At 43.1% G+C, this 72,089-nt stretch overlaps 1 protein-coding gene, 7 non-coding genes and 1 pseudogene across 11 annotated transcripts; 8 read left to right on the forward strand and 1 right to left on the reverse strand.

Moving 5' to 3' along the window:
* Positions 1-16,677: 16,677 nt before the first annotated feature.
* On the reverse strand, positions 16,678-21,204 carry LOC147967105 (cold-regulated 413 inner membrane protein 1, chloroplastic-like). Of its 4 annotated transcripts, none has more exons than XM_087529264.1 (6): positions 20,771-21,204; positions 20,554-20,682; positions 19,311-19,406; positions 19,107-19,171; positions 18,928-18,997; positions 16,678-18,133 (listed from the first exon to the last, which is right to left on the reverse strand). In XM_087529264.1, the coding sequence occupies exons 1-6, from the start codon at positions 20,953-20,955 to the stop codon at positions 18,067-18,069; spliced, it is 612 nt and encodes a 203-aa protein (XP_087385390.1). In that variant the 5' UTR covers positions 20,956-21,204; the 3' UTR covers positions 16,678-18,066. The 4 variants fall into 4 exon arrangements, with proteins under 4 accessions (XP_087385390.1, XP_087385389.1, XP_087385388.1 ...); XM_087529263.1 differs by having other exon boundaries at positions 19,107-19,201; XM_087529262.1 differs by having other exon boundaries at positions 16,678-18,997.
* Positions 21,205-21,699: 495 nt separating this feature from the next.
* Positions 21,700-21,830, forward strand: LOC147967106 (small nucleolar RNA snoR2/U65; annotated as a pseudogene).
* A 38-nt stretch (positions 21,831-21,868) lies between these two features.
* LOC147967107 (small nucleolar RNA SNORD14) lies at positions 21,869-21,989 on the forward strand. Its single transcript, XR_015609573.1, has one exon. It is a non-coding gene; the product is annotated as a small nucleolar RNA SNORD14 (small nucleolar RNA).
* Positions 21,990-22,131: 142 nt separating this feature from the next.
* Positions 22,132-22,252, forward strand: LOC147967108 (small nucleolar RNA SNORD14). Its single transcript, XR_015609572.1, has one exon. It is a non-coding gene; the product is annotated as a small nucleolar RNA SNORD14 (small nucleolar RNA).
* Positions 22,253-22,295: 43 nt separating this feature from the next.
* LOC147967109 (small nucleolar RNA SNORD14) lies at positions 22,296-22,415 on the forward strand. The gene has a single exon (XR_015609574.1). It is a non-coding gene; the product is annotated as a small nucleolar RNA SNORD14 (small nucleolar RNA).
* Positions 22,416-42,844: 20,429 nt separating this feature from the next.
* Positions 42,845-42,913, forward strand: LOC147967110 (small nucleolar RNA R66). Its single transcript, XR_015609566.1, has one exon. It is a non-coding gene; the product is annotated as a small nucleolar RNA R66 (small nucleolar RNA).
* Positions 42,914-43,026: 113 nt separating this feature from the next.
* Positions 43,027-43,114, forward strand: LOC147967111 (small nucleolar RNA snoR118). The gene has a single exon (XR_015609577.1). It is a non-coding gene; the product is annotated as a small nucleolar RNA snoR118 (small nucleolar RNA).
* A 14,578-nt stretch (positions 43,115-57,692) lies between these two features.
* Positions 57,693-57,761, forward strand: LOC147967112 (small nucleolar RNA R66). The gene has a single exon (XR_015609567.1). It is a non-coding gene; the product is annotated as a small nucleolar RNA R66 (small nucleolar RNA).
* A 113-nt stretch (positions 57,762-57,874) lies between these two features.
* LOC147967113 (small nucleolar RNA snoR118) lies at positions 57,875-57,962 on the forward strand. Its single transcript, XR_015609578.1, has one exon. It is a non-coding gene; the product is annotated as a small nucleolar RNA snoR118 (small nucleolar RNA).
* The last annotated feature ends 14,127 nt before the right edge of the window (positions 57,963-72,089 follow it).

Consider the following 72,089-nt stretch of genomic DNA (forward strand, 5'->3'; position numbering starts at 1 on the left):
GTTGCTGATATGGTGGATAATGATCGATTTAACTTACTTCTCGAGTATTTGAGTCATGTCTGCATAGTCCTTGGGATCTTTTCGTCTTGAGTCTAAGACGGTTACTAGTCCCTGCTCAAGCTTAATATGTAGGAGAATATAGTGGAAACTGCACACGCATGCATAACTCATCAATTACATTACTATAACCTTGACTAATATATAAGGGAAACCGAATACGCACAAGACAGTAACACTCACTTGAAGTTGTAAGGAAAGAGTATTATATCTTTGTTCTGATTTATTATCAACGATCGTAGCATGCTGGCCTCGGTATCTGCGGCATGAAATTTAACCTGAGTTGCATCTATGAGATATGTGTTAATGAACCCAATATCACCGACTTGTCTTTTCTTCAATTCGACGATCTTCAATCTGCATAATATAGTGAGGATGATTGTAAATACATGCAATGAAAGAGCTAAGCTATATAGAGAAACTTAATGACAGAAGTAGTACTACTTACAGACAGTAGCAGGCGACCGTTGTTTTATCGAGGGCCAATTTATTGAAAAACTGATAGAACTCCTCAAATGGAACAGGCAACAGATCAATTCCAACAAGGTCGTGCTCCTTTTTAACTTTCAAATACAAAGTACTCCTCCCCCCAGAGTCTCTGTAGATTTTCAAGTACCAATCATGCAATCTTCGCATCATCGTTGATAGAGATCTTTCATCTTTGACGAGAGGCTTCCCGTACTCGTATCTTTGTATCTGCATCTCCATGGGTTCATAATGTACTTCGTCGGGCAGGTAATCTGCAAGATTGCTATAACCGGGCACCATCCTCGGATCATTACCGACGTTATGGCTAGGCACCTTGAGCGGGGGGCACGATTGCTTCGCTTGTTCGCCGAGCTGGGCAATTTGTTTCCCAGCTCGTCATTCTTTCAGCCTTTGATCACTGACAGTACTTCCCGACCGCTCCGCTTCGGCAAATTCCTTTCCAATAATGCGGTCATAGTTTCCTTTCGGCGGATCAGACTTCGGTGGTTTTGTCAGGGCAGCCAGAGTGCGCTTCACTTTCACCCGATCTACCTTCTCCTCCGGAGGTGGATGTTTCTTTGCTTTCACCCCTTCAAAGAATTTCCTCACTTCTTCTCGCGCGATCTCGGCGTTCTCCTCCTGGGTCCTCTCGTATGGTAACTTCTCTAGAGTCTTCAGAGAAGGACCGAATCTGTATGTCCTACCGCCTCTGGTTGTACTGCTAGACGCCGACCGAGCAGACGGAGCGGTTGTCTTCTTTACTTGCTTAAGAGGCGGAGGAGAAGGACTACGACGCGCCGGAGCAGCTGGAGCGGTGGCAGGTCTCTTCCGCCCTTGCTGACGAGGCGGAGAAGGAGGAGGCTGGCTGCTCGGGCGCGTCGGCGCAGGCGGAGAAGGAGGCGGAGTGCCGCCACGCACCGGAGAAGGAGCCGGCCGAGTCCCTGATCGTCACTCGCCGGAGGAGGAGGCGGTGGAGGAGGCGAAGTGCCCTGACTCGCCGGAGGAGGAGGAGGAGGCGGAGGCGTCCAGTTCGGAAGGTTGATGAGCTCCTTCCGCCATAGGCATGGAGTCTTCAGAGCAGACCCCAGCCGAGTCTCCCCTTCACCGGTAGGGTGGTCAAGCTGGAGGTCCTCAAATCCCTCCGTTATCTCATCCACCATCACCCTAGCATATCCTTCTGGAATTGGCCGGTAGTGAAAAGTTGCGGCGGGTTTAGTAGGATAAAAAGAGCCAACAGCCGCCTTGACCTTGAAATTCATCCATTGCATCATAAGGTGGCAATTTTGAGACTCCGTGATAGCATCCACGGGATAGCTGGCAGGAGCCGTCAAGGCATGCTCCGGCTGAAGCAGCTCGGTGGAAGCCACGCTGCTTCTGCGCTGAGATGGCGGGGTAGCTTCGGTGGAGGCTTCGGCAGTTCGTTTGCTGCGATTTGCTTCTCGTTCCTCTATCGCGTCTACCCTTGCTTGCAGCGCCTGCATTTGGGTCTGCTGCACTTTTTTCCTCCTCTCATAGGATTTGTAACCGCCTGCGTCCGGAAACCCAACCTTCCATGGAATGGAGCCTGGCATGCCTCGTGTCCGTCCAGGGTGCTCAGGATTCCCGAGGGCCATTGTGAGCTCGTCGTTCTCTCTGTCTGGAAAGAACGTCCCTTCCTGCGCTGCTTCGATATACTGCTTAAGCTTACTGACTGGTATGTCCATTTGATCATTCGTCCAAATGCACTTCCCTGTTTCAGGGTCCAAGGTTCCGCCAGCCCCGAAGAACCAAGTCCGGCAACGGTCTGGCCAGTTATTTGTCTCTGGTTCGATCCCTTTATGAACCAGATCATTCTTAATCTTGGACCACTTAGGCCGGGCTACGAGGTAGCCACCTGACCCCGTGCGATGGTGAAGCTTCTTCTTCACAGCATTTTGCTTGTTTGTCGCCGACATCTTCTTACTCTTTTTCGATGTCTTGTGGGCCACAAATGCGGGCCAGTGATCTCTGATCTTCTCATATATGCCCTTGAATTCTGGTGTCTCATTATTTTCGACAAACTTATTCAGCTCTTTCTTCCACCTCCTGAATAGTTCTGCCATCCTCTTCAGAGCAAAAGACTTGATTAATTTCTCTTTAACTAGGTTCTCTGGATTATCCTCTGGCGGTAGGGTGAAATTTGACTTCAGCTCAGTCCAAAGATCATTTTTCTGCATATCATTGACATAAGACACCTCAGGGTCTTCTGTAGCCGGCTTAAACCATTGCTGGATGCTTATCGAGATCTTGTCCCTAACCAGAACCCCGCGCTGAGCAACAAATGCGCTCTTTGTCCGGAGGGGTTCAATAGGTTGGCCATCGGGCGCGATTGCTGTGATCTCAAGCTTTTCATCCGAGCTCAACTTTTTCTTCGGGCCTCGTCTCTTTACCGAAGTTGTGCTCGATCCAGAGGGCTAGAAAAAAGAACAAAGACTTAATTAATATGTGTACATACCAAAACAATGAATGCATCAATCAGCTAGTCAGCATAGGCTTAACTAATATATATACCTGGCCGGACTCGGTTCGGTCACCTTAGCCGTCATCACGGTCTCCTTCTTCCACCGGCATTGGGTCACCGGAGCCGTCCTCATGTTCTTCTTCTTGCACCGGCATTAGGTCACCGTAGCCAGCTTGTTCACCCTCTCCTTCCAGACCATCGGTGTTGTTGAGAAAGTACGAGACGGCATCACTTCCTTCTGCGATTATCTCCCTCAACAACGCTTCTTTTGCTTCGTCTCGGGCGGTGTCCATAGTTTCTACAAATATTTACAACATGGCAATTATTATTCAAACATGACAAATGGATATATTAGTGCCAAACGTACAACTAGCTACCTAATCATAGCAAGCTACCGGGAGGGGGTATATATCGACAACGACGACACTACATCTATGTCCCTCGATGACCCTCGTTCCCGATAAAAAAAAGAGGAAGAAGAAGAAAAAAAAGAGGAGAACAAAGAATAGAGGAGAAGAACTCCTCTATTCTTTCTTCTCCTCTTTTTTTTTCTTCCTCTACTTTTTTTATCATCTTCTTCCTCTCATGTTCGAGAGGATCGCCGAGGGGTCGGGAGGTTGCGTAGTGTCAAAGGATTCAACAAAACCATGTCTTCATCATTAGGCGAAAGTAACATGTGCATGATGGTACGAAGCTCTTCAAAGTTGTTCTGGAACGGAGTCCCAGATAGGATAATTCACTTTTTGGTACAAAGTTCAGCAAGAGCCTTCCGAATATCGCTATTTGGAAGGCCTTTGCTGAATTCGTACCAAAAGGCGGATTATTCTATCCGGGACTCCATTCCAGAACAACTTTGCAGAACTTCGTACCAACATGCCTTGGTTACTTCCGGCTAACGATGAAGGCATGGATTTCTTCAATACTTTGACACTAGGAAACCTCTCTCAACCCCTCGGCGATCCTCGACCCCTCGAACCCTCGACGACCCTGGAACCCTCGACCCCTAGACGACCCTGCTGGAACCCTCGACCCTATAGGACCCTCGAACCCTCGACCCTGAAACCCTCGACCCTTGACCCCTTAACGACCCTCGACCCTCTACCCTAGTTCCCGACCCTCGACCCCTCGGCGATCCTCGACACCCTCGTTCCCGATAAAAATTAAGAAGAAGAAGAAGAAGAAGAAGAAGAAGAAGAAGAAAGAAGAAAAAAAGAGGAGAAGAAGAAAGGAATAGTGGAGAAGAAGAGAAAAGATTTTCTCTTCTTCTCCACTATTCCTTTATTCTTCTCCTCTTCTTTTTCTTCTTTTTTCTTCTTCTTATTTATTTCTCCTCTTCTTTTCGGTAGAGGAAACCCTAAATAGCTAGCAAGTATCGTGGGTGTGAGATACATGTGGCCTTCGGTGTCGGACACTACATCCACGTCCCACAAGTGATGTGGGCGTCGAAGCCCGCGCCACTTGTGGGATGTGGATGTAGTGTCCGACACCGATGGTACATGTATCTCACACCGACGATACTTTCTATTTAGGGTTTCTCCTCTATGGCTCGGCGACCCTCTCGATGACCCTCGTTCCCGATAAAATAAAGAGGAAGAAGAAGAAGAAAAAAGAAGAGAAGAAAGAATAGAGGAGAAGACTTCCCCTTCTTCCTCTCCTCTTCTTCTCCCTCTTCTTCCCCTTCTTCCTCGCCTCTCTCATGAATGTCCGACGTTCTCGACCCCCCCCCCACGTGTCGAAGAAAAAAAAGAAGAAAAAAATAGGAGAAGAAGAAAGGAATAGAGGAGAAAAGAGAAAATAGAATATTCTCTTTTCTCCTCTATTCCTTTCTTCTTCTCCTCTTCTTTTTCTTCTTTTTTCTTCTTCTTATTTATTTCTCCTCGTCTTCCTCTCCCCTCTCGGCGACCCTAGACCCCCTCTCGACCCTTGACCCCTAGGCGAGCGTTGACCCCTCTCTTTTTTTCTTCCTCTTCTTTTTTATCCTCTTCTTCCTCCACCGCTCGGCGACCCTCAACGACCCTCGTTCCCGATAAAAAAAAGAGGAAGAAGAAAAAAAAAGAGGAGACCTCTATTCTTTCTTCTCCTCTTTTTTCTTTTCTTATTCCTCTTCTTTTTTTATCCTCTTCCTCCTCTCATGTTCGACGACCCTCGACCCCTCGGCGACCCTAGACCCCCTCTCGACCCCCTCTTCTTCTCCCTCTTCTTCCCCTTCTTCCCCGCCTCTCTCATGAATGTCCGACGTCCCCCCTCCCCCCTCATCATCATCTATCATCCCCCCTCTCATGTTCGAACTTTTCTGAACATATATAGCCACACATACACATAGCCACATACACATACATAGCCACACATACATATAGAACATTTCTGAACATATATATATATAGCCACATTCATATAGAACTTTTCTGAACATATATAGATGATTTTCTAAAAATGTAACTTTTGCATGTATGAACAGAGAGCAGCGGCGGCAATGGGTGGCATCGTCGGCGACGGGGATGGGAAAGGGGGGAGCTCACTGGGGGCGGGCGGCGACGGGGAGAGGAGGCCAATGACGGGAAGGAGAACGATGGGCTCGGGGACGGCGTGCGCGGGGCTCGGGGACGACGGGCTCGGGGGGGCACACGGCGACGGGGACGGCCGCGGGCTCGGGGCGGCACACGGCGACGGGGACGACGGGCTCGGGGTGGCACACGGCGACGGGGACGGCCGCGGGCTCGGGGCGGCACACGGCGACGGGGACGATCGAGGAGGCGGGGCTCGGGGCAGGGCGCGCGGACGGCAGCGAGCTCGGGGCAGGGCGGCCGGCGACGGGCAGGAGGGCGCGACGACGACGACAGCGACAGGGCGCGGCGACGGCGATGGGGCAGGGCGCAGCGACGGCGACGGGGCAGGGCGCGGCGACGGCGACGAGGAGGACGAGCAGCCTGGCGGCGTCGGCAATGGGGAATGGAGCAGTTGGCGAAAATTTCCAAAGTGTGGGCTTATATAGCAGAGTCTTTAGTCCCGGTTCGTGGCAGCAACCGGGACCAAAGGTGGGCATTAGTCCCGGTTGGTGCCACCAACCGAGACCAAAGGCCTCTTTTCGGCAGCTCAAAGGGCGGGAAGCGAAGGCCATTGGTCCCGGTTGGTGGCACCAACCGGGACTAAAGGGGGCATTGGTCACGGTTGGTGCCGGCATTGGTCACAGTTCGTGGCACCAACCGTGACCAATGCCCCCTTTAGTCCCGGTTGGTGCCACCAACCGGGACCAATGGCCTTGTGCTGCCCCGCGCCCAAAAGTTTAGTCCCACATCGCTAGCTGAAGGGCGCCGGCACTGGTTTATAAGCCCTGGTGTGCCTCCCCATTCGAGCTCCTCTCTAATGCAGGCTTTCGGGCCTAAACTTGCTACTGCCTGTGGGCCTATTGGGCCTTCTGCGGGCCTGAATCCTGGCCCTTGTAGGGTTTCTAGTCGTATTCAGGCCGTGGAGGCCCAGTAGGAGGCATTTTTTTGGTTTTTTCTTTTTTATTTCTACATTTTTTTGGTTTTTTATTTTTTTATTTCTACTTACAACTAAATACTTACAGTTTTTTTGTGATTTCTTTTTGCTTTTAGGTCACAAAAATTATAAACTTTCTGTTAGTGCCATTAGTTTTAAATTTTAAATAGTTTAAATTTGAATTTTTAAAAATTTGTGTGAATCACTAGTTTATGAATAACTTTACTATAAAAATAGAATTGTTTTTCTATTTATTTTTTATTTCTACTTACAACGAAATACTTACAGTTTTTTAGTGATTTATTTTTGCTTTTAGGTCACAAAAATTGTAAACTTTCTGTTAGTGCCATTAGTTTTAAATTTTGAATAGTTTAAATTTGAATTTTTAAAAATTTGTGTGAATCACTAGTTTATGAATAACTTTACTATAAAAATAGAATTTTTTTCTTCTTTGCTATTTATTTTTTATTTATACTTAGAATTAAATACTTATAGTTTGATTTTAGGTCACAAAAATTATATTCTTTTTGCTATTGAAGAATATTATAGTTGTATTTTAGTTGATCATAACATAATATTTTAATTGATTGTTTTTATTTTCATAAAAGTTTTGTAGTTTATTCTGTTTGCTATTAATTCATTCTTTGAGCTAAATGACTCTGAAATTGGAAAGCATTTCAAAATGAACTCTGAAAAGGTTGAAAGTTGGCATGGTATCATCATAATAGTTGCGGGAGAAAGTCTTCACTTTTTCCTCGCTTGTGTCATTTGCTTATTGCGCCGTAACCATGGATAATGTTCATTGTTTATCAGGATGCTTGGGTCAGCCTTGACATTGAAGGGAGGAATTTCATGAAACTTTTCATAATCTTCAGACATGTCTGTCTTGCCGTCCACTCCCAGGATGTCCCTTTTTCCTGAAAGAACTATGTGGCACTTTGGCTCATCGTATGATGTATTCACTTCCTTATCTTTTCTTTTTCTCGGTTTGGTAGACATGTCCTTCACATAGATAACCTGTGCCACATCATTGGCTAGGACGAACGGTTCGTCAGTGTACCCAAGATTTTTCAGATCCACTGTTGTCATTCCGTACTGTGGGTCTACCTGTACCCTGCCGCCTAACAGATTGACCCATTTGCACTTAAACAAAGGGACCTTAAAATCAGGTCCGTAGTCAAGTTCCCATATGTCCACTATGTAACCATAATATGTATCCTTTCCGCTCTCGGTTGCTGCATCAAAGCGGACACCGCTGTTTTGGTTTGTGCTCTTTTGATCTTGGGCGATCGTGTAAAATGTATTCCCATTTATCTCGTATCCTTTGTAAGTCAATACAGTCAAAGATGGTCCCCTGGAAAACAAGTACAACTCATCACAAACAGTGTTGTCACCTCTGAGACGTGTTTCCAACCAACTGCTGAAAGTCCTGATGTGTTCACATGTAATCCAATCGTCGCACTGCTCCGGGTGTTTGGAGCGCAGACTGTTCTTGTGTTCATCGACATACGGGGTCACCAAGGTAGAGTTCTGTAGAACTGTGTAGTGTGCTTGAGACCAAGAATATCCGTCCCTGCATATTATTGAGTCTCTTCCAAGAGTGCCTTTTCCAGTCAGTCTCCCCTCATACCGCGATTTAGGGAGACCTATCTTGTTAAGGCCAGGAATGAAGTCAACACAAAACCCGATAACATCCTCTGTTTGATGGCCCATGGAGATGCTTCCTTCTGGCCTAGCGCGGTTACGGACATATTTCTTTAGGACTCCCATGAACCTCTCAAAGGGGAACATATTGTGTAGAAATACGGGCCCCAGGATGACAATCTCGTCGACTAGATGAACTAGGACGTGCGTCATGATATTGAAGAAGGATGGTGGGAACACCAGCTCGAAACTGACAAGACATTACGCCACATCACTCCTTAGCCTTGGTACGATTTCTGGATCGATCACCTTCTGAGAGATTGCATTGAGGAATGCACATAGCTTCACAATGGCTAATCGGACGTTTTCCGGTAGAAGCCCCCTCAATGCAACCGGAAGCAGTTGCGTCATAATCACGTGGCAGTCATGAGACTTTAGGTTCTGAAACTTTTTCTCTGGCATATTTATTATTCCCTTTATGTTCGACGAGAAGCCAGTCGTGACCTTCATACTGAGCAGACATTCAAAGAAGATTTCTTTCTCTTCTTTCGTAAGAGCGTAGCTGGCAGGACCTTTATACTGCTTCGGAGGCATGCCGTCTTTTTCGTGCAAACGTTGCAGGTCCTCCCGTGCCTCAGGTGTATCTTTTGTCTTCCCATACACGCCCAAGAAGCCTAGCAGGTTCACGCAAAGGTTCTTCGTCACGTGCATCACGTCGATTAAGGAGCGGACCTCTAGGTCTTTCCAGTAGGGTAGGTCCCAAAATATAGATTTCTTCTTCCACATGGGTGCGTGTCCCTCAGCATCATTCGGAACAGCTAGTCCACCGGGACCCTTTCCAAAGATTACGTAGTGTAAATCATTGACCATAGCAAGCATGTGATCACCGGTGCGCATGGCGGGCTTCTTCCGGTGATCTGCCTTGCCTTTGAAATGCCTGCCTTTCTTTCGACATTGATGGTTGGTCGGAAGAAATCGACGATGGCCCAGGTACACATTCTTCCTGCATTTGTCCAGGTATATACTTTTAGTGTCATCTAAACAGTGCGTGCGTGCGTGGTATCCTTTGTTTGTCTGTCCTGAAAGGTTACTAAGAGCGGGCCAATCGTTGATGGTCACGAACAGCAACGCCTTAAGGTTAAATTCCTCCTGTCTGTGCTCATCCCACGTACGTACACCGTTTTCATTCCACAGCTGTAAAAGTTCTTCAACTAATGGCCTTAGGTACACATCAATTTCGTTGCCGGGTTGCTTAGGGCCTTGGATGAGAACTGGCATCATAATGAACTTCCGCTTCATGCACATCCAAGGAGGAAGGTTATACATACATAGAGTCACGGGCCAGGTGCTGTGATTGCTGCTCTACTCCCCGAAAGGATTAATGCCATCCGCGCTTAAAGCAAACCATACATTCCTTGGGTCCTTTGCAAACTCATCCCAGTACTTTCTCTCGATTTTTCTCCATTGCGACCCGTCAGCGGGTGCTCTCAACTTCCCATCTTTCTTTCGGTTCTCACTGTGCCATCACATCAACTTGGCATGCTCTTCGTTTCTGAACAGACGTTTCAACCGTGGTATTATAGGAGCATACCACATCACCTTCGCAGGAACCCTCTTCCTGAGGGGCTCGCCGTCAACATCACCAGGGTCATCTCGTCTGATCTTATACCGCAACGCACCGCATACCGGGCATGCGTTCAGATCCTTGTATGCACCGCGGTAGAGGATGCAGTCATTGGGGCATGCATGTATCTTCTCCACCTCCAATCCTAGAGGGCATACGACCTTCTTTGTTGCGCATGTACTATCGGGCAATTCGTTATCCTTTGGAAGCTTCTTCTTCAATATTTTCGGTAGCTTCTCAAATCCTTTGTCAGCCACAGCATTCTCTGCCTTCCACTGCAGCAATTCCAGTACGGTACCGAGCTTTGTGTTGCCATCTTCGCAATTGGGGTATAACCCTTTTTTGTGATCCTCTAACATGCGATCGAACTTCAGCTTCTCCTTTTGACTAATGCATTGCGTCCTTGCATCGACAATGACCCGGCGGAGATCATCATCATCGGGCACATCGTCTGGTTCCTCTTGATCTTCAGCAGCTTCACCCGTGGCAGCATCATTGGGCACATCGTCTGGTTCCTCTTGATCTTCACCAGCTCCCCCCGTTGCAGCATCACCGTATTCAGGGGGCACATAGTTGTCATCGTACTCTTCTTCTTCGCCATCTTCCATCATAACCCTTATTTCTCCGTGCCTCGTCCAAACATTATAGTGTGCCATGAAACCCTTGTAAAGCAGGTGGGAGTGAAGGATTTTCCGGTTAGAGTAAGACCTCGTATTCCCACATTCAGTGCATGGACAACACATAAAACCATTCTGCTTGTTTGCCTCAGCCGCATCGAGAAACTCATGCACGCCCTTAATGTACTCGCGGGTGTGTCTGTCACCGTACATCCATTGCCGGTTCATCTGCGTGGATTATATATTATTAAGTGTCCAAATTAATAGAAGTTCATCATCACATTAAAACCAAAGTGCATACATAGTTCTCATCTAATAACATATAGCTCTCCAGAGCATCTAATTAATTAAACCATACATTGAAACTATGTAAAACATTTCAATGCGAAAACAAATGCGATCATAATCGTAACCAAGGTAACAATTGATCCAACGGCATAATGATACCAAGCCTCGGTATGAATGGCATATTTTCTAATCTTTCTAATCTTCAAGCGCATTGCATCCATCTTGGTCTTGTGATCATCGACGACATCCGCAACATGCAACTCCAATATCATCTTCTCCTCCTCATTTTTTTTATTTTTTCCTTCAACAAATTGTTTTCTTCTTCAACTAAATTTAACCTCTCGACAATAGGGTTGGTTGGCATTTCCGATTTACATACATCCTAGATAAATAAAATCTATGTCACGTTGGTCGGCATAATTTTCATAAACAATAAATGAACCAATAGTTATAAAGATAATATACATACCAAATCCGAATCATAGACAGGACGAGGGCCGACGGGGGCGGATACCAAAACCATCGCACTATATAAGATGCAAAAGTAAATGTAAGAAAATGATACAAGTATCTATCTAAACATACAAGTAAGAATATTTTTTCTTTCAGAAAGAAGATAAGAACAAGAGGCTCACCACGTGGTGTTGGTGATGAGATCGGCGTGGGTGCTCGACAGCGGTGAAGACGGGGACGGGGCGTGACGGACCGCTAAATCTAGACAAATCTCGAGGAAAATGGAGCTTGGAGGTCGAGCTTTGAGAGGAGAAAGCTTAAGTAGTGTGGCTCGGGCATTCCATCAAACACCTCATGTGCATAGGAGGTAAACTAGAGCACCACAAAGCCCTCTCCCCCTCGGCCAGAAAAAACAGAGCACTGTGCTCTGCTCTTGCGTGAGGGGGTATATATAGGCACCTCATTGGTCCCGGTTGGTGACATGAGCCGGGACTAAAGGGGAGCCTTTGGTCCCGGTTCAAGCCACCAACCGGGACCAATGGTGGTGGGCCAGGAGCGAGGCCCATTGGTCCCGGTTCGTCCCCCCAACCGGGACCAAAAGGTCCAGACGAACCGGGACCAATGGCCCACGTGGCCCGGCCGGCCCCCTGGGCTCACGAACCGGGACCAATGCCCACATTGGTCCCGGTTCTAGACTGAACCGGGACTAATGGGCTGAGCCGGCCTGGACCATAGCCCTGTTTTCTACTAGTGCGTGATCAAAGGCATGTGTGGTCCTATGGGCGAGATACTAGAAGTTCGTATTAGACTCCCGGCTGGCTATGTTGGCAAGTTTGTCCGTGTGCATGCAAAGATTGCTGTGAACAAGAGGCTTACTAGGTTGTGTCAAATCACCAAGGAAGAAAAGAGGGTCTAGTATCAAGTGCAGCACGAGAAGCTTCCTACTTTTTTGTTGCCATTGTGGTCTCATCGGCCACTGGCATCGGGAATCACTACAAGAAATATGTCAACTTCTGATCTTCTGTCAGTGACCTTGAAAGAATTGATCATAAATCTACGACCATTTGAGACCAATTTGTCAAAAGCTGTTCGGGGGGCTCCAAACCCTAAACTATAACGACCATTTTGGTCAGAAAGGTCGTAATTTCCTTACACGAAATGGTCATGAAGCAGACAACACTGGTCCGCTGCCTTATTTCTAGCTGATCACGACCAATATAGATGGTCACAACCTTGTAAATTGTGGTGGATTGCTATGACTAGGCGCCACCTCATCAGTTTTGCCTAAGTGTCATATCCATGTGTTAATTTTTACCCTAGATTGTGAAGCAACCTATATTTATGTCATTCCCAAAATTCCAAAAAAATTGGGCATTCTTTACTATCCAAATCATTGCCTCATGACAATATTCAACTCCATTTGCCTGGTAAATCTTCCTCAGCAAATTTCCAGTGTTTTTTTCAACTCAAACTGTTGTGAAGGAAGTACTAGCTAGACATATCCTAATGAGCTGAATTTTTTCCACATCTTCTATATTCCCAAATCATAGCTCTCCACAAAATTGAGCTCCATCTAACAATACATGTGAGCGCAGCATCCAATCTTTGTTCCTGGTGATATTTTCAGTTTGAGAAGAAACTATATTTTATGTTAATTTATAATTACTGTAAATTTACCACGACGTGACCCTGCCCATAGGACCTCCCTCCCCCAATTTTTAGCTCATTTATTCTAGCCAATTTCCCTCAGCATTTTTCCCAATTTTCTGTTCAGTGGAGAGCACCGTGAAAGAAGTACCATTTTTATTTATCCAAATGGTATGAAAATTTTAAAGTGCCTTCATATGCCCAAATTATCCTCCTCCTCCAAATTTCAGATCAATCCATGCATTCATTTGAGTCTAGCTTCAACATTCATATTTCTGTCCAGTGTGGTATATTGCAAAGCAAGTGACACCTAGGCTCCTTCATTTGAGCTGCAAAATTTTCAAGATAGTGTCCTTAGTAGATGATCATCCTCGGCCAAAACTCAGGCCCATTGGCCATGTGCATTTTCCCCACGACTAACCAAACACTTGGGTGCTATTTCATGTTTGAGCTCAGTTCAGTCTCCTCGTGAGATTATTCTATTGCCTTCTTCTTCCTGACACCTATCGGGGGAGTGCCCAGCCCACTAGACATGCCTAGGCCGCCCGGAACGCGTGGCAACACCATGGTCATTGCGGCGGGCATGCGAGTTTACGCGCTATGGAGTTGCGGCCATCGGCCACCATCCAAACCTCAGTGTATCGCCACCAAACCATGTATTTCTGATTAAATAGATACTTATGTACCTAGAAATAATTTTTGGAAAAAATAAATAGCAAACTATGAGGCAGCTGCAGTTCAAATTTGACCTGCTTCCTACTGAATTGGCGGAAATTTGTCTTTTTCACCAGAGGTGTATAAATACTTTTGGCGACCAACCATTTTGTCAATTGTACATTAAATATGGCCTAATATATTATAAAAATGACCTGGTCCCATTTTGCAACAAATATATGGTAGGTCATGCACAAAAAAAACTCATTTTGGGCACTCGAAAAATAGAAAATGAATTTTTTGTCCAAAGAAAATGAAAATTTCCTTAGGCAACATTGTTTGCCATCCCAAGATGCACCCTTGTGCATAATATGAGATCATTTGTACAAAATATGCCATGAATGTGGCCATAAGATTGATCATTTGGCTTGAAAGCCATATATCTTCACACATGATAGCTCGTTTCCAAGAACACTTTTTTCAAAAAAATTACCATATTACACGTTTATTGTTTTTCCTGGTAACTTGGTCACATATAATGACACAATGTGAAGGTTTTCCATTTTTTTTAATTTTTTTACTTGTTTCAAAATGCAGTCAAAACGGCGAGAATGACCGTTCCTAACTAGTAGTTGAATCTTGAAATTTTTTTGGTGTTTCTCTGATTAAATAGATGCTTATGTACCTAGAAATGATTTTTGGAAAAAATAAATAGCAAACTATGAGGCAGGTGGAGTTCAAATTTGACCCGCTTCCTACTAAATTAGCGGAAATTTGTCTTTTTCACGAGAGGTGCATCAAATCTTTCGACACCCAACCCTTTGGTCAATTGTGCATTAAATATGGACAATTATTTTATAAAAATTATTTGGTCCAATATTGCAACAAATATATGGTAGGTCCTTATAAAAAAACTCATTTTGGGCACTCGAAAAATAGAAAATAAATTTTTCGTCCAAAGAAAATGAAAACTTCCTTAGGCAAAATTGTTTGCCATCCCAAGATGCACCCTTGTGCACAATATGAGATCATTTGAACAAACTATGCCATGAATGCGGCCATAAGATTGATCATTTGGCTTGAAAACCATACATCTCACACATGATAACTCATTTCTGAGAACATTTTTTAAACTAATTGAGGTATGACAAGATTATTATTTTTCCTGGGAACATGGTCACATATATTGACGCAATGCGAATGTTTTCTAATTTTTTGATTTCTTTTGAATTTTTCATGCCCATTTCAAAATGCGGTCAAAAAGGCGGGCATGACCGTTCCTAGCTAGTGGTTGAATCTTGGAAAAACTTTTGGTGGTTCTCTGATTAAATAGATACTTATATACCTAGAAATGATTTTTGGAAAAAAAATAAAGAGCAAACTATGGGGCAGCTGCAGTTCAAATTTTACCCGCTTTGTGCTGAATCGATGGAAATTTGTCTTTTTCACGAGAGGTGGATCAAAAATTTTGACACCCAACCATTTTGTCAATTGTGCATTATATATGGCCTAGTATTTTATAAAATTGATTTGGTACAATTTTGCAACAAATATATGGTAAGTCCTTCACAAAAAAACCCATTTTAGTCACTCGAAAAATGGAAAATAAAATTTCCGCTCAAACATAAGGTGATGTTGCACTAGTCGCCGTTGATGCAACATAGCATCGATGAGGACCACTGGTGCTGTGATCCAATATCTTCGGGACCGGCGGAGTTCAATGAAGCATTGTCGGGACGCCAGTGTTGTGATGTAATATCGTCGGGGGTCGCCGGAGTCGCAACGAAGCCTCCCCGAGTTAGTCAATATGGTATAATATTTTTGAGAAATGAAGTGGTGCCCTTTTGCAACAAAATATTGGATATGTTATTTACATTGGTGAGAAAATATATAAGAGAAACAAAGAAAAACAAACACAATTGCATAAGCTTAATTGTCATTTGGTGGAAACATGTGTGTCATGGATCGATGACATGCCACACATCCATCCATCCATCCCCCACCCCACCCACCCACCCACTGTGCCCCCCCCCCCCCCCCCCCCCCCGCGATGCGGAGAGAGAGAGCTCCTCCTCCCCATCCAGATCGCCAATGCCACCTCTCCCTCCCCACCAGCTCCACCGGCAAGCCCCTGTGCTGCCGACGCGCGCACAACCTCCGTCCCCTGCTGCTCTCCCTGCTGGCCCTCTTCCCTCGCCCCGGATCGCTGCTCCGCCTCGACCGGCCAGCGCGCCGCCATAACCGGCCAGCCCAAGCTCGCATCGCCCGCTCCGTCCGCGCCTGCGACAACCTCCTCGACGCCCTGCTCTTCTGCGGGCCGAGGTCCTTGCTGGCGGCCTCCGTCTCGTGCTCGAGCCGCCCTCCGCGCACCCCCTTCCCCTCGGCTAGATCCGACTGTCTGCCGTCTCTGACCTTGCGGCCTCTCGATGATCTGCTGCACGAACACGGTGACATGCTCTTCCAGGACGGTTCATCTTCATCTCTCTCTCTTCCCCTACTCTCTCTTTGTCGTGATTTATTTATCTAAATCTCTCTCTCTCTCTCTCTCTCTCTCTCTCTGCCTCTCTGCAGGCACCCATGAAGGCGAATATGGATCCTCACCGGAGATGAGGACTACTCGGGTGGTAGCGGTCAAGGCCAAGGCCAAGGAGTACAATGATTTCGCTGCCCATGCCGCCCAGCTCTTCCGCCCAAGGGATGTCCGCCACGCCGATCTAACCGCCCCGTCCCCTTCATCGCGGGCGCCTCCCATCTCGTGCCACCCCCGCCGCTCCTCCCCACCACACGCGTGGAGGGCGGCGCCGCTGCCCCTACCCCGTTGGTTGTACCCCCATCTTCTTTACGATGGACCGATCCAGCATTTAACCCTACTAGTTTAATGCCCATGCGTTGCCACGGAACAATAAATTTTCATGTCATTCATCATTATTGTTGGTGTTCCCATCTTGCCAGTTTTATCGCCGTCATCAGCAAACACAGTCAACTCATTGCTCTCCGTCAACGTTAGTTGAGGATAAGGTCCAGAACCGTCCTCTCATTGCCCTAACAAGCCCTCTGCTAAAAGCACTCGGCCATAAAATAGTCGACATACATACTTATCATCACGAGTAAGACAAAATGTATCTCCATGTTCTCAATCAAACCTCGTATAGCTTAAGGGATATTGGTCACAATGGCACCAAACAATAAATTTAGGCATAGAGATCAAGAGTTGTAGACATGGTTATAAAAATATCTTGTACTTCAAAAGGATGTGTTCGGCAAAATAGAAGAATTTGTGTCGTATGTGGCTTATTACCACACTGACAAATATTGAATCACCAAACAAGCGTACATAGTGAACCATCGAAAGCTTGACATATTAGCCCATAGAATTCACACCACATCCAAAAGTCAAACAAGGTCCACGAGAAACAAAAAATTATCAACAATCAAAGAGCATACAGCGTCTCTGACACATGTATGTCGATGCATTTGCTCAGTGGCTACAGAATAACACATGACTATAGAAACATTTGTCAAAGTGTGATTTACCGTTTCCCCTGCATAGTCATGTTTCTCTATGTCACATCTACTTCTCCACTCCGGCCTCCTTAAAAAATTGAATCCTTATAGAACCAAAATATATGAAACTCACAGTATATATCTTTCAACAAGCATCTGACTTATTTTTCACGGTTGTGCCATTCCTTCTCCATCTGATTTCTCAATTTTTTTCTATCTATGTAACAAAGCATCAATCATCATGAGAGAAATCAACACAGAACTGACCCACTATAAATTATCAACCAGGGGTTCCGAGCATTAAAGTGACAGTAATAGTTAGCATTTGATGAATTATAAGAGTAGAAGAGTATAATAAAAAAGTAAGAGAAGAAAACATACTATATTTAGATTCTTTCATGATGGTGAAATTTGAAGGGTTGATTGTCTATAATAATTTTCTACAATTAGGACCATCCAAAGGGTGTAGCTAACAAGTCAAAATTATCCCAGTTAGTAATGCAATGGATGTCTTTGCCTTGCTGCTTCTAGATAGTCTTATTCTAAGACAAGTTTGTCTCTAAAATCCACCAACATAGCTTGATTGACAAGCAAGCAGCAAGCAAGCCTGGTCAATCAAAATCATACAAAAGCTTGGTAATTCAAAATTTGACCCTACCCACAACAAAGAAAATAAATAATTCATCGTCTCTTGTTATGATCTAATTTTCCTAGAAAATGATGTTGTAATAGGTAGTTCCTCAAATATTCTCATTGCTAAAAGCACAAAGATACTACTTCTTACTTGGGAAACATAACTTCAAATCTGAAAGTGCTACGACAACAGAGCAAAATCCGAGGAATGTGCTTCACCTTCAAATCAATACAACACAAAAGAACTCCTCAAGATCCTGCGAAGTATTAACTGAGGCATATAACTGAAATAACTTGAGCAGAAAAACCCACATGAAGTTAGTGCTAAGCCATACATTCAACCTTTGTGTTTGACACAGAAAAAACTCAAAATAAATAGGTACCTTAACAAACCAACAACACCAAATTAGAGAGAGAGAGAGAGGGGGGGGGGGGATAGCAGAACATACCTAAAATTCCACCTATTTTATATAATAAAGATATAGCTGAAATTACAAGGTTTTCTAGTATCCCACCCTTCAGAACTTCTTTTCGGAAGGTATTTGGGTCCAACACAGTGGGGTATATAATTGTTGCTTTGCACATCTGTACCATCAATGATCAATCAACCAATGGCTACATTTCATTATTGATCAACACTGACTAATTTAACCTGAGATTGAACTGACCCATGGTATAAACCAGTAAACAAAATATTTTGTGTCTAGAAACACCAACTCTCCGTAACAGACAATAAGTGGCAAAAAATACCCTGGCTAAATATTTCTGGCTGGAGTTCACACAAAAAGAACAGGGAACACTGAATCGTCAGATGGATCAATTATGTCGTAGTATGTGTTTTCATCTGTACATATCACAAATTTGCAGCCTTAATAAAGTAATAGTGAAGAACAAAAGACCATATACACTCAAGTTTTTGTAGAGTGGGTGAGGCAATTGTAGTACCAAAGAGCACCCAATAGCACTGATATATTCTGTATCGAGCCGAAAGAAGATGCCTCTTTTTATTAGATGTCTATCCAGTAACTCACGCCCTACAAAAGATTATCTACATCTGTTGCTTGCGCAAACTATAACATTTTACCCGCAAATGAGGCTAGGGGTGAAACTGTAATTTAGAAAATTGAAAAAAGCAAAGTATATGATCTGATACCATATACATGGATTAAGCTAGATCCTCTTAATCCTTATTCACGTTGCACTGGTTAAGCTAGGCGATGAATTCTCTGCTTAACAGTTCTTCAACTTCTTCTACATGTTAATTTCCTTTCTTTTTAGCCACTTCACATTTAGTGGACAATTGACCAAGTGGATGAATTATCAAAGACATATGCAGCAGTATAGCTAATGTCTTCCGAAATGGCGAGCATGTTACATACCTCACATTCATCACCTGGTAAGGAGCAACGCTGACCGCCAGCATTGTTGACTGCGGAAGCTCTAGGTCACCTTAAACAGACAAGACACATGTGCATAAGTAACATATATCTGTTTCAGGTATTATCAAATATTGTACTTAATTTTAAGCAGGACGTATGGATCTCCGTTGTCACTCTACCTGGAAAGGGTAAGAACAAACGCACTGCAAGCGCAAGAAAAGCAGTCCACATCCCATATTCACTCCTAAAATTAGGAATAGACACCATAGGATAACTACGCCAAAAGTAAGTGTTCTTGTCTCAAAAAGAATAAAATTCCAGTAGCTATAGCAAGAAAAGAGGAAAAGGTAATGATTCTTTTGGGCCAAATGGCAGAACCTCACTTGATCCATGAGATTACAGTGCTAGGTGCTTGCAGAACAAACAATGGCACGATGAAAGATTTGTGTATGCCTGTGCCTTTAGCAAGCAAGAGCACTCTGCAGGAGGGAAAAGAGTAATAAATAAATGCTCAAAAAATAGTCCAATCATTTGATGACAAAACCAAATACCCCCGCCGTTCCTAAATATAAGTCATTTAAGAGATTCCAATAAGTGACTACATATGGAACAAAATGAGTAAATCTACACTCTAAAATATGTCTATATACATCCGTATGTTGTAGTCCATTTGAAATCTCTCAAAAGACTTATATTTAGGAACGGAGGGAGTATGTCGCAGAATGAAATAAACTACATGGAGAATAGCAAGAGCCGAGTTTTTGAAGAATTATCACTTTCAGTTACACAAGATTGCCCGTCCTCAAGACAGCAATTACAATTTGGAGTCATGGCCTGAACAGCCCCAGTAACTCATCCAAGATCTGAAGCAAGATTACCACCTTGGTGTTGACAAGTTAGTGTCATAACATGAATGCGCTAATAACTTATGATGGATCAGAAGCATAAAGTAGATACACTACGGTTCCGCGGCAAGCTAAGAAAGTCACCAAGTGGACGGAACCTAAGCATCATGATACGAAAAGAGTACCATTCTTTAAGTTATGTTTAACAGACTGATGATGTTAACATGACTTGAATTTATACCTTGAGTAAATTTCTGCATTCGAATTATACGACATTCAAATTTTTAATACAAAAACCATGCATTGCAGTTTCCTGTGATAAAGAGTGACGCCACTGAACACAAGGTGTCATGTTAATGTGTAAACAGACTGAATATCTGGCAGTATTCGTTATCGCAGCATATGGTACTACAAGTACACTGTCTCTCTAGTTCTTGTGAAGTGTGTTAATGTTGCTCCTACCTCCTAAAGATGTGAACATGATGCGTTAATTCTTTTACTTGCTGTGAAAATATCAGCTCGTGGTTACTGATCAAGAAACCAACTCCATCTAACAGTTGTTGCATGATGCCCTCTGAGTAACCATCGACAGGTTACAGAATGTATGACAGGATCGTGCATCTTACAATTTGACACCAGCAGTTGTGCAATTGACAGCCCTCGCAGGCAAAAGCACGAACATATTCGGAGCCCGAAAGGATTATGCGTTTCTGTATCATGAGCAAATCACATCGGAAAAGGTACCTTTGGGTATCGACGAGGAGATGGGGGAGGCACTCACGCCGCGGCCGCGATGGAGACACACTGCTTCATGAGCGGGATGATGTACACCGACGCGTTGCACACGACGGCGCTCCACCGGCTCCGGCACGGCGGGAACAGCGGCAGAGTGGCGCATCCCCTGCTGGCCCTGCATAAACGGCGCACACAGAGATCACCTGACGACACGGTGGGTAGACGAAAGGCGGGCGCCGGGGTAACCCGGTGAGCAGCTTCACCTGAGCGCGCCGGTCCGCGCGGTGGGGGGAAAGCCCGCCTTCCCGGCGGGCTGAGCCGCCCGCGCCCGCGGCGTCAGCACGGGGCAGGGCGCCGCAGTGGGGGGATCGCGAGGCGCAGCGAGATAACATGCTCTCGGTCCGGTCACGGGCGGGCCATTGACGCAGGCGAGGGCAAGGGATTCCATGGTTGTGGTAAGGCCTCAAGGGACTCCCAACCTCGTGGGACTCCCAATCAAGAGCTTGGTAGAGGATGGACCACGACCATGGGAGGGCGGGTGCTTGGTGGAGGAGGACCGAGGGGAGCCCACCGACGCAGGCGCCGCAGCGGGGATCGTGAGCGGCGTGGATGGCGTGGCGATTTTTTCAGCGGGTAGATGGGATGGGGAGGAGCGAGGAGGTTGCTAGCAGATAGGGGCGTGAGACGTGTGTGCCTGGTCGTTGCTTCGGGTTACCGGATCGTGGGGTAGAGGTTCATTGAACCGGTTCGTTTGTTCTCTGGGTTTTTTCCGCGTGTATCGCACGAGATGGAGGAGTAGCTAGCGAACAAGGCGTGCGGGTGGATTGTTTTCCTAGCGATTTCCTCGGTGCGGGATCGAGGTCGAATCATCGAGAGGAGATCAAACCATCACGACGTTCGATCCTCCTTTAATAGTAGAGATTTTCTTCAGATCTCTACCAAAGGACTGGGCTTATGCTTGTAGTGTGTACGATGATGAGAACCTGGTGGAAGTTACAACCTTGCATTTTGTAGTTTATTTCAAATGCATAGATAGATTCTTCAATGCTTCCTAGGCCTATACTGTTATACTTGGCTTGAATATCTCTAGTTTGTATTTTTGCTGCTGGGTGCTAATTTTTGCTGTTGAACCATTGGCAGTGGTCTGTAGTGGTTTGCATGTGCTAGTGATACTAAGCATCTATCTAACTTGGGCCCGATGGTCTTTCTCTGATGCATTGACCAAGGGATCTATAATTGGGCTAAGAATCAGTTTTCACTCATTGATCGGAACCTGGAACTTCATTTTGTTAGTCTGCAGAGCCTATTATTGTGATTAAATTGCCTACCTAATATAGTTGAGTTGATTTGCTTGTAATTTATGGCAATGATGATAAATTTAAGGCTTGTTTCTCAAAACATTCGCAGTTGCCGCCTAAGAGCTTTCGCCGTGCCAGGCTTGAGAGCTGATGCTGCTAATTCTTTCCTTGGATGTATGTGCCTTGTTATTTTTTCAGCTCAATATAACTGAGCTACATAGTCCTCCCTTTGTAAACTTTTACAAGATATTTTAGATCACTAAAGTAGTTATCTAAAAGATCTTATAAAAGTTTACAAAGGGAGTATATTGAAAATGTTTCTGCATTGCAAATGATGATAAAATCAAGGCTTGTTTCTCAAAACATTCACAGTTGCCTCCTAAGAGCTTTCGCCTTGCCAGCCTTGAGAGCTAGTGTTGTTCGGTTCTTCCTTGGATGTCTGATGCAATGCTGGTCATATATTTCCTTTAGTTGTTTGGTGTTAATGTGAGCCTGGTGATGATTAGTTTAAGGCTTGTTTCTCAAACATTCGCAGTTGCCGCCTAAGACTTTTTGCCCAGCTAGGCTTGAGAGCTAATGCTGTTAGATCCTTCTTTGGATGCCTGAGGGCATAATGTCAGCTCACTGTTAGCGTCATTCCTCTCATGTCTTCTTGTTGACACATGAACACGTCACGTGTACCCTCGACGCCGGGGGTGATGCACCGCAGCTCACGTCGAAGGAGACTTGACCGACAGCGCGATACGCAAGACAGTCGACGGGCGCTTTTGCAGACCCGAAAACCCCACACCCCCCGGGAGGGACCCCGCCAGGGAGTGCGGCGGCTATGGGCTGCCCTAGGTCGATTCGCTCGCCCCTAGAGCCTCGGAATTCGCCGCTCTCAAACACGAAGAACAGCGAAGAACGAGATAGAAAAACGGTGGAGAGATAAAACGTATATGAAAAAGTAGTATATTGATTTATTCGATTGTGTGTTGTCCAATCGGCCATCACCCCCAACATATATAAGAGGCGGTTGGACTTCCCGTACAAGTAAAGGATTCATCTAAGCTTTCCTTACAAGAAAAATTACATCAATTCACGTCCTAGAGTCCTAATTCTATTCCAACTCGGATTAAGTCTGAATCTGGCCCAAACTCTGTCTTCCTTCTTGCGCGGGCCGCCGGGCTTGCATATGATCTCCGATCAAGACGGCCCAAATATCAAACTCGTGCGCCTCGACGATACGAACAACTCTCATGTTGATCACTTTTTCAAATAAGGCCATCTTAAATATTTTTTGGAGGTCATCTTTATCTTCCAGTCGGACTCGGTCTTGCGGTAGACTGGATTATCCGACTCTCGTAGTGAATTTGTAGGCTGTATAATATTTCTGATGATGATGACTCCAAAATCAAAGTTTACCGTCTTGATGACGCGCACATCTTCTGTATTGAACACTTCTTCATCCGAGGTCATCTTGATAAACTTTCAGGCATATGCTCAGTTTCACTCGGATTCGAGCTCATCCACTCGGATTAGAGTCATTCACTTGGATCGTCCGACTGGACTTTTCACTCGGAAGACAATCTTTCACTCGGATGACTATATTTTCACTTGGATGACTACATTTCCACTCGGATGACTATATTTCCACTCGGAAGGTACTATCTTGTTCGATCGGCAAGTTTTCGTCCCGATGATAATCTTTTCACTCAGAATATTTTCACCTGGAGGACAAGATTTCCACTCGGATGACTATATTTTCACTTGGATAATAATAAGTTCATCCGGTCAGCAAACTTTCACTCGACCGTAAACTTTCACTCGGATGGTAAACTTTTCACTCGGATTTTCCGACTGAAAACATAGCCCGATCTTGATTTGTCTCTCCAGGCCCCATACGACCTCGGATTGAGACGAATTAAATCTGAAAATCGATCGGCTCGACGAGACGAAACTTTTCCATGTTGAAGGTTTTTTAATTCAAGGCCGTCTTGAGGGCCGAATTGCTCACGCATTGCATCAGACACTCATCAACATGTGTCTGGTGTCAAGCGTAATATTTTGGTCTCTGGCCTGTCCAGACCGTATTGACTATAACTTTTGCATATGAACTCGGATTAAGATGATTTATATATGAAAATCAATTGCCTCGACGAGACAAAGACAATTTCTTTAGAGTGCTCCTTCATCCGAGGTAGTCCTGAAAGCAGAATTGGCCGAAAAGCACTTGGAACATTAAATTCTGTCACTCGGAGTACATTTTCGCCCCCTAAGATGAGGTCGAATGGCGATAGCCTAAATATGAAAGTTGTTCCACTCGACGATGTGAAACTTTCTTATGCTGAAAACCCTCTCACTGTGTATCTTGCCAAAATCAGGTGTCAACACATGCCCCCCTGTTTTTCGGCAAAGCTTGCACGCCGAAAAATAATATGCATAGTGTTCGTTCTAAGGACGATGTCAACACTCCATCGGCCATTTATTTTTCTCAGGGCAATAATTATGTATCGGCCATGTTTGTTCTAATGGCGATAATCACATATCGGCCATTGCCTACTTAGGCTTCCTGCCACACACTCGGGTGGTACTTCTTCAAATATTTGCCATTGAGAGCTCGAGGTAACAATGCCCCTTGTATTGATTCCACCAAATATGAATTTCCAGGAACAACTCTTGTAATCCTGAAAGGACCTTCCCAACTTGGAGACCACTTCCCGAATTTTCTATCTCTTGAACCAATCGGCAGAATCACTTTCTAGACGAGATCACCAACTTGAAAATTCTTCAACTTGACTTTCTTATTGTAAGCTCTTGCCACCCTCAACTTGTCTCTCTCGATGGCCTTCAAAGGAGCCAAACGTTTATCGGCAACCTCATCAATATTGTCCATCATCAAGTTATAAAAGTCTACTGCCGATAAATCATTTTGTTTGGCCATTCTCAAAGCATTCAAATTTACTTCCACTGGTAAACAGCCTCTTGACCATATACTAGCTCATATGGAGTCACCTTCGTAACACCATGCCTTGAAACTCTGTGTGCCCATAAAGCTTCAGACAACAACTCATGCCATTTCCTCGGATTATCCTCAATCTTCTTCTTGATGAGCTTGATTAAAATTTTATTGCTAGACTCGGCTTGTCCATTAGCTTGGGCATAATACGGAGAGGAATTGAGCAACTTTATATTATAAGATTCGGCAAACTCTCTGACTTGATGTGACATAAAAGATGAACCTTGATCTGTAGTTAACGTTTGAGGAATACCGAATCTATGAATATTGTGCTCAGTCATGAATTGAATTACCTCCGTATGTGTCATGTTCTTGAGAGGTACTGCTTCAGACCATTTAGTGAAATAATCAGTTGCCACCAATACGAACCGATGCCCTTTTGAGGAAGACGGATGGATTTGTCCAATGAAGTCTAAACCCCAACCTCTGAAAGGCCACGGCTTGATAATAGGATGTAACATAGCAGTAGGAGCCAATTGAATATCACCAAATTTTTGACAAGCTTCGCACCCTTTATAATATCTGAAGCAATCATTAATCATAGTCGGCCAATAAAACCCGGCACGTCGCAATAACCATTTCATCTTGGGGGCCGACTGGTGAGTGCCACAAATACCTTCATGTACTTCTCCCATAGCAACTCTTGCCTGGTCCTCATCCAAACACTTTAGAAAAACATCATCGACTGTTCGGCGATAAAGACCATCATCTCTCATTGTATACTTGAAAGCCATACGCCGAACAGCCCTGTCCACCCTTTCACTCGGATTGCACAAGTAATCAACAATGGGCTTCCTCCAGTCGGGATTGTCACCTGTACTAGATTTTTTGTTAATGACCGAATTAGTGGGTTCTGGTTCGGCCTCTTCTATACTGGCAAGACAAGACATCGGACTTTGAGAAATATGAAACATGCCATGATCAACATGGTATCCTGATGCTTGCTGTGCCAACTCATTTGCTCTCCAATTGTCATGTCTAGATATATGTGCAATGCTAAAACAATCCAAAGTAGAGATTATATCTAGACATTTATCAAAATAAACATTAAGTGATTCGTCCAAACACTGAAAAACTTTGGATATTTGCTGCACCACTAGTAACGAATCGCCATAAGCCTCAATATGTGTAACACCTATAGCAAGTAACATCTCTAGGCCGAATAACAATGCTTCATATTTGGCTTGATTATTTGTGCAAAAATATTCTAAGCGGCATGAGGCTTCAAAAATAGCACCATGAGGAGATATATAAACAATACCAACACCTTGGCCATTGCTACAAACTGAACCATCAAAGTATAATCTCCATGGTACTAATGAAACAATGTTCATATCAACATCATGCTTGTTATTAATCCGATGTTCAACAATGAAATTAGCAACAATTTGGCCTTTCATGGATTTTAGAGATTCATAAGCCAAATCATATTCAATCAAAGCATAAGCCCACTTGCCAATTCTACCACTAAGAATCGCCCTGTGCAACATGTATTTAATGACATCGGTCTGACAAGCTACTACGCAAGCACTCGGCACTAAATAATGTCTCAATTTTGTGCAAGCATAATATAAGCATAGACATAATTTCTCAATAAATGTATACCTTGTCTCTGCGTCCAATAAGCGGCGGCTCAAATAAGTGATGGCATGCTCTTTTCCTTCGGTCTCTTGAGTTAGAACAGCACCAATAACTCTTTCCTCTGCTGCAATGTAAAGTCTGAAGGGTTCCCTATGCTTGGGTGCTCTCATCACCGGAGGAGTGCACAAATAATTCTTGATCATATCAAATGCTTCTTGCTGTTTTGCCCCCCAAGTGAAATCAGTGTCATTCTTCAACCGAAGGATAGGAGTAAATGCATCAACTTTCCCTGATAGATTAGCTATGAACCTTCTCAAATAATTGACCTTGCCAAGGAACTTTTGCATATCTCTCTTGCATGTTGGAGCTTCCACTTTCTGTATGGCCTCTATCTTTTTGGGATCAATCTCTATGACATCTTCATGAATAATAAAAATCAAAAACTTGCCAGCTGACACGCCGAAAGCACACTTCAAAGGATTCATCTTCAGTCCATACTTTTTCATTCTTTCAAAAGCTAAACGCAAATCGGCCAAGTGAGATTCAAAAGCATCCGATTTGACAACAATATCATCAATATAAACTTCAAGTATGACACCGAGTAAATCATGAAAAATCAAATTCATAGCCCTTTGATATGTGGCGCCAGCATTTTTTAATCCGAATGTCATCACTGTCCACTCAAATAAACCAAGGAAATCAGGGCATCGAAAAGCAGTCTTGTACATGTCCTCTTCGGCCATAAAAATTTGGTTGTATCCGGCATTACCATCTAGAAAGCTGATAACCTTATGTCCAGAAGCATCATTAATAAGCATATCGGCTATTGGCATAGGATACTCATCCTTGGGTGTAGCCCTATTCAAATTTCTGAAGTCAATGCACACCCTCAACTTGCCGGATACTTTCTTCTCCACTGGGACAATGTTAGAAATCCAGTCGGCATACCTGCAAGGTCGAATGAAATTAGCTTCAAGCAGTCGACTGATCTCTTCCTTGATCCAGTCATATGTTTTTGGATTAAACTTTCTGGCCGACTGTTTATATGGTCTAAAACCAGCCATTATAAGTAACCGATGCTCCACTAGCTCTCGGCTTAAACCTGGCATCTCATGATATTCCCACGCAAAGCAACAAACATATTCTTTCAATAGCTCGATTAACTTAGCTTTACAATCGGCTTTCAAATTTTTGTTTACAAACGTCGGTCGAGTGACTGAACCATCTCCAATATCTACCTCTTCTAATGGATCGGCCGACGTAAAACCTTGTCCAAGCTTATCCATGTCATCCAACTCCTCTATAGACTCATACATATCGTTCTCGCTGGACCGATATTTCACAAGACGTTTTTGTAACCACTCGGAGCTAGAATCCATTTAAACATATCATACCTTGGAGCCGATTGCATTCAGTCGGCTTTAAAGAGACAGGCACAAAACCATTCTTGGTCGCGTTGAGAAAATCAAATTCTGATAAGTCACGTCCCGTCAAGCAAGTAGCATTGGGATGTTGCCAATCCACCGATGCATTGGCCAAAGCAACACAGGCCGAGTTATCCGCATGAATGACTTCTACTTCATCATCAACCCACTGAATCAAAAACTGGTGCATAGTGGATGGCATGCACTGGTTTGCATGAACCCAATCACGGCCTAGTATAACGTTGTAGTTACCTTGCACCTCAGCGACAAAGAATGCAGTAGCCAAAGTTTTGCTTCCGACTGTAAGCTCCACATACATTACACCTTTGGCTTCAGTTTTCTCTTTGCCTTCAAACCCGTTGAGCACCATATTGGTCTTGATCAATTCTTCATCAGGCAAACCCAATTTCTTGAAGACCGAATAGGGCATAAGATTTACCACAGCACCTCCATCCACGAGCATCCGAGTGAGTGGCGTCCCATTGATATGACCTCTGAGATATAACGGTTTCAGATGTGTCACTGGTTCTTTTGGCTTCTCGAATATTGCATTTTTAGGGCCAAAATCCAGCTGAGCCACTTCCCCTTCCTCATCTACAACACGAAACTCAGCAGGTAAGTAATACACCATATTGATATCCATACCTTCATGAACCGGTGTAGACTCATAGTCCAACATATCAGCCTCCTCCTCGAGTGCATCCACCGATTCAGAAATTTGTCCGAGTGAAGAGGAAGCACTAGGTAACGTAGACGATGCAATGATTGCGTCGTCCCCTTTTGGTAGCGTAGGTGCTTCTATGATAGGTGTAGAGGCCACTGTATCTTGTATTTGTTTGGGCCTCCACACTTGTTTTGCTGGAACCATGGGTCGAGTGTCATTGAACAACTTATCCCTTTGTTTCTCGGCCTCCTTTTCTGCCATCTCTTGACTCCTTAATCTCTGTAGTTTCCTCTTTTGTGTCTTTGTTAGCCCTGGAGGACACCACTTTGGCTGAGTGTATTTAGGATCTCTCGTTTTTACCTGGCTGGTGCTTGCTTCATGATCATTGGCTGAGTGCTTTGGTGTGATAGCAAGTATCGGCTCAGTCGGATTGCTATGCACAATCGGCTGTCGTATGGCGAATGTTTCGGTGCCCAAGATAAGTGAGTCGGCATCCATTTTCTCCTTGACTTTTGCCGACTCAATTGCTGCAACACTTGGTGATCTAACACGCCATTCTTTTCGACTTTCCAGATGCATGAAATTTCCACTCGGGCGCAGCTTTTTACTCTGATGGAATCCACTCGGATGGATGTCACTCGGATGGAATTCACTTGGATGGAATCCACTCGGATGAGAGTCAGTCGGATGGAATCTAGTTGTCCACATTTTTTCACTCGGATAGCTTCCACCTGGGTGCATTCTTACACTCGGATAATTTCCACTCGGTCGCATATTTTGACCAGCCGACTGATAGTCACCGATGTTGAGTCGGCCATTACATGAGCAATCAAGTCGATCCCACACATATTGCCTCTGCTCTTCTGAAAACTGCGCCCTTGGTCCACTCGGTTTTGTATACCGACTGAACATATCAGCTGATGGTGACCTTGGTCATTTCAGATGAGTCGGTCGATTGAAACTAGAATCGGCCGACTGGTTAGCATACTTGGACAGCAACATATCAAAAGTTGGCTTGATCCGCTTGCGCTGCACTTTAGCTTCATTCTTCTTCCACTTGCCAACTTCTGGACTCTTGGGCTTGACAAATTTAACACGAGTATTTTCTTGCACTTGCGGTTGCCCCCCAAGTGTAGGATTCCTGATGGTGATTTTGATCACTTCCTTGCCATCGGGTTGCTTATCAAGCACAACCTGTCTCCCCAAGACCTTGTTGTCCTCCTTGTCTTTCCTGGGCTCACCAACAATGACATTAGCCTTATTAGCAGATTCGGCTACCTCCGACTGAATGAGTAGCTTCTTCCCCTCCAAATCCATGGTATTCATTGGAAAAGGTTGTTTGTCAACTTGCATCTCAGAAAAGTTCAATCGTCCGTCATTAATGGCCGATTGTATCTGTCGTCGAAAAACATTGCAATCATTAGTAGCATGAGAAAAAGAATTATGATACTTGCAATAAGCGCGCCGTTTCAGCTCTTCAAACGGCGGCAAAGTATGAGATATTCTAATAATTTTAGCCTGCAGCAAAGCCTCAAATATTCTATCACACTTAGCAATGTTAAAAGTAAATTTCATTTCTTCATCACGATTCTTATGAATCGGTTTCAGATCATTGCAAGTAAAGGGTTTGGCCTTAGATGGCCAAACAAACTCAGTAGCAAAAATATCACCCTCATCGTCCGAGTGATCACTATCATATTCCACCATATTCATGTTTGGACGATCGACTTTGTATCTATGCACTTCTTTGAGGTCTTTGCTTCGGCTTTCCTGAGCCAAAGCCCTTTGTAAGACTTGGTTGATATTTAAGAACTCATAGCCTTCTAGCTTTTCTCTAATGGGAGTTCTCAAACCACTCAGCACTAGGTCTGCCAAGTCCCTCTCAGTTATCACCAAACTAAAACACCGGCTTTTTGTTTCTCTGAATCTCTTGACGTAATCGGAGACCAATTCATCATGCTTCTGTTTAACCGATGTTAGATGTGACAACTTGAGTTCATTGTTGCCGCTATAAAAGTGATCATGAAATTTCTGCTCTAGCTACGACCAAACTCGAATGGAACCATGTGGTAAAGAAGAAAACCATGAAAATGCGGTACCAGTTAATGATAAAGGAAATAAACGCACTTTCAGTTCATTCAATGAGCCTGCCTCACCCAATTGTGCTAAATATTGACTAACATGCTCCCATGTGGTTTTTGTGCCCTCTCCATTGAACTTAACAAAATCTGGAATCTTATATCCCGGAGGGCACTGGATGGCATCAAAGTACTCGGGGTACGGCTTTTGGTAAATCCGATTCCGAGGTAACTCAACTGCAAAATTCTCTCGAAGCATCTTAGCCATCTCCTCTCTAAAATTAGCTAGACCATCATCCATAGTGGACGATGAAGCTTGTGGCAGTGGCATAGGAGGAGTAGGGTTACTAGCTGTAGGTAAAAATTGTGGCATGTATGTCGACCCATAATTTGGTAGTGGTCGAGTGGTTGTAGCTGTAGGTAGGGTTTGGTTCGGCGTTGCCACCGAACCTGGCATGCTCATGATAGGACTAATGGGTGCAGCCACAATCTGATTTGTATGAGTAGAATAATAAGCCATCGGCATGGGAGGCGCCGATGCAATAGGTAAAGCCAGATTAGGGTTTTGCACACTAGCAGCTACACCATCATTACCACTAGCCGATTGAGATATGTTCTTCTGAGCATTAGTATTTTCTATGAAAGTTTGATAGACTAGATTGTTACCATCAGCAATACGACTTTCAATCTCAGCCCACTGCTCAGGAGAAAAGGCGGTACTTACAGAGGGTTTAACCTGCTCGGCTTGAAGAGGAGGGAACTTGATTTCTTCAATCGGAGTGATGTTGCCTTGGCGATCCTTCTTGAACTTTGCAAGGAACTCCTGCAAGTCCTTCTCCTCACGCGCCTTCTTGTACTCCTCATAGACTTGGCGATGATCAGCCGATATCTCATCAAGACTGGGCTTAATGATGTTATCGGCGTCTACCTCAGATGGCTTGGGAAGATTGGACATGGTGGATGATGATGATTGATCTTCGATCCCCAGTGGAGTCGCCAAAAAGTTTGTTGACACACGAACACGTCACGTGTACCCTCGACGCCGGGGGTGATGCACCGCAGCTCACGTCGAAGGAGACCCGACCGACAGCGCGATACGCAAGACAGTCGACGGGCGCTTTTGCAGACCCGAAAACCGGAGTCGCCAAAAAGTGTGTTGACACACGAACACGTCACGTGTACCCTCGACGCCGGGGGTGATGCACCGCAGCTCACGTCGAAGGAGACCCGACCGACAGCGCGATACGCAAGACAGTCGACTGGCGCTTTTGCAGACCCGAAAACCCCACACCCCCGGGAGGGACCCCGTCAGGGAGTGCGGCGGCTATGGGCTGCCCTAGGTCGATTCGCTCGCCCCTAGAGCCTCAGAATTCGCAGCTCTCAAACACGAAGAACAGCGAAGAACGAGATAGAAAAACGGTGGAGAGATAAAACGTATATGAAAAAGTAGTATATTGATTTGTTCGATTGTGTGTTGTCTAATCGGCCATCACCCCCAACATATAGAAGAGGCAGCTGGATTTCCCGTACAAGTAAAGGATTCATCTAGGCTTTCCTTACAAGAAAAATTACATCAATTCACGTCCTAGAGTCCTAATTCTATTCCAACTCGGATTAAGTCTGAATCTGGCCCAAACTCTGTCTTCCTTCTTGCGCGGGCCGCCGGGCTTGCATATGATCTCCGATCAAGACGGCCCAAATATCAAACTCGTGCGCCTCGACGATGCGAACAACTCTCATGTTGATCACTTTTTCAAATAAGGCCATCTTAAATATTTTTTGGAGGTCATCTTTATCTTCCAGCCGGACTCGGTCTTGCGGTAGACTGGATTATCCGTGTCTCGTAGTGAATTTGTAGGCTGTATAATATTTCTGATGATGATGGCTCCAAAATCAAAGTTTACCGTCCTGATGATGCGCACATCTTCTGTATTGAACACTTCTTCATCCGAGGTCATCTTGATAAACTTTCAGGCATATGTTCAGTTTCACTCGGCTTCGAGCTCATCCACTCAGATTAGAGTCATTCACTTGGATCGTCCGACTGGACTTTTCACTCGGAAGACAATCTTTCACTCGGATGACTATATTTTCACTCGGATGACTACATTTCCACTCGGATGACTATATTTCCACTCGGAAGGCACTATCTTGTTCGATCGGCAAGTTTTCGTCCCGATGATAATCTTTTCACTCGGAATATTTTCACCTGGAGGACAATTTCACTCGGATGACCATATTTCCACTCAGATGACTATATTTCCACTTGGATAATAATAAGTTCATCCGGTCAGCAAACTTTCACTCGACCGTAAACTTTCACTCGGATGGTAAACTTTTCACTCGGATTTTCCGACTGAAAACATAGCCCGATCTTCATTTGTCTCTCGAGGCCCCATACGACCTCGGATTGAGACAAATTATATATGAAAATCAATCGGCTCGACGAGACGAAACTTTTCCATGTTGAGGGTTTTTCAATTCAAGGCCGTCTTGAGGGCAGAATTGCTCACGCATTGCATCAGACACTCATCAACATGTGTCTGGTGTCAAGCGTAATATTTTGGTCTCTGGCCTGTCCAGACCGTATTGACTATAACTTTTGCATATGAACTCGGATTAAGATGATTTATATATGAAAATCAATTGCCTCGACGAGACGAAGACAATTTCTTTAGAGTGCTCCTTCATCTGAGGTAGTCCTGAAAGCAGAATTGGCCGAAAAGCACTCGGAACATTAAATTCTGTCACTGGGAGTACATTTTCGGCCCCTAAAATGAGGTCGAATGGCGATAGCCTAAATATGAAAGTTGTTCCACTCGACGATGTGAAACTTTCTTATGCTAAAAGCCTCTCACTGTGTATCTTGCCAAAATCAGGTGTCAACACTTCTTTTGTCAGATTTTGTTTTATGTAATAATTTATGTTCTGTTTTGTTGACCTATTTGTTTGTTTTTCTCTTTCTGTTTGTCTGAAGATGAAAAACCTGTTAACCATACTACTACCTCTTGAGCACTGCGTTGGATTTCCCTTGAAGAGGAAAGGGTGATGCAGTAGAGTAGCGTAAGTATTTCCCTCAGTTTTTGAGAACCAAGGTATCAATCCAGTAGGAGATCACGCTCAAGTCCCACGCACCTACACAAACAAATAAGAACCTCGCAACCAACGCGATAAAGTGGTTGTCAACCCCTTCACAGTCACTTACGAGAGTGAGATCTGATAGATATGATAAGATAAAATTTTTGGTATTTTTATGATAAAGAGAAATAAATATGCAAGGTAAAATAAACGACAATAGAAATAGCTAAGTGATGAAAGATTAATATGATGGAATATATACCTAGGGGCCATAGGTTTCACTAATGGCTTCTCCCAAGAGCATAAGTATTACAGTGGGTATATGAATTACTATCGAGCAATTGATAGAATTGAGTATAGTTATGGGAATATCGAGGTATGATCATGTATATAGGCATCACGTCCGTGACAAGTAGACTGAAACGATTCTACATCTACTACTATTACTCCACACATCGACTGATATCCATCATGCATTTGGAGTATTAAGTTCATAAGAACAGAGTAATGCTTTAAGTAAGATGACATGATGTAGAGGGATAAACTCATGCAATATGATATAAACCCCATCTTTTTATCCTCGATGGCAACAATACAATATGTGTCGTTTCCCCTACTGTCACTAGGATGGAGCACCGCAGGATTGAACCCAAAGCTAAGCACTTCTCCCATTGCAGGAAAGATCAATCTAGTAGGCCAAACCAAACTGATAATTCGAAGAGACTTGCAAAGATAAACCAATCATACATAAAAGAATTCCGAGAAGAATCAAATATTGTTCATAGATAATCTGGATCATAAACCCACAATTCATCGAATCTCGAAAAACACACCGCAAAAGAAGATTACATCGAATAGATCTCCAAGAGAATCAAGGAGAACTTTGTATTGAGATCCAAAGAGAGAGAAGAAGCCATCTAGCTAATAACTATGGACCTGAAGGTCTAAAGTAAGCTACTCACACATCACCGGAGAGGTCATGGAGTTGATGTAGAGGTCCTCCGTGATCAACGCCCCCTCCGGCGGAGCTCCGGAAAAGGCCCCAAGATGGGATCTCTCGGGTACAGAAGGTTGCGGCGGTGGAATTAGGTTTTCGCAGAGCTCCTGGATGTTTGGGGGGTACGTGGATATATATATAGGAGGAAGAAGTACGTCGGTGGAGCAACGAGGGGCCCATGAGGGTGGAGGGCGCGCCCAGGGGGGTAGGCGCGCCCCCCTGCCTCGTGGCCTCCTCGATTGTTTCTTGGCGCCCACTCCAAGTCTCCTGGATCACGTTCGTTGAGAAAATCATGTTCCCGAAGGTTTCATTCCATTTGGACTCCGTTTGATATTCCTTTTGGGCGAAACTCTAAAATAGGCAAAAAACAGCAATTTGGGCTGGGCCTCCGGTAAGTAGGTTACTCCCAAAAATAGTATAAAAGTGTAAAATAAAGCCGATTAACATCCAAAATAGATAATATAATAGCATGGAGCAATCAAAAATTATAGATACGTTGGAGACGTATCAAGCATCCCCAAGCTTAATTTCTGCTCGTCCTCAAGTAGGTAAATGATAAAAAAAGAATTTTGGATGTGGAATGCTTTCTAACATATTTCTCAATGTAATTTTTCTTTATTGTGACATGAATGTCCAGATCCAAAAGATTCAAGATAAAATTTTAATATTGACATAAAAATAATAATACTTCAAGCATACTAACTAAGCAATCATGTCTTCTCAAAATAACATGGCCAAAGAAAGTTATCCCTACAAAATCATATAGTCTGGCTATGCTCCATCTTCACCACACAAAATATTTAAATCATGCACAACCCCGATGACAAGCCAAGCAATTTTTTCATACTTTTGATGTTCTCAAAAATTTTGAATCTTCACGCAATACATGAGCGTGAGCCGTGGATATAGCACTATATGTGGAATAGAATGGTGGTTGTGGAGAAGACAAAAAAGAAGAAGATAGTCTCACATGAACTAGCGCATAAACGGGCTATGGAGATGCCCATCAATCAATGTGAGTGAGTAGGGATAGCCATGCAACGGATGCACTAGAGCTATAAGTGTATGAAAGCTCAATAAAAGAAACTAAGTGGGTGTGCATCCAACTTGCTTGCTCACGAAGACCTAGGGCAATTTGAGGAAACCCATCATTGGAATATACAAGCCAAGTTCTATAATAAAAAATTCCCACTAGTATATGAAAGTGACAACATAGGAGACTCTCAATCATGAAGATCATGGTGCTACTTTGAAGCACAAGTGTGGTAAAAGGATAGTAGCATTGTCCCTTCTCTCTTTTTCTCTCATTTTTCATTTTTTTGGGCCTTCTCTTTTTTTGTGGCCTTTCTCCCTTTTTTTATTTTTTTCGTCCAGAGTCTCATCCCGACTTGTGGGGGAATCATAATCTCCATCATCCTTTCCTCACTTGGGACAATGCTCTAATAATGATGATCATCACACTTTATTTACTTACAACTCAAGAATTACAACTCGATACTTAGAACAAAATATGACTCTATGTGAATGCCTCCGGCGGTGTACCGAGATGCACAATGACTCACGAGTGACATGTATGAAAGAATTATGAACGGTGGCTTTGCCACAAATATGATGTCAATTACATGATCATGCAAGGAATATGACAATGATGAAGTGTGTCATAATAATGGAACGGTGGAAAGTTGCATGGCAATATATCTCGGAATGGCTATGGAAATGCCATAATAGGTAGGTATGGTGGCTGTTTTGAGGAAGGTATGAGGTGGGTTTATGGTACCAGCGAAAGTTGAGCGATACTAGAGAGGCTAGCAATGGTGGAAGCGTGAGAGTGTGTATAATCCATGGACTCAACATTAGTCATAAAGAACTCACATACTTATTGCAAAAATCTATTAGTTATCAAAACAAAGTATTACGTGCATGCTCCTAGGGGGATAGAGTGGTAGGAAAAGACCATCGCTCGTCCCCGACCGCCACTCATAAGGAAGACAATAAATAAATAAATCATGCTCCCACTACGTCACAGAACGGTTCACCATACGTGCATGCTACGAGAATCACAAACTTCAACACAAGTATTTCTCAAATTCACAACTACTCAACTAGCATGACTCTAATATCACCATCTCCATATCTCAAAACAATTATCAAGTATCAAACTTCTCATAGTATTCAATGCACTTTCTATGAAAGTTTTTATATTATTCCTAAAAGAAAATTTCCATGTTGTTCTAAAGGACTCTAAAAATAATATAATTGAAGCATTAGAGATCAATTATTTCTATAAAATAAAACCACTGCCGTGCTCTAAAAGATATGAGTGAAGCACTAGAGCAAAAACTATATGGCTCAAAAGATATAAGTGAAGCACATAGAGTATTCTAATAAATTTCAAATCATGTGAGTCTCTCTCAAAAGATGTGTACAGCAAGGATGATTGTGGTAAACTAAAAAGCAAATACTCAAATCATACAAGACGCTCCAGGCAAAACACATATCATGTGGTGAATAAAAATATAGCTCCAAGTAAAGTTACTGATAGACGAAGACGAAAGAGGGGATGCCTTCCGGGGCATCCCCAAGCTTAGGCTTTTTGGTGTCCTTGAATTCTATCTTGGGTTGCCATGGGCATCCCCAAGCTTAGGCTCTTGCCACTCCTTGTTCCAGAATCCATCAAATCTTTACCCAAAACTTGAAAACTTCACAACACAAAACTTAAATAGAAAATCTCTTGAGCTCCGCTAGCGAAAGAAAAGAAAACACCATTTCAAGGTACTGTAATGAACTCATTCTTGATTTATATTGGTGTTAAACCTATTGTATTACAACTTCTCTATGGTTTATAAACTCTTTTACTAGACATAGATTCATCAAAATAAGCAAACAACACACGAAAAACAGAATCTGTCAAAAACAGAATAGTCTTTGGTAGTCTGTAGCTAACGCAAACTTCTGGAACCCCAAAAATTCTAAAATAAATTTCTGGACGTGAGTAGTTTATCTATTAATCATCTTCAAAAAGAATTAACTAAATATCACTTTCCAAATAAAAATGGCAGCAATTCTCATGAGCGCTAAAGTTTCTGTTTTTTACAGCAAGATCAAAAAGACTTTCCCCAAGTCTTCCCAACGGTTCTACTTCGCACAAACACTAATTAAACACAATAAACACAACCAAAATAGAGGCTAGATAAATTATTTATTACTAAGCAGTAGCAAAAATCAATGAATAAAAATAAAATTGGGATGCCTCCCAACAAGCGCTATCGTTTAACGCCCATAGCTAGGCATAAAAGCAAGGATAGATCTAGGTATTGCCATCTTTGGTAGGCAATCCATAAGTGGCTCTCATAATAGATTCATATGGTAATTTAACTTTATTTCTAGGGAGTGTTCCATGCCTTTCCTTAATGGAAATTGGAATTTAATATTGCCTTCCTTCATATCAATAATTGCACCAATCGTTCTAAGGAAATGTCTACCAAGAATAATAGGACATGAAGGATTGCAATCTATATCAAGAACAATGAAATCTACGGGCACATAGTTCCTATTTGCAAAAATAATAACATCATTAATTCTTACCATAGGTTTCTTAATAGTGGAATCCGCTAGGTGCAAGTTTAAAGAACAATCATCAAATTCACGGAATCCTAGCAAATCACATAAAGTTTTCAGAATCGTGGAAACACTAGCACCCAAATCACACAAAGCATAACATTCATGATCTTTATTTTTAATTTTAATAGTAGGTTCCCACTCATCATAAAGTTTTCTAGCGATAGAAATTTCTGACTCAAGTTTTTCTTCATAAGATTGCATCAAAGCATCAACGATATGTTTAGTAAAAGCTTTATTTTGACTATAAGCATGAGGAGAATTTAGCATGGATTGAAACAAGGAAATACAATCTATCAAACAAAAATATCATAATTAAATTCCTTGAAAAACAAAATAGTGGGTTCATTGATATCGAAAGTCTTGACCTCCTCAATCCCACTTTTACCAATTTTTGCATCAAGATCTAAAAACTCCGAATTTTTGGAACGCCTTCTAGGTAAAGGTGGCTCATCTTCAGTCCCATCATTATCAAGATTCATATTGCAAAACAAAGATTTAATAGGAGACACATCAATAACTTTTAGATCTTCATCTTTATTTTCATAGAAACTAGAAGAACACACCTTCACAAAGCAATCTTTCTTAGCACGCATCCTAGCGGTTCTTTCTTTGCACTCATCATTGGAAATTATCATGGCTTTGAGAGACTCATTGATATCATGCTTGGGTGGAATAGATCGAAGTTTCAAAGAATCAACATCAAGAGAAATTCTATCCACGTTCCTAGACAACTCATCAATCTTAAGCAATTTTTCTTCAATCAAAGCATTGAAACTCTTTTGCGAAGTAATAAATTCTTTAATACTAGATTCAAATTCAGAGGGAATCTTATTATAAATTCCATAAGAATTGTTGTAGGAATTACCATAATTATTAGAGCAATTACTAGGAAACAACCTAGAATTAAAATTACCTCTATACGCGTTGTTACCAAAATTGTTCCTACCAACAAAATTCACATCCATAGATTCATTATTATTCTCAATCAAAGTAGACAAAGGCATATCATTAGGATCAGTAGGATCACTCTTATTAGCAAACAATTTCATAAGTTCATCCATCTTTCCACTCAAAACATTAATCTCTTCGATTGCATGGAATTTTTTACTAGTAGATCTTTCAGTGTGCCATTGAGAATAATTAACCATAATATTATTTAGGAGTTTGGTAGCTTCTCGTAAAGTGATTTCCATAAAAGTGCCTCCCACGGCCGAATCTAAAAGATTTCTAGAAGCAAAATTCAATCCGGCTTAAAAATTCTGTATAATCATCCGTAAATTCAAACCATGTGTAGGGCAATTACATATCATCAATTTCATACTCTCCCAAGATTGTGCAACATGTTCATGATCAAGTTGCTTAAAATTCATAATATCATTTCTAAGAGAGGTGATCTTAGCAGGAGGAAAATACTTGGAGATAAAAGCATCTTTGCACTTATTCCATAAATCAATACTATTTTTAGGCAAAGACGAAAACCAAGCTTTAGCACGATCTCTAAGCGAAAACGGAAATAGCTTAAGTTTAACAATATCATTATCCACATCTTTCTTCTTTTGCATATCACACAAATCAACAAAGTTGTTTAGATGGGTAGCGGCATCTTCAATAGGAAGGCCGGCGAATTGATATTTCATGACAAGATTCAACAAAGCAGCATTAATTTCACAAGATTCAGCATTGGTAAGAGGAGCAATCGGAGTGCTAATAAAATCATTATTGTTGGTATTGGCAAAGTCACACAATTTAGTATTATCTTGAGCCATTGTGACAAGAAAGCAATCCGACACACCAGCAAACAGGAAACAGACAAAAAAGGGCAAATAGAAAAAAGAGAAGGGGAATGGAAAAAGAGGGCGAATAAAACGGCAAGGGTGAAGTGGGGGAGAGGAAAGCGAGAGGCAAATGGCAAATAATGTAATGCGAGGGATGAAAGTTTGTGATGGGTACATGGTATCTCTTGACTTGTGCGTAGAATCCCCGGCAATGGCGCCAAAAATGGCTCGTTGTCGGGAGTCAAATCTTGACTTGACTTGGCGCAAATCTCCCCGGCAACGGCGCCAGAAATCCTTCTTGCTACCTGTCGGTGTCAAAACCGGCGGATCTCGGGTAGGGTGTCCCGAACTGTGCGTCAAGGCCGGATGGTAACAGGAGACAAGGGACACGATGTTTTTACCCAGGTTCGGGCCCTCTCGATGGAGGTAATACCCTACTCCTGCTGGATTAATATTGATGATATGGGTAGTACAAGAGTAGATCTACCACGAGATCAAGGAGGCTAAACCCTAGAAGCTAGCCTATGGTATGATTGTTGTATATGGAGTTCATGTCCTACGGACTACAACCCTCCGGTTTATATAGACACCGGATAGGGTTAGGGTTACACAGAGTCGGTTACAATGGTAGGAGATCTTGAATATCCGCATCGCCAAGCTTTCCTTCCACGCCAAGGAAAGTCCCTTCCAGACACAGGACGAAGTCTTCAATCTTGTATCTTCATAGTCCAGGAGTCCAGCTGAAGGTGTAGTCCGGCCACCCGAACACCCCCTAATCCAGGACTCCCTCACTACCCCTTGAGCACTGTGTTGGTTTTCCCTTGAAGAGGAAAGGGTGATGCAGTAAAGTAGTGTAAGTATTTCCCTCAGTTTTTGAGAACCATGGTATCAATCCAGTAGGAGATCACGCTCGAGTCCCACGCATCTACACAAACAAATAAGAACCTCACAACCAATGCGGTAAAGGGGTTGTCAATCCCTTCACGGTCACTTACGAGAGTGAGATCTGATAGATATGATAAGAAAATATTTTTCGTATTTTGATGATAACGACAAATAAAGATGCAATGTAAAATAAACGGCAATAGAAATAGCTAAGTGATGAAAGATTAATATGATGGAAGATATACCCGGGGCCATAGGTTTCACTAGTGGCTTCTCTCAAGAGCATAAGTATTACAGTTGGTAAACGAATTACTGTCGAGCAATTGATTGAATTGAGCATAGTTATGAGAATATCTAGGTATGATCATGTATATAGGCATCACGTTCGTGACAAGTAGACCGAAACGATTCTGCATCTACTACTATTACTCCACACATCGACTGATATCCATCATGCATTTGGAGTATTAAGTTCATAAGAACAGAGTAATGCTTTAAGTAACATGACATGATGTAGAGGGATAAACTCATGCAATATGATATAAGCCCCATCTTTTTATCCTCGATGGCTACAATACAATACGTGTCATTTCCCCTACTTTCACTGGGATCGAGCACCGCAAGATTGAACCCAAAGCTAAGCACTTCTCCCATTGCAAGAAAGATCAATCTAGTAGGCCAAACCAAACTGATAATTCGAAGAGACTTGCAAAGATAAACCAATCATACATGAAATAATTCAGAGAAGAATCAAATATTGTTCATAGATAATCTGGATCATAAACTCACAATTCATCGGATCTCGACAAACACACCGCAAAACAAGATTACATCGAATAGATCTCCAAGAGAATTGAGGAGAACTTTGTATTGAGATCCAAAGAGAGAGAAGAAGCCATCTAGCTAATAACTATGGACCTAAAGGTCTGAAGTAAACTACTCACACATCACCGGAGAGGCCATGGAGTTGATGTAGAGGCCCTCCGTGATCAATGCCCCCTCCGGCGGAGCTCCGGAAAAGGCCCCAAGATGGGATCTCTCGGGTACAGAAGGTTGCGGCGGTGGAATTAGGTTTTTGTGGTGCTCCTGGATGTTTGGGGGGTATGTGGATATATATAGGAGGAAGAAGTACGTCGGTGGAGCAACGAGGGGCCCATGAGGGTGGAGGGCACGCCCAGGGGGGTAGGCGCCCCCCTGCCTCATGGCCTCCTCGATTGTTTCTTGACGCCCACTCCAAGTCTCCTGGATCACGTTCGTTGAGAAAATCACGTCCCCGAAGGTTTCATTCCGTTTGATATTCGTTTTCAGCGAAACTCTAAAATAGGCAAAAAAACAACAATTTGGGCTGGGCGTCCGGTTAGTTGGTTAGTCCCAAAAATGATATAATTGTATAAAATAAAGCCCATTAACATCCAAAATATATAATATAATAGCATGGAGCAATCAAAAATTATAGATACGTTGGAGACGTATCACATACCATCTTTCGGGACTGATTGGTCGTTTTGCGCCCATGCTGTCATTCTGCAATTCTGAGGACAAATTGAACATCTTAGCGTAATTTTTTCTGAGTACTTCTGAACTTATATATCATCTACTCTTCTGCACTTATACACACCATCTTTCAGGACTGATAGGTGCACTCTGTGTGCCATGCTGTGGAAATCTGCAATTCTAATGTCCACATTGGCTATGCCGTAATTTTGGTGACTGAATTTTATGGTGAAATGTTAATCGGGATAGAATTTTTCAAATGGGTTATCCTTTTGGTGGATCTTGAGTTGCTTACTGCTACTTGTGAGGTGAGGTGAATAACATTCTCTAAAAGTTGCTCATGCTATTCTTATCGTTTTATGGCTTTTTAGTTTGCGATGTGTTCTCTGCAGTTCATTTCTGTGAGTCTAGTGATGGCACATCTTTGCAGTTCATTTCTGTGAGTCCAGTGATGGCACATCTTTGAGACCTGAGATTTCTTTGATGAAAATCTTAAGCATAATACCTGAGGGCTATTGATTTGATCTTCTATTGTTCCTGATCCATTGATTTTATTTAAAATTGTTCGTTGATTCTCTTCCTTCACTTTTGCTTGGCTATTGTTTGGTTGTATATATCTTGATGTCATGGATGATGATACGCATTGGGCTCCGAGCAGCGAACATCACTGCAGTTTGATGGAGATGTGTTTTCCTAGAAAGCATTGTCTGACGGCTCAACCTTTCAGCGACCAATAGTGATGGTCGCAAGTTGACATATTTCCTGTAGTGAATGTGATAGTGCGAGTATGACGAGTCCAATCTAGATTGAGGTGATCTCATGATGGTCAATGGTGGTAGAGGGAGTAGTGGCAGCCGTGGAGGCTATGGCGCGCCACTGGGTAGTTCTTAGTTTCGTCGAGGACGAGGCATTACTCAAGGCCGTGGAAAAACCACCATGGGGGCATGGTTACGCACACAATGATCCAGGTCGCGGTAGGGGTGAGGGTCCTGCGGTGCCAAGATATAATCAGACTCTGAGATAGAGACACAATGCTTTCCCAACAAATAATACTTCAGTAGCGAGGGGTCCAGGAGATATTGTTCACACATAGAACCCATGTATGCAGTTCGATATGGAGATTTCTGATCCAGGAGCGTTAGTTGGTTTGGAACAGCTTGCCCTAAAGGATGGGGAGGGTGCACCGGTGGAAACTAAACCAAATAACAGGGCGGCTAAAAAGCGTTCTTCTCAAGAGGCATTATTTTCGATAGCTACAGTTGATGTGGAGGCATCTAGCTCAGCTACTAGCTCTTCCAATGACCACCTTGTCATGGTGCAGTACAAAAAGTGTTCGGAGGGAGTGCCCCTCTTCCTCTGGTTTATGTCTCACCAAGGAGTAACAAAAAACCAAAGAAGGGTGGTGACCATGATGGGAAAGTTGACATGAATATTTCTGAACTTTTGGTGGGCTGTCGGATGGAGCGCCGCCGGGATAAATGAGTCTCTTATGCTGGAACTGCTGCGGGTTGAGCAACCCCATGATAGTTTGAGAAGTTCACAAGCTTGCGAACAACTTTTCCCCGGCCGTGCTATGCATAGTTGAAACCCAGTAGAATAAGGCACGAGCCAAAATTTTATCGATTTCTTTTGGTTATAATAAATCATTTTCTATTAGTAGCTCAGGCAGGAATGGAGGCCTAGTAATTTCTTGAATGATGAAATAAATTTGGAGGTTAAAGGTTACTCAAAGTACCATATTGATGTCGTTGTTTCATATTTGGGACCGTCTCCATATTGATGTCACCGAACCAAAGTATGACATGCTGGTAGGCAGTATGACTTATATCGCCCACAACTCACTTGTGTTCTACTCGTGCATATAACATCAACATAAATAACCTAGGCTCGGATGCCACTGTTGGGTTTCGTAGTAATTTCAAAAAAATTCCTACGCACACGCAAGATCATGTGATGCATAGCAACGAGAGGGGAGAGTGCTGTCTACGTACCCACGCAGGCCGACTGCGAAAGCGATGACACAACGTAGAGGAAGTAGTCGTACGTCTTCACGATCCAACCGATCAAGCACCGAAACTATGGCACCTCCGAGTTCGAGCACACGTTCAGCTCGATGACAATCCCCGGACTCCGATCCAGCAAAGTGTCGGGAAAGAGTTCCGTCAGCACGATGGCGTGGTGACGATCTTGATGCACTACAGCAGCAGGGCTTCGCCTAAACTCCGCTACAGTATTATCGAGGACTATGGTGGCAGGGGGCACCGCACACGGCTAAGGAATACATCACGTGGATCAACTTGTGTGTTTCTGGGGTGCCTCTGCCTCAGTATATAAAGGAGCCAAGGGGGAGGGGGCCGCCGGCCAGGAGGTGGGCGCAGGAGGAGTCCTACTCCTCCCGGGAGTAGGACTCCCCCCCCCCCAATCCTAGTTGGACTAGGATTCCCCGAGGGGGAAAGAGGGAGAGGGGGGCCGGCCACCTCTCCTAGTCCTAATAGGACTAGGGGAGGGGGGAGGCGCGCGGCCACCTTGGGCTGCCCCATTCTCCTTTCCACTAAAGCCCATTAAGGCCCATATGGTTCCCGGGGGGTTCCGGTAACCTCCCGGTACTCCGGTAAAATCCTGATTTCACCCGGAACACTTCCGATGTCCAAATATAGGCTCCCAATATATCAATCTTTATGTCTCGACCATTTCGAGACTCCTCGTCATGTCCGTCATCACATCCGGGACTCCGAACATCCTTCGATACATCAAAATGCATAAACTCATAATATAACTGTCATCGTAACCTTAAGCGTGCGGACCCTACGGGTTCGAGAACAATGTAGACATGACCGAGACACGTCTCCGGTCAATAACCAATAGCGGGACCTGGATGCCCATATTGGCTCCTACATATTCTACGAAGATATTTATCGGTCAGACCGCATAACAACAACGTTGTTCCCTTTGTCATCGGTATGTTACTTGCCTGAGATTCGATCGTCGGTATTCCAATACCTAGTTCAATCTCGTTACCGGCAAGTCTCTTTACTTGTTCTGTAATACATCATCCCGCAACTAACTCTTTTAGTTGCAACGCTTGCAAGGCTTAAGTGATGTGTATTACCGAGAGGGCCCAGAGATACCTCTCCGACAATCGGAGTGACAAAACCTAATTTCGAAATACGCCAACCCAACATGTACCTTTGGAGACACCTGTAGTACTCCTTTATAATCACCCAGTTACGTTGTGACGTTTGGTAGTACCCAAAGTGTTCCTCCGGTAAACGGGAGTTGCATAATCTCATAGTTATAGGAACATGTATAAGTCATGAAGAAAGCAATAGCAACATACTAAATGATCGGGTGCTAAGCTAATGGAATGGGTCATGTCAATCAGATCATTCTCTTAATGATGTGATCCCGTTAATAAAATAACAACTCATTGTTCATGGTTAGGAAACATAACCATCTTTGATTAACGAGCTAGTCAAGTAGAGGCATACTAGTGACACTTTGTTTGTCTATGTATTCACACATGTATTATGTTTCCGGTTAATACAATTCTAGCATGAATAATAAACCTTTATCATGATTATAAGGAAATAAATAATAACTTTATTATTGCCTCTAGGGCATATGTAGGATCGAAAGTATGTCTAGAAGGGGGGTGATTAGACTACTTGACCAAATAAAAACTTAACCTTTTCCCAATTTTAGTTCTTGGCAGATTTTAGCTATTTTAGGACAAGTCAAGCAATCATCACACAATTCAAGCAAGCATGCAAAGAGTATATTGGCAGCGGAAAGTAAAGCATGCAACTTGCAAGAATGTAAAGGGAAGGGTTTGGAGAATTCAAACGCAATTGGAGACACGGATGTTTTTCCCGTGGTTCGGATAGGTGGTGCTATCCTACATCCACGTTGATGGAGACTTCAACCCATGAAGGGTAACGGTTGCGCGAGTCCACACAGGGCTCCACCCACGAAGGGTCCACGAAGAAGCAACCACCCACAAAGGGTCCACGAAGAAGCAACCTTGTCTATCCCACCATGGCCATCGCCCACGAAGGACTTGCCTCACTAGCGGTAGATCTTCTCGAAGTAGGCGATCTCCTTGCCCTTACAAACTCCTTGGTTCAACTCCACAATCTTGTCGGAGGCTCCCAAGTGACACCTAGCCAATCTAGGAGACACCACTCTCCAAGAAGTAACAAATGGTGTGTAGGTAATGAACTCCTTGCTCTTGTGCTTCAAATGATAGTCTCTCCAACACTCAACTCTCTCTCATAGGATTTGGATTTGATGGAAAGAAGATTTGAGTGGAAAGCAACTTGGGAAGGCTAGAGATCAAGATTCATATGGTAGGAATGGAATATCTTGGTCTCAACACATGAGTAGGTGGTTCTCTCTCAGAACATATGAGTTGGAATGGTGTGTGTGTTCTGATGGCTCTCTCACTAAATGAGAAAGAGGTGGAGGGGTATATATAGCCTCCACACAAAATCCAACCGTTACACACAATTTACCAATCTCGGTGGGACCGAATCAGAAAACTCGGTCTGACCGAAATAGTAAACCTAGTGACCGTTAGGAATTTCGGTGGGACTGACATGCAAATCGCTAGGACCGATTCGGTTAGGGTTTGGGCATAATGTAATCTCGGTGAGACCGATTACACAAACTCGGTGAGACCGAATTTGGTAACTAGCTAACCAGAGAGTTGGTCAGGCAAACTCGGTGGCGATTTGCTCTTTCGGTGAGACCGAGTGGAACTCGGTGAGACCGAAAAGTTACAAAGGGGAAACACTGAGTTTACATTGCAATCTCGGTGGGACCGATTCGCTCTTTCGGTGGGACCGAAAAGTTACGAAAGGGAAACAGAGAGTTTGCAACCCCATCTCGGTGAGACCGAGATCCCTATCGGTAGGACCGAATTGCTAGGGTTTGGCAGTGGCTAATGACAAGTGAAAACTCGGTGGCGCCGGATAGGAAGAATCGGTAGGACCGAGTTTGGCTTAGGGTTTAGGTCATATGTGGATATGGAAAAAATAGTTGAGGGTTTTGGAGCATATCACTAAGCACATGAAGCAAGAGGCTCATTAAGCAACACCTCATCCCTCCTTGATAGTATTGGCTTTTCCTAAAGACTCAATGTGATCTTGGATCACTAAAATATAAAATGAAGAGTCTTGAGATTTTGAGCTTGAGCCAATCCTTTGTCCTTAGCATTTTGAGGGTTCCACTTTCACATCCATGCCATGCCAATCATTGAGCTTTCCTGAAACAATCATCTTGGAATAGCATTAGCTCAATGAGCTATATGTTGTTATGAATTACCAAAACCACCTAGGGATAGTTGCACTTTCAGCATATTTCCTTCAGTCTCCCACTTGCACTAGAGTCAATAATCTAGTTTACACCGTAAAGATTCTAACACCCATGGAGCCTTGGTGTTGGTCATGTTTTGCTCGTGGAAGAGGCTTAGTCAACGGGTCTGCAACATTCATATCCGTATGTATCTTGCAAATCTCTATGTCTCCCACCTGGACTAGATCCCGGATGGAATTGAAGCATCTCTTGATGTGCTTGGTTCTCTTGTGAAATCTGGATTCCTTTGCCAAGGCAATTGCACCAGTATTGTCACAAAAGATTTTCATTGGACCCGATGCACTAGGTATGACACCTAGATCGGATATGATCTCCTTCATCCAGACTCCTTCGTTTGCTGCTTCCGAAGCAGCTATGTACTTTGCTTCACATGTAGATCCCGCTACGACGCTTTGTTTAGAACTGCACCAACTGACAGCTCCACCGTTTAATGTAAACACGTATCCGGTTTGCGATTTATAATCGTCCGGATCAGTGTCAAAGCTTGCATCAACGTAACCTTTTACGACGAGCTCTTTGTCACCTCCATATACGAGAAGCATATCCTTAGTCCTTTTCAGGTATTTCAGGATGTTCTTTGACCGCTGTCCAGTGATCCACTCCTGGATTACTTTGGTACCTCACTGCTAGACTTATAGCAAGGCACACATCGGGTCTGGTACACAGCATTGCATACATGATAGACACTATGGCTGATGCATAGGGAACATCTTTCATATTCTCTCTATCTTCTGCGGTGGTCGGGCATTGAGTCTTACTCAACTTCACACCTTGTAACACAGGCAAGAATCCTTTCTTTGCTTGATCCATTTTGAACTTCTTCAAAATCTTGTCAAGGTATGTGCTTTGTGAAAGTCCAATTAAGCGTCTTGATCTATCTCTATAGATCTTTATGCCTAATATGTAAGCAGCTTCACCGAGGTCTTTCATTGAAAAACTCTTATTCAAGTATCCCTTTATGCTATCCAGAAATTCTATATCATTTCCAATTAGTAATATGTCATCCACATATAATATCAGAAATGCTACAGAGCTCCCACTCACTTTCCTGTAAATACAGGCTTCTCCGAAAGTCTGTATAAAACCAAATGCTTTGATCACACTATCAAAGCGTTTATTGCAACTCCGAGAGGCTTGCACCAGTCCATAAATGGATCGCTGGAGCTTGCACACTTTGTTAGCTCCCTTTGGATCGACAAAACCTTCTGGTTGCATCATATACAACTCTTCTTCCAGAAATCCATTCAGGAATGCAGTTTTGACATCCATTTGCCAAATTTCATAATCATAAAATGCGGCAATTGCTAACATGATTCGGACAGACTTAAGCATCGCTACGAGTGAGAAGGTCTCATCGTAGTCAACCCCTTGAACTTGTCGAAAACCTTTTGCGACAAGTCGAGCTTTGTAGACAGTAACATTACCGTCAGCGTCAGTCTTCTTCTTGAAGATCCATTTATTCTCAACTGCTTGCCGATCATCGGGCAAGTCAACCAAAGTCCATACTTTGTTCTCATACATGGATCCCATCTCAGATTTCATGGCTTCAAGCCATTTTGCGGAATCTGGGCTCACCATCGCTTCTTCATAGTTCGTAGGTTCATCATGATCTAGCAGCATGACTTCCAGAATAGGATTACCGTACCACTCTGGCGCGGATCTCACTCTGGTTGATCTACGAGGTTCAGTAGTATCTTGATCTGAAGTTTCATGATCATTATCATTGGCTTCCTCACTAACTGGTGTAGGTGTCACTGGAACAGTTTTCTGTGATGTGCTACTTTCCAGGAAGGGAGCAGGTACAGTTACCTCATCAAGTTCTACTTTCCTCCCACTCACTTCTTTCGAGAGGAACTCCTTCTCTAGAAAGTTTCCGAATTTAGAAACAAAAGTCTTGCCTTCGGATCTGTGATAGAAGGTGTATCCAATAGTTTCCTTTGGATATCCTATGAAGACACATTTCTCCGATTTGGGTTCGAGCTTATCAGGTTGAAGCTTTTTCACATAAGCATCGCAGCCCCAAACTTTCAGAAACGACAACTTTGGTTTCTTGCCAAACCACAGTTCATAAGGCGTCGTCTCAACGGATTTTGATGGTGCCCTATCTAACGTGAATGCGGCCGTCTCTAGAGCGTATCCCCAAAACGATAGCGGTAAATCAGTAAGAGACATCATAGATCGCACCATATCCAGTAAAGTACGATTACGACGTTCGGACACACCATTACGCTGAGGTGTTCCGGGTGGTGTGAGTTGCGAAACTATTCCACAATTTTTCAAATGTACACCAAACTCGTAACTCAAATATTCTCCTCCACGATCAGATCGTAGAAACTTTATTTTCTTGTTACGATGATTTTCAACTTCACTCAGAAATTCTTTGAACTTTTCAAATGTTTCAGACTTATGTTTCATTAAGTTAATATACCCATATCTGCTTAAATCATCTGTGAAGGTGAGAAAATAACGATATCCGCCACGAGCCTCAATAGTCATCGGACCACATACATCTGCATGTATGATTTCCAACAAATCTATTGCTCTCTCCATAGTACTGGAGAACGGTGTTTTGGTCATCTTGCCCATGAGGCACGGTTCGCAAGTACCAAGTGATTCATAATCAAGTGGTTCCAAAAGTCCATCAGAATGGAGTTTCTTCATGCGCTTTACACCGATATGACCTAAACGGCAGTGCCACAAATAAGTTGCACTATCATTATCAACTCTGCATCTTTTGGCTTCAACATTATGAATATGTGTGTTACTACTATCGAGATTCAACAAGAATAGACCACTCTTCAAGGGTGCATGACCATAAAAGATATTACTCATATAAATAGAACAACCATTATTCTCTGATTTAAATGAATAACCGTCTCGCATCAAACAAGATCCAGATATAATGTTCATGCTTAACGCTGGCACCAAATAATAATTATTTAGGTCAAATACTAATCCCGAAGGTAGATGTAGAGGTAGCGTGCCGACTGCAATCACATCGACTTTGGAACCGTTTCCCATGCGCATCGTCACCTCGTCCTTAACCAATCTTCGCTTGATCTGTAGTCCCTTTTTCGAGTTGCAAATATTAGCAACAGAACCAGTATCAAATACCCAGGTGCTACTGCGAGCATTAGTAAGGTACACATCAATAACATGTATATCACATATACCTTTGTTCAGCTTGCCATCCTTCTTATCCGCCAAATACTTGGGGAAGTTCCGCTACCAGTGACCAGTCTGCTTGCAATAGAAGCACTCAGTTTCAGGCTTAGGTCCAGGTTTGGGTTTCTTCTCTTGAGTAGCAACTTGCTTGCCGTTCTTTTTGAAGTTCCCCTTCTTCTTCCCTTTGCCCTTTTTCTTGAAACTAGTGGTCTTGTTGACCATCAACACTTGATGCTCCTTCTTGATTTCTACCTCCGCAGCTTTCAGCACCGCGAAGAGCTCGGGAATAGTCTTGTTCATCCCTTGCATATTATAGTTCATCACGAAGCTCTTGTAGCTTGGTGGCAGTGATTGAAGAATTCTGTCAATGACGCAATCATCTGGAAGATTAACACCCAATTGAATCAAGTGATTATTATACCCAGACATTTTGAGTATATGCTCACTGACAGAACTGTTCTCCTCCATCTTGCAGCTATAGAACTTATTGGAGACTTCATATCTCTCAATCCGGGCATTTGCTTGAAATATTAACTTCAACTCCTGGAACATCTCATATGCTCCATGACGTTCAAAACGTCGTTGAAGTCCCGATTCTAAGCCGTAAAGCATGGCACACTGAACTATCGAGTAGTCATCAGCTTTGCTCTGCCAGACGTTCATAACATCCGGCGTTGCTCCTGCAGCAGGCCTGGCACCCAGCGGTGCTTCCAGGACGTAATTCTTCTGTGCAGCAATGAGGATAATCCTCAAGTTACGGACCCAGTCCATGTAATTTCTACCATCATCTTTCAACTTTGCTTTCTCAAGGAATGCATTAAAATTCAACGGAACAACAGCATGAGCCATCTATCTACAATCAAACATAAACAAGCAAGAAACTAATCAGGTACTAAGTTTCATGATAAATTTAAGTTCAGTTAATCAAATTAATTAAAGAACTCCCACTTAGATAGACATCCCTCTAATCCTCTAAGTGATTACGTGATCCAAATCAACTAAACCATAACCGATCATCACGTGAGATGGAGTAGTTTTCAATGGTGAACATCGTTATGTTGATCATATCTACTATATGATTCACGCTCGACCTTTCGGTCTCCGTGTTCCGAGGCCATATCTGTATATGCTTGGCTCGTCAAGTATAACCTGAGTATTCTGCGTGTGCAACTGTTTTGCACCCGTTGTATTTGAACGTAGAACCTATCACACCCGATCATCACGTGGTGTCTCAGCACGAAGAACTTTCGCAACGGTGGATACTCAGGGAGAACACTTCTTGATAATTTAGTGAGAGATCATCTTATAATGCTACTGTCAATCAAAGCAAGATAAGATGCATAAAAGGATAAACATCACATGCAATCAATATAAGTGATATGATATGGCCATCATCATCTCGTGCTTGTGATCTCCATCTCCGAAGCACCGTCGTGATCACCATCGTCACCGGCGTGACACCTTGATCTCCATCGTAGCATCGTTGTCGTCTCGCCAAGCTTGTGCTTCCACGACTATCACTACCGCTTAGTAATAAAGTAAAGCATTACATCGCGATTTCATTGCATACAATAAAACGACAACCATAAGGCTCCTGCCAGTTGCCGATAACTCGGTTACAAAACATGATCATCTCATACAATAAAATTCAGCATCATGTCTTGACCATATCACATCACAACATGCCCTGCAAAAACAAGTTAGACGTCTTCTACTTTGTTGTTGCAAGTTTTACGTGGCTGCTACGGGCTTAAGCAAGAACCAATCTCACCTACGCATCAAAACCACAACGATAGTTTGTCAAATATACTCCGTTTTAACCTTCGCAAGGACCGGGCGTAGCCATACTTGGTTCAACTAAAGTTGGAGAGACAGTCGCCCGCAAGCCACCTATGTGCAAAGCACGTCGGGGAAACCGGTCTCGCGTAAGCGTACGCGTAATGTTGGTCCGGGTCGTCTCGTCCAACAATGCCGCCGAACCAAAGTATGACATGCTGGTAGGCAGTATGACTTATATCGCCCACAACTCACTTGTGTTCTACTCGTGCATATAACATCAACATAAATAACCTAGGCTCGGATGCCACTGTTGGGTTTCGTAGTAATTTCAAAAAAATTCCTACGCACACGCAAGATCATGTGATGCATAGCAACGAGAGGGGAGAGTGCTGTCTATGTACCCACGCAGACCGACTGCGAAAGCGATGACACAACGTAGAGGAAGTAGTCATACGTCTTCACGATCCAGCCGATCAAGCACCGAAACTATGGCACCTCCGAGTTCGAGTACACGTTCAGCTCGATGACAATCCCTGGACTCCGATCCAGCAAAGTGTCGGGGAAGAGTTCCGTCAGCACGACGGCGTGGTGACGATCTTGATGCACTACAGCAGCAGGGCTTCGCCTAAACTCCGCTACAGTATTATCGAGGACTATGGTGGCAGGGGGCACCGCACACGGCTAAGGAATACATCACGTGGATCAACTTGTGTGTTTCTGGGGTGCCTCTGCCTCAGTATATAAAGGAGCCAAGGGGGAGGGGGCCGCCGGCCAGGAGGTGGGCGCAGGAGGAGTCCTACTCCTCCCGGGAGTAGGACTCCCCCCCCCCCCAATCCTAGTTGGACTAGGATTCCCCGAGGGGGAAAGAGGGAGAGGGGGGCCGGCCACCTCTCCTAGTCCTAATAGGACTAGGGGAGGGGGGAGGCGCGCGTCCACCTTGGGCTGCCCCTTTCTCCTTTCCACTAAAGCCCATTAAGGCCCATATGGTTCCCGGGGGGTTCCGGTAACCTCCCGGTACTCCTTTCAAATCCCGATTTCACCCGGAACACTTCCGATGTCCAAATATAGGCTTCCAATATATCAATCTTTATGTCTCGACCATTTCGAGACTCCTCGTCATGTCCGTGATCACATCCGGGACTCCGAACAACCTTCAGTACATCAAAATGCATAAACTCATAATATAACTGTCATCGTAACCTTAAGCGTGCGGACCCTACGGGTTCGAGAACAATGTAGAGATGACCGAGACACGTCTCCGATCAATAACCAATAGCGGGACCTGGATGCCCATATTGGCTCCTACATATTCTACGAAGATCTTTATCGGCCAGACCGGATAACAACATACGTTGTTTCCTTTGTCATCGGTATGTTACTTTCCCGAGATTCGATCGTCGGTATTCCAATACCTAGTTCAATCTCGTTACCGGCAAGTCTCTTTACTCGTTCTGTAATACATCATCCCGCAACTAACTCTTTTAGTTGCAATGCTTACAAGGCTTAAGTGATGTGTATTACCGAGAGGGCCCAGAGATACCTGTCCGACAATCGGAGTGACAAAACCTAATCTCGAAATACGCCAACCCAACATGTACCTTTGGAGACACCTGTAATACTCCTTTATAATCACCCAGTTATGTTGTGACGGTTGGTAGTACCCAAAGTGTTCCTCTGGTAAATGGGAGTTGCATAATCTCATAGTTATAGGAACATGTATAAGTCATGAAGAAAGCAATAGCAACATACTAAACGATCGGGTGCTAAGCTAATGGATTGGGTCATGTCAATCAGATCATTCTCTTAATGATGTGATCCCGTTAATCAAATAACAACTCATTGTTCATGGTTAGGAAACATAACCATCTTTGATTAACGAGCTAGTCAAGTAGAGGCATAATAGTGACACTTTGTTTGTCTATGTATTCACACATGTATTATGTTTCCGGTTAATACAATTCTAGCATGAATAATAAACCTTTATCATGATTATAAGGAAATAAATAATAACTTTATTATTTCCTCTATGGCATATTTCCTTCAATCGCAGCCCCCGAGGTGACGCGCAACCGCTCCTCCTCGATTGACACAACTGGCTCCGAATTAAGGGTCAGAGCTGGTGCGTTTGCGGCCTCCGGGATACTGTTCGGTGATAGAGCTAGATCATGCCCCACGAGACAGTGCGGCGCGTTTGGTTGTGGCTCGAATCCGTCGAAGATCAAATCTCCGCGGATGTCTGCCATGTAATTTAGGCTTCCAAACCTGACTTGATGGCCAGGGGCGTAGCTTTCGATCTGCTCCAGGTGGCCAAGCGAATTGGCCAGCGGTGCGAAGCCGCCGAAGACGAAGATCTGTCCAGGGAGAAAAGTCTCACCCTAGACCGCATTGTTGTTGATGATCAAAGGATCCATCGGGCCTAAAGGCGATGACACAGAGGAACTCTCAATGAAAGCACCAATGTCGGTGTCAAAACCGGCGGATCTCGGGTAGGGGGTACCGAACTGTGCGTCAAGGCCGGATGGTAATAGGAGACAAGGGACACGATGTTTTTACCCAGGTTCGGGCCCTCTCGATGGAGGTAATACCCTACTCCTGCTGGATTAATATTGATGATATGGGTAGTACAAGAGTAGATCTACCACGAGATCAAGGAGGCTAAACCCTAGAAGCTAGCCTATGGTATGATTGTTGTATATGGAGTTCATGTCCTACAGACTACAACCCTCCGGTTTATATAGACACCGGATAGGGTTAGGGTTACACAGAGTCGGTTACAATGGTAGGAGATCTTGAATATCCGCATCGCCAAGCTTGCCTTCCACGCCAAGGAATGTCCATTCCAGGCACGGGACGAAGTCTTCAATCTTGTATCTTCATAGTCCAGGAGTCCGGCTGAAGGTATAGTCCGGCCACCCGAACACCCCCTAATCCAGGACTCCCTCACTACCCCTTGAGCACTGCATTGGTTTTCCCTTGAAGAGGAAAGGGTGATGCAGTAAAGTAGTGTAAGTATTTCCCTCAGTTTTTGAGAACCATGGTATCAATCCAGTAGGAGATCACGCTCGAGTCCCACACATCTACACAAACAAATAAGAACCTCGCAACCAATGCGATAAAGGGGTTGTCAATCCCTTCACGGTCACTTACGAGAGTGAGATCTGATAGATATGATAATAAAAAAAATTTGGTATTTTGATGATAAAGACAAATAAAGATGCAATGTAAAATAGACGGCAATAGAAATAGCTAAGTGATGAAAGATTAATATGATGGAAGATATACCCGGGGCCGTAGGTTTCACTAGTGGCTTCTCTCAAGAGCATAAGTATTACAGTTGGTAAACGAATTACTGTCGAGCAATTTATTGAATTGAGCATAGTTATGAGAATATCTAGGTATGATCATGTATATAGGCATCACGTTCGTGACAAGTAGACCAAAACGATTCTGCATCTACTACTATTACTCCACACATCGACTGATATCCATCATGCATTTGGAGTATTAAGTTCATAAGAACAGAGTAATGCTTTAAGTAACATGACATGATGTAGAGGGATAAACTCATGCAATATGATATAAGCCCCATATTTTTATCCTCGATGGCAACAATACAATACATGTCATTTCCCCTACTTTCACTGGGATCGAGCACCGCAAGATTGAACCCAAAGCTAAGCACTTCTCCCATTGCAAGAAAGATCAATCTAGTAGGCCAAACCAAACTGATAATTCGAAGAGACTTGCAAAGATAAACCAATCATAGATGAAAGAATTCAGAGAAGAATCAAATATTGTTCATAGATAATCTGGATCATAAACTCACAATTCATCGGATCTCGACAAACACACCGCAAAACAAGATTACATCGAATAGATCTCCAAGAGAATTGAGGAGAACTTTGTATTGAGATCCAAAGAGAGAGAAGAAGCCATCTAGCTAATAACTATGGACCTAAAGGTCTGAAGTAAACTACTCACACATCACCGGAGAGGCCATGGAGTTGATGTAGAGGCCCTCCGTGATCAATGCCCCCTCCGGCGGAGCTCCGGAAAAGGCCCCAAGATGGGATCTCTCGGGTACAGAAGGTTGCGGCGGTGGAATTAGGTTTTTGTGGTGCTCCTGGATGTTTGGGGGGTATGTGCATATATATAGGAGGAAGAAGTACGTCGGTGGAGCAACGAGGGCCCCATGAGGGTGGAAGGCGCGCCTAGGGGGGTAGGCGCCCCCCTGCCTCGTGGCCTCCTCGATTGTTTCTTGACGCCCACTCCAAGTCTCCTGGATCACGTTCGTTGAAAAAATCACATCCCCGAAGGTTTCATTCCGTTTGATATTCGTTTTCGGCGAAACTCTAAAATAGGCAAAAAAACAACAATTTGGGCTGGGCATCCGGTTAGTTGGTTAGTCCCAAAAATGATATAATTGTATAAAATAAAGCCAATTAACATCCCAAATAGATAATATAATAGCATGGAGCAATCAAAAATTATAGATACGTTGGAGACGTATCACATACCATCTTTCGGGACTGATTGGTCGTTGTGCGCCCATGCTGTCATTCTGCAATTCTGAGGACAAATTGAACATCTTAGCGTAATTTTTTCTGAGTACTTCTGAACTTATATATCATCTACTCTTCTGAACTTATACACACCATCTTTCAGGACTGATAGGTGCACTCTGTGTGCCATGCTGTGGAAATCTGCAATTCTAATGTCCACATTGGCTATGCCGTAATTTTGGTGACTGAATTTTATGGTGAAATGTTAATCGGGCTAGAATTTTTCAAATGGGTTATCCTTTTGGTGGATCTTGAGCTGCTTACTGCTACTTGTGAGGTGAGGTGAATAACATTCTCTAAAAGTTGCTCATGCTATTCTTATCGTTTTATGGCTTTTTAGTTTGCGATGTGTTCTCTGCAGTTCATTTCTGTGAGTCTAGTGATGGCACATCTTTGCAGTTCATTTCTGTGAGTCCAGTGATGGCACATCTTTGAGACCTGAGATTTCTTTGATGAAAATCTTAAGCATAATACCTGAGGGCTACTGATTTGATCTTCTATTGTTCCTGATCCACTGATTTTATTTATAATTGTTTGTTGATTCTCTTCCTTCACTTTTGCTTGGCTATTGTTTGGTTGTATATATCTTGATGTCATGGATGATGATACGCATTGGGCTCCGAGCAGCGAACATCACTGCAGTCTGATGGAGATGTGTTTTCCTAGAAAGCATTGTCTGGCGGCTCAACCTTTCAGCGACCAATAGTGATGGTCGCAAGTTGACATATTTCCTGTAGTGAATGTGATATTGCGAGCATGATGAGTCCAATCTAGATTGAGGTGATCTCATGATGGTCAATGGTGGTAGAGGGAGTAGTGGCAGCCGTGGAGGCTGTGGTGCGCCACCGGGTAGTTCTCAGTTTCGTCGAGGACGAGGCATTACTCAAGGCCATGGAAAAACCACCATGGGGGCATGGTTACACACATAATGATCCAGGTCGCGGTAGGGGTGAGGGTCCTGCGGTGCCAAGATATAATCAGACTCTGAGATAGAGATACAATGCTTTCCCAACAAATAATACTTCAGTAGCGAGGGGTCCAGGAGATATTGTTCACACATAGAACCCATGTATGCAGTTCGATATGGAGATTTCTGATCCAGGAGCGTTAGTTGGTTTGGAACAGCTTGCCCTAAAGGATGGGGAGGGTGCACCGGTGGAAACTAAACCAAATAACAGGGCAGCTAAAAAGCGTTCTTCTCAAGAGGCATTATTTTCGATAGCTACAGTTGATGTGGAGGCATCTAGCTCAGCTACTAGCTCTTCCAATGACCACCTTGTCATGGTGCAGTACAAAAAGTGTTCGGAGGGAGTGCCCCTCTTCCTCTGGTTTATGTCTCACCAAGGAGTAACAAAAAACCAAAGAATGGTGGTGACCATGATGGGAAAGTTGACATGAATATTTCTGAACTTTTGGTGGGCTACCGGATGGAGCGCCGCCGGGATAAATGAGTCTCTTATGCTGGAACTGCTGCGGGTTGAGCAACCCCATGATAGTTTGAGAAGTTCACAAGCTTGCGAACAACTTTTCCCCGGCCGTGCTATGCATAGTTGAAACCCAGTAGAATAAGGCACGAGCCAAAATTTTATCAATTTCTTTTGGTTATAATAAATCATTTTCTATTAGTAGCTCAGGCAGGAATGGAGGCCTAGTAATTTCTTGAATGATGAAATAAATTTGGAGGTTAAAGGTTACTCAAAGTACCATATTGATGTCGTTGTTTCATATTTGGGACCGTCTCCATGGAGATTATGATGCATATGTGGAGAGGCCAAAGTCGTTGATTGTCACAAAACATGGGACACGCATCATTCGCTCATAGGGACCTCAGCTCTCCCGTGGCTAGCCATAGGTGATTTTAACAAAGTCTTGTGTCAGTCAGAGCATGACAGAGTGGGTTTGAAGAGTCAATTTCAAATTGATGGATTTAGAGATGCCTTGGACTTATGCAGTTCAACTGATCTGGGTTATAGTGGGATCCCGTGGACTTCCAAGAAAGAAGTAGCATGTGGCTCCTTAACAGGGGTCCGGTTAGATTGAGTAGTGGCGGACAACTTATGGCGTTCCTTGTTTCCGGTAGCATAGCTTGATCAAGCCTTGACAGCATGTTCTGATCATAGCCCAATTGTACTAAAGTTTTTAGATGAGCTCATGAATAATAAGGGCACTAGACCCTTTAAGGACAACATGATGTGGGAAACTAACCCCCGTCTGAAAACTTGTCTTAATGGGATCTAGAAGAGGAGCCCGGGTGTTGTTTCAGTTTTAGAGGAGCAAGATAAACTTCAGGAGTTGTCATGTGATCTCTCCAGTTGGGATCGCCTTACCTCTGAGAATGTACATAGGGAAATCAAGTGCCTCAAGTACGAGCTGGAGATACTGAGACACCTTTCTTGTCGAGTCGGCCTGTCACACCAGGATGTGAAAATTGTCGAGCGACTAGTGGAACTATACCACTGGGAAGAGCTGCTATGGAAGCAACAATCGCATGTGGAGTGGCTTTGTTGTGGAGATAGAAACATTCATTACTTCCACTTGAGAGATATGATGAGGAGAAGGAAAAATCTCATAAAGTCACTTCAAAATTCCCATGGCAACATGATCAGCAAAATAAATGAGCTCGAGGAGATGGCAACATAATTCTACAAAGATCTATTCGTGACAGAGGGTGTTGCTTATATGCAGGAGGTTTTGGATGTGGTCCCGATTGAAGTGACTGACGCAATGAACATTTCATTAAATATTGCATATACTAATGTGGAGGTTAAAACTGCACTATTCGAAATGTTTCCCATGAAAGCACCAGGCCCATATGGTTACCAGCGCACTTTTTCATAATGATTGGGACATCTGTGGAGATGAAGTAACAATGGCTGTAGTGCGCATTGTGGAATGCACAGAGAGCAATGAGTGCATCAATAATACTTAACTTGTTTTGATCCCAAAGGTAAATAACACCTCTTCGCTAACTCAATCCCGCCCCATCAGCTCGTGCAATGTCCTACACAAAATTGCTTCTAAAGTCATTGCTAACCGGTTGAAAGATATCCTCCCAAATATTATTTTTGCAGAGCAGTCTGCCTACGTCCCTGGGAGGCTTATTACTGATAACATCATAGTAGCTTATGAGTGTCTGCATTTTATGAAACTAAATAAATCTTTGAAACACCGCCACTTATCTTTGAAACTGGACATGATGAAGGCATATGACAGGGTGGAGTGGCATACCTTGAAGCTTTGTGAAGTGTATGAAAGCTCAACAAAAGAAACTAGTGGGTGTGCATCCAACTCGCTTGCTTATGAAGACCTAGGGCATTTTGAGGAAGCCCATCATTGGAATATACAAGCCAAGTTCTATAATGAAAGATTCCCACTAGTATATGAATGTGACAACATAGGAGACTCTCTAACATGAAGATCATGGTGCTACTTTGAAGCACAAGTGTGGTACAAGGATAGTAGCATTGTCCCTTTTATTTTTTTATTTTTTTATTTGGCCTTTCCTTTTTTTATTTGGCCTTTCTCTTTTTTTGGCCTTCCTTTTTTTATTTTGCCTTTATTTTTCTATATTTTTTAATTGGGACAATGCTCTATTGATGATGATCATCACACTTTTATTTTCTTACAACTCAATAATTACAACTCGATACTAGAACAAAGTATGACTCTATATGAATGCCTCCGGTGGTGTACCGGGATATGCAATGAATCAAGAGTGATAAGTATGAAAGAGTTATGAACGGTGGCTTTGCCACAAATACTATGTCAACTACATGATCATGCTAGTAATATGACAATGATGAATGTGTCATGATAAACTAGATGGTGGAAAGTTGCATGGAAATATATCTCAGAATGGCTATGGAAATGCCATAATAGGTAGGTATGGTGGCTGTTTTGAGGAAGGTATATGGTGGGTTTATGGTACCGGGGAAAGTTGCGCGGTACTAGAGAGGCTAGCAATGGGGGAAGGGTGAGAGTGCGTATAATCCATGCACTCAACATTAGTCATAAAGAACTCATATACTTATTGCAAAAATCTATTAGTTATCGAAACAAAGTACTACACGCATGCTCCTAGGGGGATAGATTGGTAGGAAAAGACCATCGCTCGTCCCCGACCGCCACTCATAAGGAATACAATCAATAAATAAATCATGCTTCGACTTCGTCACATAACAGTTCACCATACGTGCATGCTACGGGAATCACAAACTTCAACACAAGTATTTATCAAATTCACAACTACTCAACTAGCATGACTCTAATATCACCATCTCCATATCTCAAAACAATCATCAAGTATCAAACTTCTCTTGGTATTCAACACACTCATAAGAGAATTTTATTATTCTTGAATACCTAGCATATTAGGATTTTAAGCAAATTACCATGCTATTTAAGACTCTCAAAATAATATAAGTGAAGCATGAGAGTTCATCTGTTTCTTCAAAATAAAACTACCACCATGCTCTAAAAGATATAAGTGAAGCACTAGAGCAAACAACAAACTACTTCGAAAGATATAAGTGAAGATCAATGAGTAGTTGAATAATTATGCAGCTATGTGAAGACTCTCTAACATTTAATAATTCCAGATCTTGGTATTCTATTCAAACAGCAAGCAAAGCAAAATAAAATGACATCTAAGATTAGCAAACATCATGTGAAAAAGCAAAACTTAGGACCAATCGATACTAACCGATAGTTGTTGAAGAAGAAAGGTGGGATGCCAACCGGGGCATCCCCAAGCTTAGACGCTTGAGACTTCTTGAAATATTTTTTTGGGGTGCCTTGGGCATCCCCAAGCTTGAGCTTTTGTGTCTCCTTAATTCCTCTCATATCACGGTCTCCCTAAATCTCGAAAGCTTCATCCACACAAAACTCAACAAGGACTCGTGAGATAAGTTAGTATAAACCATTGCCAACACCTTATTATACTATACTGTAGAAAATCACTACAATTATTATTCAACATTTTATACTAAACACATCTGCATATTTAATAGTACTATCCTCAAATAGAATCATTAAAGAAGCAAACATATGCAAACAATGCAAACATAACAGCAATCTGCCTAAACAGGATAGTCTGTAAAGAATGCTGCAACATCCATACTTCCCTAGCTCCAAAAATTATGAAAGAAAATTACCACTGTAGTAAATTTATCAGAGCTTAATATGCAAAAGGTTTCAACATTTTATCACATTCTTAATTTTCTAGGGAATTATTGCAACAGCGGTAAACTTTCTGTTTTCAAACAGCAACATGTATACTTGTAACATAGGCATAGTAAAGACTATTAATGCCACTTTTATTGAAATAAAAGATGCAAAACATTGTTCTAAATAAAAGAAAGCAAATCCTAACAAAATAAATGGACGCTCCAAGCAAAACACATATCATGTGGTGAATAAAAATATAGCTCCAAGTAAAGTTACCGATGAATGAAGACGAAAGAGGGGATGCCTTCCAGGGCATCCCCAAGCTTGAGCTCTTGGTTGTCCTTGAATATTGCCTTGGAGTGCCTTGGGCATCCACAAGCTTAGGCTCTTGCCACTCATTACTCCATAGTCCATCGAATCTTTACCCAAAACTTGAAAACTTCACAACAGAAAACTTAAAGTAGAAAACTCGTGAGCTCCGTTAGTATAAGAAAATAAATCACCACTTCAAGGTACTGTAATGAACTTATTATTTATTTATATTGGTGTTAAACCTACTGTATTCCAACTTCTCTATGGTTTATAAACTATTTTACTAGCCATAGATTCATTAAAATAAGTAAATAACACATCGAAAACAGAATCTGTCAAAAACAGAACAGTCTGTAGTAATCTAGATCAAACGTATACTTCTGGAAGTCATAAAATTCTCAAATAAATTGCTGGACCTGAGTAATTTATCTATTAATCATCTGCAAAAATAATTAACTAAATAGCGCTCTCCAAATAAAAATGGCAGCAATTCTTGTGAGCGCTAAAGTTTCTGTTTTTTACAGCAAGATCAACAAGACTTTCCCCAAGTCTTCCTAAAGGTTCTACTTGGCACAAACACTAATTAAAAGCATAAAACCACATCTAAACAGAGGCTAGATGAATTATTTATTACTAAACAGGAACAAAAAGCAAGGAATGAAAATAAAGTTGTGTTGCCTCCCAACAAGCACTATCGTTTAACGCCCCTAGCTAGGCATGATGATTTCAATGATGCTCACATAAAAGATAAGAATTGAAATATAAAGAGAGCATCATGAAGAATATGACTAGCACATTTAAGTCTAACCCTCTTCCTGTGTATAGGGATTTTGTGAGAAAACAACTTATGGGAACAACAATCAACTAGCATAGGAAGGCAAAACAAGCATAACTTCAAAACTTTAAGCACATAGAGATGAAATTTGATATTATTCCAATTCCTACAAGTATATGTTCCTCCCTCATAATAATTTTCAGTAGCATCATGAATGAATTAAACAATATAACCAGCACCTAAAGCATTCTTTTCATGATCTACAAGCATGCAAATTTTATTACTCTCCACATAAGCAAAATTCTTCTCATGAATAATAGTGGGAGCAAACTCAACAAAATAACTATCATGTGATTGAAAATTAAGATCAAGATGACAAGTTTCATGGTTATCATTATTCTTTAAAGCATACATGTCATCACAATAATCATCATAGATAGGAGGCATGCTTTCATCATAATAAATTTGCTCATCAAAACTTGGGGGACAAAAAATATCATCTTCATCAAACATAGCTTCCCCAAGCTTGTGGCTTTGCATATCATTAGCATCATGGATATTCAAGGAATTCATACTAACAACATTGCAATCATGCTCATCATTCAAATATTTAGTTCCAAACATTTTATAGATTTCTTCTTCTAGCACTTGAGCACAATTATCCTTTCCATCATACTCACGAAAGATAGTAAAAAGGTGAAGTGTATGAGACAAACTCAATTCCATTTTTTATAGTTTTCTTTTATAAACTAAACTAGTGATAAAACAAGAAACTAAAAGACTCGATTTTAAGATCTAAAGATATACCTTCAAGCGCTAGCCTCCCCGGCAACGGCGCCCGAAAAGAGCTTGATGTCTACTACACAACCTTGTTCTTGTAGATGTTGTTGGGCCTCCAAGTGCAGAGGTTTGTAGGACAGTAGAAAATTTCCCTCAAGTGGATGACCTAAGGTTTATCAATCCATAGGAGGCGTAGGATGAAGATGGTCTCTCTCAAGCAACCCTGCAACCAAATAACAAAGAGTCTCTTGTGTCCCCAACACACCCAATACAATGGTAAATTGTATAGGTGCACTAGTTCGGCGAAGAGATGGTGAAACAAGTGGTATATGGGTAGTAGATAAAGGTATTTTTAATCTGAAATAATAAAAACAGCAAGGTAGCAAGTGATAAAAGTAAGCGTAAACGGTATTGCAATGCTAGGAAACAAGGCCTAGGGTTCATACTTTCGCTAGTGTAAGTTCCCTCAACAATACTAACATAATTGGATCACATAACTATCCCTCAACATGCAACAAAGAGTCACTCCAAAGTCACTAATAGCGGAGAACGAACGAAGAGATTATGGTAGGGTACGAAACCACCTCAAAGTTATTCTTTCCAATCAATCCATTGGGCTATTCCTGAAGTGTCACAAACAGCCCTGGAGTTCGTACTAGAATAACACCTTAAGACACAAATCAACCAAAACCCTAATGTCACCTAGATACTCCAATGTCACCTCAAGTATCCGTGGGTATGATTATATGATATGCATCACACAATCTCATATTCATCTATTCAACCAACACATAGAACCTCAAAGAGTGCCCCAAAGTTTCTACCGGAGAATCACGACGAAAACGTGTGCCAACCCCTATGCATAGGTTCCCAATGTCACGAAACCCGCAAGTTGGTCACCAAAACATACATCAAGTGGCACGTGGTATCCCATTGTCACCACAGATATCCACGACAAGACATACATCAAGTGTTCTCAAATCTTTAAAGACTCAATCCGATAAGATTACTTCAAAGGGGAAACTCAATTCATTACAAGAGAGAAGAGGGGGAGGAGAAACATAAGATCCAACTATAATAGCAAAGCTCGCGATACATCAAGATCATGCCAAATCAAGAACACGAGAGAGAGAGAGAGAGAGATCAAACACATAGCTACTGGTACATACCCTCAGCCCCGAGGGAGAACTACTCCCTCCTTGTCATGGAGAGCGCCGGGATGATGAAGATGGCCACCGGAGAGGGATTGCCCCCTCCGGCAGGGTGCCGGAACGGGTCTAGATTTGTTTTTGGTGGCTACGGAGGCTTCTGGTGGCGGAACTCCTGATCTATTGTGTGTTCTGGAAGTTTTTGGTCACGTAGGTATATATGGGTGCAGGAGGTACGTCAGGGCAGCCACGAGGGTCCCACGAGAAAGGGGGGTGTGCCCTAGGGGGGCGCCCCCCACCCTCGTGAGCACCTCGTTCCTTCCTGGACATGGGGTCCAAGTCCATCAGGTGTGTTTCCTTCCAAAAATAACTTCTCCAGTTGATTTCGTTCCGTTTCGACTCCGTCTGATATTCCTTTTCTTCAAAACACTGAAATAGGCATAAAACAGCAAATCTGGGATGGGCCTCCGGTTAATAGGTTAGTCCCAAAAGTAATATAAAATTGGATAATAAAGCCCAATATTGCCCAAAACAGTAGATAATATAGCATGGAGCAATCAAAAATTATAGATACGTTGGAGACGTATCAAGGGGTGGTTCAACAGGACCCCGTGGAGAGGGATGGTTGAACAATAGCCGGTGGAGGAGCAATGGAGGCTGGATGAACAGGAGCCCGTGGATGAACAGTCGCAGGTGGAGGCTGGAGGATGTCGACGGTGGATGAACAATATCCCATGAAGGCAGGAGGAGGTCGACGGTGGAGATGAACAGTAGCCCGTGGAGTCCCGTTTTGCGGTATGCCACACCCCTCCCGATGAATAGGACCCCCGTTTTGACCATAGCGCTCCAACACAAGTCTGTTTCCTCCGTTCTGTGGTACGCCACACCCCACCCGATCAACAGGACCCAATTCGATAGTAGGAGGTCGAAGAGAGAAGTTTGTTTCCTCCGTTTTGCGGTACGCCACACCCCTCCTGGTGAATGGGATCCCGTTTCGACCATAGGTAGTCGAACACAAGGCTGTTTCTTCCGTTCTGCAGTACGCCAGGCCTTGTTTCCATTGGTTGTTCCGTCCAACCCAGTTGGCTCCCGATGAAAAGCATGCATTCGGTTGCCTCCTGATGAACACGATGACGCAGTTTCTCCGTTCCGACCCAGCTGGTTGGCTACCGATGAACAGGACGCCATCGCTGCATCTTCATGTATACGAGCCCTGGCCATACGTACGCGTGAGTAGGCGCTCGAGACCCCGCCCGTAGGTATGTACGTGGCCGTATTTACATTCTTGCACCCTGGCTGTACGTACGTGTCCATGCTACGTGCGTGCCTCTACTACGGTCGCTCGAGCTAGAATCGTTCATATTGACTAAGTTGATAAGTCAGCCTCCCACTATGGTGGGTTGATGTGTACTATGCAACTTTATTCTTGTAGACACGTGTTGGGCCTCAAAGTGCAGAGTTTTGTAGGACAATAGAAATTTTCCCGCAAGTGGATGATCTATGGTTTATCAATCCATGGGAGTCGTAGGATGAAGATAGTCTCTCTCAAATGACCGTGCAACCAAATACAGGAATCTCTTGTCTCCCCAACACACCCAATACAATGGCAAATTGTATAGGTGAACTAGTTCGGCGAAGAGATGGTGATAAAAGTGTAATATGGATGGTAGAAATTTATTATTATTATCTGAATAAATAAAACAGAAAGGTAGCAAATAGTAAATGGGCACAAAAACGGTATTGCAATGCTTGAAGATGAGGCCTAGGGTCTGTACTTTCGCTAGTGCAATCTCTCAACGATGCTAATATAATTGGATCATATAACCATCCCTCAAAGTGCGATGAAGAATTACTCCAAAGTTCCTATCTAGCGGAGAACATAGGAATAATTCATTTGTAGGGTACGAAACCACGTCAAAACTATTCTTTCCGTTTGATCTATTCAAGAGTTTGTACTAAAATAACATAAAACTATTCTTTCCGTTCGATCTATCCTAGGGTTCGTACTAAAATAACACCAAAGCAAATTCATATTCATAATACTCAATTCAACACAAAGAACTTCAAAGAGTGCCCCAAGATTTCTACCGGATAAACAAACACAACAACGTGCATCAAGCCCTATGCATAGATTACCCCAATGTCACCTCGGGAATCCATGAGTTGAGTGCCAAAACATATATCAAGTGAATCAATACGATACCCCATTGTCACCAAAAGTATTCTATTGCAAGGCATATATCAAGTGTTCTCAAATCCATAAAAGTATTCAAGCCGATAACAATGAAATCTCAAAAGGAATACACTCAATTCATCACAACAAGATAGAGAAGGGAAAACACCATATGATCCGACTATATTAACAAAGCCCGCGATACATCAAGATCATGACATCTCAAGAACACGAGAGAGAGAGAGATTAAACACATAGCTATTGTTACAAACCCTCAGCCCCGAGGGTGTACTACTCCCTCCTCATCGTGGTGGTCGCCAGGATGATTAAGATGGCCACCGGAGATGATTCCCCCCTCCGGCAGGGTGCCGGAACGGGGTCTAGATTGGTTTTCGGTGGCTAGAGAGGCCTGCGGCGATGGAACTTCTAATCTAGATTAACCTCGAGGGTTTTTGGAATATTTGTGAATTTATAGGGTAAAGAGGGGGTTCAGGAGGCCACCGAGGTGGGCACAACCCACCAGGGGGCGCCTGGGCCCCCAGGCGCTCCCTGGTGGGTTGTGCCCCCCTCGGGGCACCCCTCAAGTGCTGCTCTAGCCCATCTTGGGTGTTCTGGTCCATAAAAAATCTCCAAAAAGTTTCGCGGTGTTTGGACTCCATTTGATATTGATTTCCTGCGATGTAAAAAACAAGCAAAAAACAACAACTGGCACTGGGCACTCGGTCAATAGGTTAGTCCCAAAAAATGATATAAAGTTGCTATAAAATGATTGTAAAACATCCAAGAATGATAAAATAACAGCTTTAATACTTTATAAATTGTAGATACGTTGGAGACGTATCAGCATCCCCAACCTTAATTCCTACTCGTCCTCGAGTAGGGAAATGATAAAAGAAATAATTTATGAAGTGTGAATGCTAGCAAAGTGCATAAGTTTGATCAATGATAACTTCAATCACTTTTCCTAGCATCATAATAGTAATTCTTTCTCATAAAATTTCTCATGTTATGGTAGCAACCAATTCACATGTTAAGGTTCAAACAATGAATCCTCTTGAAACTCAACAACCTATGTTCTCAGTCACCAAGCAATTGCAATTCAACTTATTCAACAGAGTTTAAGTAAGAGCTCCACATGATCAACCATCATATAGTCTTCTATGATTGCTAACACTCACCGCATACACATGAGCAAAATGTTTCAACCGGACACATAGAAAGATAGGGGCTTATAATTTTGCCGCCCAACGTATTCACCACAAGGGTGATGTCAACAATAATAACTCATGCTACCCATATCCAACTGGATATATGTGCCTAGATCTTTCCTCACCACATGATGCTTGCCAAAAGAGAAAAATAAGAAGGAATAGAGAGAAAACCTTTGACTCTTTGCATAAAAGTAAATACATAAAATTAAAAGATAGGCCCCTTGGAGAGGGAAGCAGAGGTTGCCATGCGCTTATTTGTTTGTATGCTCAACCCCTTAGTCTAAAATAACGTCACGTTGCATTGCCCTTGTGATAGCGACCTTTATTATGCAGTTTGTGGCTTTTATTCTTCACCATTGATAGCCCACAAGTATAGGGGATCAATTGTATCCTCTTTCGATAAGTAAGAGTGTCGAACCCAACGAGGAGCTAAATGTAGAACAAATATTCCCTCAAGTTCTATCGACCTCCGATACAACTCTACGCACGCTTAACGTTCGCTTTACCTAGAACAAGTATGAAACTAGAAGTACTTTGTACGTGTTGTTGGGTAGGTTTGCAAGATAATAAAGAGCGTGTAAATAAAAAGTAGGGGCTGTTTAGATAAAGACACAACTAAGTTAGTTTTAGTAAAGAGCTTGTTGTCACACAAGAAAGTTATTTGTCCCTAGGCAATCGATAACTAGACCGGTAATCATTATTGCAATTTTATTTGAGGGAGAGGCATATGCTAACACACTTTCTCTTCTTTGATCATATGCACTTATGATTGGAACTCTAGTAAGCATCCGCAACTACTAAAGATCATTAAGGTAAAACCCAACAATAGCATTAAAGTATCAAGTCCTCTTTATTCCCATACGCAAACAACCTACTTACTTGGGTCTGTGCTTCTGTCACTCACGCCACCCACCATAAGCAAATCATGAACATATTGCAAACCCTACAGCGGGGATCCCTCACGCTGGCATGATGTGGAGAGCACCTTAGGACAGCACTAATAATACAACATGCAACTCAAACCAATCACGATCATCAATTAACCCATAGGACAAAACAGATCTACTCAAACATCATAGGATAGCCATACATCATTGGGAAATAATATATAGCGTTGGGCACCATGTTTAAGTAGATATTACAGCAGGTAAAAGAGGGGTTACACCGTTGCATAGAGGGGGAGAGAGTTGGTGATGGTGGCGGTGAAGTTGTTGGTGTAGATTGCGGTGACGATGATGGCCCCGGCGATGTTCTGGCGCCACCGGGAGAGAGGGGGAGAGAGCCCGCCTTCTTCTTCTTATTCCTTGACCTTCTCCCAAGATGGGAAAAGGGTTTCCCCTTTGGTCCTTGGTCTCCATGGCATGGGATGGGCGAGAACCCCTCCGAGATTGGATCTGTCTCTTTGTCTCTCTCTATTTCTGCGTTCCCTGATACTACCCTTTCACCGTTTCATAAATTCACGGAGATCCGTAACTCCGATTGGGATGAAATTTTAACACGATCTCTATCCGGGTATTGGATTTTTTGCGGCGAAAGAAGGGCACGAAACGCCTTACGGTATGGCCACGAGGGCCCAGGGCGCGACTGACCCCCTGGGGCGCCCCATGCCTCGTGGCCCCCTCGGGCATCGTCTCTCGTTGATTCTTCTTCCCAAAAATCACATATATTTCAAAAAAATATCCGTCGGTTTTTATCCCGTTTGGACTCCGTTTGATATGGATTTTCTGCGAAACAAAAAACATGCAACAAACAGGAATTGGCACTGGCCACTAGATCAATATGTTAGTCCCAAAAATAGTATAAAAAGTTGCCAAAATATATAAAAGTTGTATAATATTGGCATGGAACAATCAAAAATTATAGATACGAAGGAGACATATTAGCATCCCCAAGCTTAATTCCTGCTCATCCTCGAGTAGGTAAATGATAAAAAAGATATTTTTTGATGTGGAATGCTACCTAGCATAATCTTGATCATGCAATCTAATCATGGCATGAATATTAAGACACGAGTGATTCAAAGCAATAGTGTATCATTTGACATTAAGACCATAATACTTCAAGCATACTAATAAAGCAATCATGTCTTTTCAAAATAACATGGCCAAAGAAAGTTATCCCTACAAAATCATATGGTCTGGCTATGCTCCATCTTCACCACACAAAATATTCAAATCATGCACAACCCCGATGACAAGCCAAGAAATTGTTTCATACTTTTGATGTTCTCAAACCTTTCAACTTTCACGCAATACATTAGCGTGAGCCATGGACATAGCACTATAGGTGGAATAGAATATGATGATGGAGGTTGTGAGGAGAAGACAAAAAGGGAGAAAGTCTCGCATCGACGCGGCTAATCAATGGGCTATGGAGATGCCCAACAATTGAGGTCAATGCGAGGAGGACGGATTGCCATGCAACGGATGCACTAAGAGCTATAAGTGTATGAAAGCTCAAACTGGAAACTAAGTGGGTGTGCATCCAACTTGCTTGCTCATGAAGACCTCGGGCATTTGAGGAAGCCCAGCATCGGAATATACAAGCCAAGTTCTATAATGAAAATTCCCACTAGTATATAAAAGTGATAACTCTCTATATGAAGAACATGGTGCTACTTTGAAGCACAAGTGTGGTAAAAGGATAGTAACATTGCCCTTTTTTGGCGGGCTTCTTTGGCCCCCTTTTTTATTTAGGCTTCTTTGGCCTCTTTTTTTCCTTTTTTCTTCATGGGGCAATGCTCTAATAATGATGATAATCACACTTTTATTTACTTACAACTCAATATTACAACTCGATACTAGAACAAAGATATGACTCTATATGAATGACTCCGGCGGTGTACCGGGATGTGCAATGATCTAGCATAGCAATGACATCAAAAACGGACAAGCCATGAAAACATAATGCTAGCTTTCTTACGATCATGCAAAGCAATATGACAATAAATGCTCAAGTCATGTATATGATGATGATGGAAGTTGCATGGCAATATATCTCGGAATGGTTATGGAAACGACATAATAGGTAGGTATGGTGGCTATTTTGAGGAAGATATAAGGAGGCTTATGTGTGACAGAGCATATCATATCACGTGGTTTGGATGCATCGGTGAAGTTTGCACCAACTCTTGAGGTGAGAAAGGGCAATGCATGGTACCGAAGAGGCTAGCAATGATGGAAGGGTGAGAGTCTGTATAATCCATGTACTCAACATTAGTCATAAATAACTCACATACTTATTGC

This window comes from Triticum urartu, chromosome 6A (assembly GCF_056163025.1).
Source record: "Triticum urartu cultivar PI428250 chromosome 6A, HENAU_Tu73, whole genome shotgun sequence".
Taxonomy (NCBI): Eukaryota; Viridiplantae; Streptophyta; class Magnoliopsida; order Poales; family Poaceae; genus Triticum; species Triticum urartu.

Excerpts from the sequence above, each read along its gene's own strand:
- LOC147967105 (XM_087529261.1), bottom strand. The coding sequence starts at position 20,955 with ATGGAATCCCTTGCCCTCGCCTGCGTCAATGGCCCGCCCGTGACCGGA. Across the intron at positions 20,683-20,770 it reads GCGCGGACCGGCGCGCTCAG|GGCCAGCAGGGGATGCGCCA; the intron begins GTGAAGCTGCTC and ends CCGTTTATGCAG. Across the intron at positions 19,202-19,310 it reads ACTGTAATCTCATGGATCAA|TTATCCTATGGTGTCTATTC; the intron begins GTGAGGTTCTGC and ends CTTTTGGCGTAG.